We start from the raw sequence: 66,245 nt of genomic DNA on the forward strand, positions 1-66,245 counted from the left end.
CATACTGAGTCCCAGTTACACTTCATCAAGAATAAATCACATTGTCACAGTCATTTCATGCAAAAAGGTAAAAGTGTACATTTATGGATATCTATTAAAATTTTTTGTTTTGTTCATTTCTCTCAATGATGCTTTTTGATAACCTTTCTGTGACCTCCATATGAAGACATAAGGATCCTTTTGTTAACTTTTTACAGAGTTTCTGTCCTGTTCAGTTTCATAAATTCAAATCTGTCCTTCAAGCACCTGACTTTCTACACATACCTACGTACGTCATTACTTTTTGACTCAAGTGCAGCATCTACTTCCACTTTTTGTAAACTTTTGTTCTATGGATTTTTAGGTTTCTGAAATTTAGTTTTGACTGGTAGGATCAAAATTGTTCATATCTTGAAATAGATATTGTCCTTTATTTGCCATTCTTACTTGTAAGAATACACTGTTGACAAGGATCATATTTTTAAATATAAACTTATTTTGAGATGATCAGTTGTGATGAGATTAACTTTTTTTTTTACCCTGTAAGGAAAATTCAGTTCACCTCTAGTACAAGTAGGGCTGCACGATTAATCGATTTTAAATCGAAATCGGATTTTTTAATTAGGACGATTTTTAAAAACGGGAAATCGTAAAATCGATTTCATCTCTCTCGTGCCTGCGGGCCGCGCGCTTACGGGCTCCCGTAGGCTCCTCCTCCTCTCAGTGACAGATGTCTGTCACAGAAGTCCGTGTAATGACCGGACGTTAAATCTGTTAATGAGCCCGCAGTACTTGCAGCAATGTAAGCCGTGGCTTCACGCACGGATCCCGCAACTGAAATAGAACTGCATGCGGATCACTCATCTTACCGTACCGTACTGTCTTCTTCCGAACTGGGTCCGGGTCTCGGGGTCCTCAGCCTCAGCAGAGGAGCCCACACAGCCCACTGCCCACACACATTCACCAGCTCCAGTGACAGAATCCCTCCAGCGTGTCCTGGGTCGGTCTGTTCCACGCACGGGTCCCTCAGTTTAAATAGAACCACATGTGGATCAGTCATAATAACGTGGTCCACGCACGCACGACTGATGCCTGTCACTGACTTACATTGGTATCACTGCTGTGGACCCAGATACCCAGAGGAAAAAAAAATAAAATAAAATAAAATAAAATAAATAAATTATATATATATATATATATATATATATATATATATATATATATATATATATATATATATATATATATATATATAAATTTAGTCCTCTTACTTGCTAAATTTTTCATTCACAAATGTAAGTTCTGTAACACAAAACCAAATATTATTTATTTTTTGAAAGATGTTGAACTTTATTTAAAGCTGTTCGATAAATCTGGAAACAAAAAGGCTGGTATAAAAAAGGTATAAAAAACATAAGTATTTGCTCTGATTTGGACATTGTATTATAGTGTATTCCCCCTGGCAAACTTGTGTTATTTTCTTGTTGTATACATTGGGTGTATACTCTACTTCATTCAATAAAAATTTAATTTAGAACAAATAAACTTCTGTGGGTTCATCACGTGATACCATCACAGATTTGAGGTCAGAGCAGTGCCTTGCATTGTTGGCTGCTCACGAAAACGACATGCTGACTTCTGTTGTCTTTTGTAGTTTTACGCAAAAATCGAAATCAAAATCGAGTTTTTTGAGGAAAAAATCGGGATTTTTTTTTTTTTTTCCAAAATCGTGCAGCCCTAAGTACAAGTAATTACTACTATATTTGCAGAATAGTCACTGTAACAAGTAGAATATATAGTAAAGTTGGAGAGGTGAAGCAGAGTTTTAATGCTGACAATATGGGAACCTCCTTATTCTGAAATTCCAGGAGATTTCTTTGTGACATTGATCAAAACTCAGTAAATTGCTTTTTCCTGATCTAAATGACCCCTGACAATTTGTTTTACAAGTTTTGCTTTAAGCATTTTGTAAGTGGTTTAATTGTTATCTGCTCTTTTTTTATTAAATGTGCTTACTTTAGTACAGATATGGTAATAATAACAGTTCAAAATGATATGAAATATATCCTCTATTATGTTTTATTGAAAGGAAAAACAATGCTCGTTCTTGTTTGTTTTTTGTTAGTTTCCAGATGATGCAGTTTTAAGACTGTAATCTAGAGAAGGTACGTATGATAGCAGAAATATTTCTTCAATTACTGCATGTCTGTGACATTATCGTTGTTTAATGTCTCAGACTGCAGCTTCAGCTTTTCTTATTACTATGTTTGAGCCATCAGAGGGGAATCACCTGGACTCAGAGCTACACTAAGAATAAACCTTTGAGTATTTTTAGTGTCCGTTACCATTTTTAACTCAGAATCATGACTCGTTCATGGTGGCGTGAGACACTGCTGGAAACTGTAAAAGAGGAAATAACTTGTGGAATACTTGTGAACTAGTTAAATTTCTTCAGTCATATTTATTGCATATCTCAGTATATATGTTCACTTTTTTCTGGTAGGTTGCACTAATTCTAACATGCTACTAATAATAATCAGAATAAAAACATGTTTGTCTGAAGACACTGATCTGATTAGAATGTTTTCAGTTCCATTCAGCTGGAAAACATTAGCGGCTAATGCACATGTAAACATTCATTCTAGCAGTTTCTGTCTAGTTGGAGTAAATCTATTACTTTTATACTCGTTTGAAAAACAAGCTCTGTTTAAAAAATATGAGATTGCATTTATTTGGTTAAATGTGTTAATCTGTCTGAACAAACTGTCAACTATAATTCTGTTGGACTAACATGGTTTGGTCCACAGTGTTTAATTTGAAGTCTCTTTACCAGAACTTTTCTGGCACTTTTTTGGTCTGTAAAACTTTTCATCAGACATGCATCAGTGTCGTTATTGAGTCTTCTGAGATCTGGTCAAATATATGCTAAATGTATTTATTGAAGGAACAGTACTCAATTATCACTAAATGACAATTTAAGGAAACAAAAAGAGATTAAACATCCTGGGTGGTTTTAATGAGGTCATTTTGGCGGTGATGTCAGTATATGTAAATGCAGTTCATTATCTAATAATGGAAACAAAATTTCTTTAAATGGAAATTCAGTCAACAGGATGAAATGGCCACCTACAGATGCAATAACATGACACAGACAGTAATCACATATGAGCTATCAATTCAGTCATCGGTTGTTTGCACATTTTATAATATACTTTAAGTTGTTAAAGTCATACTGCTGTAACTGTAGGTAACATGATGTGAACTTTAATGTTTTTCTATGTATGTACCTTTTTCCATAACATATCCACCATTAATTTAAAATTAATTTCATAAATTTGTTTTGCTACTTTATTTTTAAATGGGTAAAGTGTCTAACTTTTTTTAATGAGCTGACAAACATGACAAAAAGTAAATAATGATTTTAAAATGTGAGGCTATTATCTAATTGTAACATTTTTGCTGTACAAACAACATTGTTCAACTTTTTCATTAAGGAATTTTAATATATTTGACATAATTTCTGGAATTTTTTTTACCAATATGGAAATATATGAGAATTTCTTTGGAACAGTTGTCAGTATAAAGCCAACTCTGTTTTGTAATATTCTTCACCGTAGTGTTTGCAGAAAACTTGTTAACATTAAATTACTCATCACTTCAGCATAAACTACTGAAGAACTTGTCAATGTTGCATAAATAGTTTTGTGGATTGCTATTTTCAAAAAGGAACTCATTGTGTAGCAAGAGGGTTCAACTGTAAGTGTTCAGTAAAAGTTTAATGTCATGCTGTTGCACAATTTAGAAAAATCCTAAAAAAAAAACTGGGCATGCTGCTGCCGGGAAAAAATGAAGAATAACATAGAACTGCAAGCCACGTGAAAATCTATAATGGTTAGTTTTGTGTTTTATTGTGAATAGGAGTTCTAAAATTAGTTTTTGATATATTTAGAATAATTTCACTGCTTTTCCTAACTTCAGACAGTCTGTACTGACATTTAATTAGAATTAAATTAACAGTCATACAAGGACTTACTAGCCTGTAGTGGTGGTCCATAGACCCCATACTCCGATAGCAGCCCCCACTTCAATCCAGGGTTCAACTACTGGTCTAACTCTCCTCTCCAGTACTCTGGCGTAGGCCTTCCCAGGGAGGCTGAGGCATGTGATCCCCCTATAGTTCTAACACACCCTCTGGTCCCCCTTCTTAAAAAGGGGGACCACCACCCCAGTTTCCTGTAACCATATGTCACTTAATTAAATAAAATTTTCTCCCTGCTATTTACTACATTGCCATTTGCGCTGTCAGGAGCTGGTGAGAAATATTTCATTCCAGACGGTGTATTTTTGTAAACACAGTGTGAAATGACTACAAAGAAATCTGCCATCTTGAATTCTGTTATTGCGCTTGAATTTTTTTTTTCAGTTGTCTGGCAACTAAGAGAGCAATAAAGACTTCAGTTTTATTCTCCGCACGGGAAATGCTGATTTGTTATAAATTTCTTGAAAATGTAAACTTTAACAGTAGCATTGATGTGTTGAGTGTATAATTTAGTTTACAGCTCAAAAAAACTTATAGGACTCAGTACGTCTTTAAATCCAACAAATATAATGATTTCCAGAGTTTAAAAGATTCCAAACATGAATTTAAAAATAGAACATTTTCAATAATTTCCCATAATTACATCCAAGGAAAACAGATCTCAAAAATTATTTGTTGATTTACCAAAGTTCATAAAGTCCACTCATCCAGTTATCATTTTTATCAAAAAATAATATTCTCTGATGAACATGAACAAACATCAAACAAATGTAAAGATCAGTTAACTTATTTATCTTTATATATGTGATTTTATAATAATAATTTAGCTAATTTGATAAAGTCTGGAAAATTATTGAACATTTTGTAGTTTTGAGCAGAGCTGAAGTGATTTCAGAGATTTTTGCAGGAGAAAAAAAAACAGAAAAAAATATTCATACTGTGCATGATGACTTTATAGTGGGTATTTTTGAGTGTACATATTTGGCTTGAGGATGCAAAAAGTGTTTAGCATATAATAGGCATGTCAGACTAATTGACCTTTCGTTAACAAAAAAAAAAAAAAAAGAAAAGAAAGAAAACATTCTTTGAGAAATTCATGCCATAAGGTGTAACACAGACATTATGATAAACAAATTAAACAAGAAAAATGACAAGAATGTACAAAAACAGCCCATCAACATTTTTTATGACACTGGTGTACAAGTAAAATGCGTCCATAAGAAATGTAATGAAACTTTTTACTGAGATAAACTTGGTAAAGAAAAATGTGTTCAAAATAATGGTTCACTGCACTTTCAATGTGCATTTGCTCATATGGCAATGGTGGTATAGTGGTGAACATAGCTGCCTTCCATGCAGTTGACCTGGGTTTGATTCCCAGCCATTGCATCTGTTTAGTTCTAGGGTGTTGAACAGGATCACAATGTAGTTGTGAGTTAACATGTGAAATTCTTGGAATCAGTGACAAAGTGGCTATTTATTCAAAACACAGGTTTCGGAGCTACCAGATCTTCTTCAAATGCTCCCATTTCAATATACAATTTTCAGGTTCTGTCAAGTAGACTTAGAAATACGTTGTATAAGGTGTACACAAACCAAATATAAAAATAAACCACTGCATTTTTTTTAAATTTTAAGTTTACACTGAGGATTTTTTTTACTTTATTTCAAAGAATACAATTAACAAAGAGCAAACACACAATTAACAAAGACCACAAGAACTTACCACAATCTTAAACATGCAAAAAAAACAAAACAAAGGGGTTCTTTAACATCACTTCTCTGTAAAAAAGTTCACATATTTTGAGAGTCTAATCACATTTGGGGGAGTCTGTAAGATTAACACTGCATATGTAATGTTCAAATTCAGCCAGGAGTCTGTATAAACTGGGGGTCTTTTCTTTTCTTTTTTTTTTTTTTTCTTTTCTTTTTTTTTTTTTTTTTAATTTTATTACTGGGGGTCATTTTCAACACTCTGCATTCATGGGTATGGAATTTACCAAACAATATTAATAAGATAATAATGTACTCAATGCTGCTCTCTTGGTGAATAAAATATGTAATAACAGACTAACAATCAATTACAATGGGGTGTCTGACTTTACACAATATATATTTTATCAATTTAATCCTGGAGTGGTTGCATTGATAGAACAAGTGTATTAAAGTTTCAGGCTCATTATTATAGAAGTTACATTTATTTTCGACATCTAAAAATGTAGAAATGTTTTTACTGAGGATGCGTTCATCCCTGTTTTAAAAATGAACCGCTTCCCACGTGTTCTCGCGAGATGTAAGCAACAGCGCCACCGTGTTTATATGCGGAAAAGCGTCAGGAGGTATGAGGAATACTCCACAGCTAATGATAGCTAGGTACACAAATAGGGATTTAAATCACTTTCTGTCTCTACTTGCCCTCTGGGGGTCTACTAAAGGCTGGAGGCGGACATAATTTCGGCTAGGACCTCGGTTTTTGCTGCTACGTTCCCACCGAGACGACGAGCAGTAACGCGAGACTACCGCTAATCCCGAAAAGAGGGAAGCGGCCTGCTTTTGTGACCGGCTTCCCGGTGCAGCTCAAACGGCTAGCACTGTCACCACAGCCCGGGGCTTCCGACGGATTATTTTTCTTTTTACCAACATAAGGTTTTGAAGTTGTTTTTGCTTTGCTAAAAGCAGCTGGTTAGCCACCCAGTCCTCTCACTTTCGACATGTAATAGTCGGTGTTTTTCACCTACGGGGACCTTTTAAAGCTAGGGCGGCCTGTTTTGTTTTCGAGCCGCCATGAATCTCCGCGAACAATAACACAACCATAACGAGCCTGCTGGGGCTGCACTGCCGAGCCAAGTGGGAGCAACAGACCGGATGCCTCTAGTGGAGTGATAAATGCACCGTCTGATACCAGCTGTGGGCCGACGTGAAAACCGGGAACAAGAATGCATGTGGACTATGGAGGGAGGCATCGGGGGAAAGCATCGCAAACCGGAGCAGTCGGTCACGAAAGCCGCAGTTAGAATTTGGGAGCCGCTGCTGCTAGCTAACCAGCTGTATTAAATATAAGGCCAGTGGCGGAGGAAAGAGCGCCACACGATGCTTTGTCTAATCATAACTCATGGATTGTATGGAAACAAACGTGTTGGATGGTTTCTACCCTTGTGAATGCGCAGATTATCCCTCACATCCGTCGAAAGCAGCTGGACTTTAATTTCTTCACATTGAGGATGGATTAGATGTGACTGCTCGCTGAGTGATACGGGGATGTATAACCTGCTCATATATGTGGGATTTACCAACTGGGTACCGAAGAAGAAGTGATTTGGTTAAATCTGTCTCATCTATGCCCCCTTCAAAGCCCCCAGACTCCGTTGACAAAAACGATCATTTTGCCTCAAAACAGGCGGGAGTTGTGGGTCTGGATTGTGTGCTTTTGTGTGACTCTAGTGTTTTAACGTGTCAGTAAATCTTAACGGACCGGGCCGAACTGGAGCCCCGGGCCAGGCAGCTGAGATGAACCCGGTGAATGCGACCTCTCTCTACATCTCCGCGAGCCGTTCGGTGCTGCAGTGCGACCCCCGAGACCCTCGGGCCCTGGCGGAGCTCTGCAAACTGCTGCCGTTTTTCCGCCAGTCCCTGTCCTGCTTGGTCTGTGGTGAGTGAAGAAACATATATTAATTCTGTACGTGATTTAATGAAATGCTTATGTCAATGTATGTGCTGGTAACTATGCGCTGTTGTCAGCTGCAAGCATAGAAATGAAGCTGCTTTCAAGGACAGTCGGAAATTCAAGAACTTACCCTTGTATTCAGCCCTTGAGGGAAGTAAACATTTCTCACATAGTTATATCAGATGTTAACATATTAACTTATACATTGAACATAATTGAAACAAAGAGATAAAATACGTAATGTAAAATCAACAAATACCAAGAAAGCGTGAAAGCAGACAGTATATGAGGAAATACAATAAAAGTAGCCAAATATATAATTTGCTGAATGAGTACGTGTAAAAGTGTTATTTTGATTATTTTACGTTACAACCCAATACTCTAATGCAGTGCCGCTTTTCTTTGAGCTTTTGTCCTTATAGTCTATAGAAAGCATATGCCATTTAATGAAGAGGCTGTTTTTGTTTTTTTTTTTGTTTTTTTTATCACCACCTGTTATCAATGACAAATTGAAGCTAAATTACTTTATTTTATAAAGTCATATGTAAGTGAATAACGGAGTTAGCATACAACTACTACAGCAACAAATAATAATCATAATGTTAATGTTAATGTTAGTAACAGTAGTAAGGTGGACTGGCGATTCTTTGGTTGTCTGTCTTTTAATCCTGAATTAAAAATGTGGTACATCTGATGTCATATCCCTCCCAAATTAAAATCATAAATTACACATTGCCTTAATTTTGCTTCCAGTCCGTGTGCATTTGCCTCCTTGCGTGGATTGTTAAATGTAACACCTAAATTTCCAGTGTGCCTTAAACGCATCGTTGGTCATAGCTACACCCATCGTGACACACCTCCCTCTGTTTGCTGTTTGGCAGCATCGGGGCGTTTCTGTTTATTATGTGGAATCGAAAGGAAAAAAGCAGTCCTTGCACACACTGGATTTCATCGCACACCCCTCTATAAAGATTAACCTGTCTTGTAGGCGAAAAAAAGAGAATTGGAGGAAATGTGAGTTATTGTTAGCTTTGGGGAATTAATCTAGGATGCTCATATACACCTCTGACTGTAGGAGGGAAAGTGAAGCAGCGGTTATTTGTTGCCTGTTAAATGAATAATGGCAGAAAGCTTTATTTGACATCTTGTTTACAGCTTACAACCATATTACAATCTATTATTGTTATTATTATATTAGAGCTGCACAATTAATGAGCCTCTGTGCCTGTGTAGTTATTTATTCACAGTATGCTGCCCCTTGAAGGTCTTGTATGTATGGTGACCCTGAGCAAAGAGATATTCTTTGTAAAACATTGCTACTCTTTTTGCATCCTTTTTATGTCAGTTGGAGTTCGAGTTAAAGAAGATGTGCACATTTCAATATATGTGATCTGTGCGTGGAAAATTAGATGGAAATTGCAATTCCAAAGTGCATTATTGTCTGATACCAGATGATAACATCAAGTTATGCATCCCTAATCATTAGTATTATCATTGTTGATACTATTGCCAGTGCTGTTATTATTGTTTTCAGTTACAGTGTTCCTTAAAGGTACACAAATAGTTTGTTTGGTTTTACAAATGTTTTATTGTAAATAAAATTTAGAGGGGGGAAAAGTCATGCCTGTATAGAAGTAAATAAAATCATATATGCGACATAAAACATGCATACACAAGATTCTTTCAGTTGCATGTTTTTTCAGTGCCTCATATAACCAAATGATCCTAGTAGGATAATCATCAATTTTCTTACCACTATGAAACGGTAGACTGCAGCAACCATACATCAGTCAGCAATAAATTTTCAGGTCAATTCAATAGTCAACAACAAGCCTTTGCAGAGAGGCCAGAGTTAGAGGTATATTGGGTTTTCTTCAACTGGTGATGTGTTGGTTACAGCAGCACGGCACTAATTGAAAGTTATGAAGATGGGTTATAAATAAAGTCCATTTTTGATGCACTTTGTTCAGTTGCTTTGAAGTTTTCACTGCTCCTACATGATGCAGAAAGTCCCCCAAAAATATAGAGAGCAAATATTCCACACCTTTTATGTGTTTTATTTATTTATTTATTTTTTTGGAACTCCACAGAGTGAGCTGGGCTGTAGCTTTTTGTTGTAAATGAATGGATATATGGTTTATACGTGAATTATTGATATTTTTATTATGTATTTCCCCATATTTGATGTGAGGTAAGTGCAAAGTTGGTGTTTCTGTGAGAAGAGGAGCAGTTTTATTACACTCACAGATAACCTACTCCACCTTCACTGTGTAAATAATAGATCAAAATGAAAGCAGCCTTTACATGGTGTTAAATATAGACACTTGCAGCGGTTATGTGGTATTCATCACGCAGGCTTTGCTGAATGTGTAAGGTTAGTTGTTCCTTATGAATGGACCTTCATCCTCTTTCCTATCTGCAGCTGCGCTCCTTAGCAACAAGCGTTGCTAAGGAAGCTTCTCTCAAAGACTGGTTGTCATTCAGTCTGGAAAGCTGCCAGACACCACTCAGGATAACAGACACTTAAAACTAACATCCCATGACTTTGTTGCATAGTTTTTGATCGCTTTATAATTAAATATTTCTAATAAAATCTTTTAATGATGATGTCAAACTTGATAATGGAATTTGAAAGGAGATCTGTTCAATTTTGTTTGAGAAAGTGGCAGAAAAATAACAGGGAATTTGTAAATTCTAAATATTTATTAAGATTTTTTAATCCAGCTTTGCAATTTATTGTATTGGTTAGCCAGATATCTTTTTTTGGCGTCTTTAATGTTGCTCTTTCTAGACTGTTGGAATGTCAGAATGAATCAGTGTATGATATTTCCTTTGGTCTCCTCCTTTTACTTCCAGGTAACCTGCTGCAGGATCCCATCGCACCTACCAACTCATCATGTCAGCACTATGTCTGTCTAGGCTGTAAGGGTCAGAGGATGCAGCTAAAGCCGTCCTGTAGTTGGTGTAAGGACTACTCCCGCTTTGAGGAGAACAGGCAGCTCTCCTTGCTCGTCCACTGTTACAGGAAACTCTGCCTCTACATCACCCAGTCACCTCTTGCCCCACACATAGCCAGCGCTGCCACTGACTCGCCGGACCTTCAGGCCATTCTCAACGAGGGCCTGACATTGGCTGAGAGCGAGCCAGAGGCAGAGGACGTTTCAGATTCAGTTGGTGTGTCGCAGGCGGCCTCCACATCTGAGGTGTTGCAGCCTGAGGAAGCTCCTCCTACAAAAGAGCTTAAGGTAGAGGAGCCGAACCCTGTGAGTATAAATGGACTGCATGATTGTAACGGCCTTGTCAGTTCAGACAGACTGCAACCCATCACCATAGAAACAGGTGGGGGGGTTCCAAAGCAGGAGTGCTTTGCTGAGGAAATCCCAGTGTGCGTGAGTGTCACAGGGACGGGGGAGGCGGGACTTTGTGATATCAGCACTTTTGGGGACGACCTCAAACATGGAGGGGGTCCACTGTTGTTGAGTGTGGAGGAGGTGCTCAGGACACTGGAAACGGACACAGACCCTGACCCCACCCTCGAGCCACATCCGAAGCAGGACTGCTCCCCTTCTGTACCTCAGTCCACTCTTAACGGACCCCTTAACCCTTCTCGCCTCCTCCCTTCCCTCCCCACAGAAAACAGTTTCCGTCCCCTCCAGCCTCACGCACAGCCCTCACTGCAGCCACCCCCGCAACCCCCCACTGTCGTCCCCCGTGTCCCCCCTCGGTGCCACCGCAAACGCTCCCGTTCAGAGAGCGACAGCGAAAAGGTGCAGCCCCTCCCCATTTCCAGCCTGCTTCGAGGGCCTTCGCTCGGTGCCAACAGTTCCCCTCATCACCCAAACCCTGGTTCCACCACCAAACAGGAGCCCAAGTTTCCTGCAGTCACGCCCCACCCTCACCTGGCACCGGTGCCTAATGGCGGCCCTCCAAAGGTGGGCAAGACTGTGCTAGTGTCCAACAAAGCACTGAAAAAGACTGTGGAGCATCATGGGGGCCCTAAGAAAGCTTACACCAAGGCCAGACAGGGGACACCCAAACCTCGTGCGCAGCCTCGTGACCGGGTACTGCCCCACCCCCATGCTCACCCCTTGACACACCCACCCAGCCCCTCAAAGCCACTGTACAAGAAGCCTGTGGAGAAGAAGGGCTGCAAGTGTGGCCGAGCCACCCAGAACCCCTCTGTTTTGACCTGTAGGGGGCAGCGTTGTCCCTGCTACTCCAACCGCAAGGTGAGAAGGCTCTGTGAATAAATGTTTACCATGTATCCCAACATTGACCATTTCATGAGACAAATTACTCGGGTTGAAACTAATGGTTTCTTTAAATGTCAGTTCATCTGCTGATTATTCTCACAATTAATTGATGAGTTGTTTTGTTGTAAACTATTAGAAAATGTTTACAAAAACCAAAGTTTAATTTCTTTTGATAGAAAAATGAAGAATAATCTGTGTCTTTATATTTTCATTATACATACTCAACAAATAAAAATAAATTGCTCTTATTTATTTATTTATTTAGTTCTATTTACTTATTCTTCAGTCCTTTAGGGTTTTTTCACAGGTTTTCAGTGAAGAATGTAATGAGTAATGATGAAATTTAAGTGATTAAAATATAAAACAGTAGGCAGTAGACTATGTTTTTTCAGCCAGACTTTTCATACCCACGCCATGTCCATGTGATAAAAGTAGCTCCTCGTCCTTTTTCCTGCTCCCCCCTTTTGTGTTGCCTGCATATTTCCTGGACAGCTGTAAACTATACTTCGTATAGAACATAATCTGCGAAGATAGATGTGCTCCTGCTGTCACATAACAGCTCTATCAATCCTACAGCAGCTAATGTTTGGATGAGTTTCCTCCTTTGAGCTCATTACTTTACATTACATCCTTGATGTGACTGATTGGCTCTGCAAGAGGCAGAGATTTTAACACAGCCAGAAAAGCTTTAGTTGTAAGTTTTCACAGTTGAGCCCAGACTATTTGTTATGTTTTTCTATGTTTTTTGTCATTTTAGTACTGTGTATTTATTCTAGTAAAACATTTTAAGTGGAAATACAATCACATTTGGTAAGTAGGGATGCAGTGATTGGGAAATTCCAGGATAATGGTACAAGTCCTCCTGATAGCAAGCATCAGCACTGACGATTTTTCTTAATTTTTCCCATATTTGTTCCATTTTTTGCTGCGAAACAAAGGAATTTTAAAGTGTCTCAGCCCTTTGGCACTTAATCTCTTAATAAGCACAAATTCAATCATACAAATATATGTAAACAAGTTAAATTATAACAATCCACAACAATAGTGGTGAGTGAATAGACATAGCCAAATGTCTTATTTCTCCTTCTAGTCAAACAAAGTTCATATTGTAGCTGATGTATCAATGCTTCTCTATCAGTAGACCTGACACTTGACCATAATATATAATTAATGGTTAAATTAATCCTTTTGGCTTCTTATAAATGTATTTTTCTAACATGTTTTCTCAAACAATAGCCAGGGCCTTCATTTACCTTGTCTGAAGAAGAGCAAGGCTAGTATTAGAGACAGGTCTTTATTTTTACTTCCCTCCTCTTTAGTGCTAAGCCTTGTTTTTATCTGCTCCTGTTTGCTCTCTTAGTTATCGTATTGTATCGTTTAACTTAATGCATCCTTTGACTCATGACAATTCAGTGGATAGAAACCAATAATTTCATAACAGGCTTTTATTGTGAAAGCTTTACCATCTTATGACAATTTATATGTTGAAAATAAAGTGACACAAGTGTACATTATGTCCAGCTGGCCTGCACATTATAGGGCAGGCACCAGGAGTCTTTGCAGCTTTATTTTTAACCTGGCCTGTATTTGAGGACATTGTTTGTGTCCACCTCGCCCATAGCCGTTATCAGAGACCTGGCTGGTACTTGACTCTTGACTCACATTGTGCCTCATCTTTGGACTAGACAGCATTAAGTCTGTGTTCAGCCCTAGTTTTAGACACATACAGTCATTTACTTTGTCGTTATTCTGACCAAACTCACAGCTCAATCTATTTACCTTTCTGTTGAAAGTACCTTTATATCCACTAGATGGTGCTCTTGTGTTCTTTTCTTGTCCATTAAACTGTGTCATTAATTTTTTAAAGGCGTGTCTGGACTGTATCTGCCGCGGTTGCCAGAACTCGTACATGGCCAACGGAGAGAAGAAGCTGGAGGCCTTTGCTGTGCCAGAAAAAGCCCTGGAACAGACCCGCCTCACTCTGGGCATCAACCTGACCAGTATCACAGCAGCGGCCCTCCGCAGCCCGGCCACCAGCTCCCCTGGCAACACCCTCCTCAACGTCACCACGGCAACGGGGGCTCCGGTCACGGCTACCTTTCTGTCGGGGGCGGGGCACGACAACAGGGGCTTTGACGATTCACTGGAGATGCGGTTTGACTGCTGAGGTCCCGGCCCTTCCTCCGGTTAGTCGACGCGCACATTCCCCGCCCCGCCAGCCGGGCGTCATCCATCGGGTCGTGCCAGGGGCCTGCGGTGGCGGAGCCAGAACAAGGCAGCTACAGTGACAGGCGGTAGTGAAGTGAGGGTCACCAGCTGAAGCTGAGGAGTTGCCCTCTGTCCGCCGCCCAAAACTGCACCATGCTTGTGGTCTTGCATACAAGTCGGAAGAGAAGAAGGAAAAAGGAGATGTAGCGTTACTGTATGTGCAGAGATTTCATTTCAGTGGGGATAGTTCTTTTAAGTTTCTTCTCTACTATGGGCAATGTGTAGAGCATGTTGTGTAGCTAAGTCAGGAGTGTCGACTGAGGTCACACGCCTCTCTGTGTGTGTGTGAGTGCATGTGAGTGTGTATGTAAGAGGGGAAGGGTTTGGTTTGGAGATGAACCATATGAGCAGGAGCGGAGACATCATCATCATCATCAGAGACTGGTGTAATTTATATTCGAGAGAAGTTTTTGTATGCGGACTTGAGTTTCCATTAAGAAGACATTTTAAGATCTGTTTTATAAGTTACATTAAAAACAACAGAAGCCAGTGTGAGGTGCATTCAACCAGAATATTTTCACACTAGGACATTAAGATCACCAACAATAAAATTTGTGCTGAAATTAGTCAGAAAATCAACTTCAATAAATATGTTAAAAGCACTTACTGAAATAAAGGTTGACAGATATTGATCGGCACCAAACAGGTTGTGAATTTAACATCACCAGCCAAATGTGTATGTCTGGTGAATATTAGAAAAATGTGTATTTAACCAATAAAGTGGTGAATGTTTGAGTCAAGAGAAACTGCCACATGTTTAGATCTTATGTTAAAAGTTTTCATGTTCAGTCATTTGTGTTGTTTTAAACACTTCTTCACACAGATTAATGAAATGTTCCCCACCATATTTCTAATCTTACCATGTTTGTGTTAAATATTCTGGTTGATTGCAGCCCCTGCATGTTGTTTGTCACATATGGTTTCTGGAAGCTACACACATGCTGCTAAATACCACAAAGGACTCGAGGAGAGCAAACCTGTTTTCCTTGTCTTTTGTCTTTGTGTTTTTGTTTCTCTTTTTTTTATAAGTTGCGTTAACAACATTTGCAGTATTTATTGGACGTCTCCTAACATAGGTTACGTGTCATATTATTTCATGGTTCAGCCCAACAAGTCTGTTGATTCAGTTTGGACTGTTCTGTCTCGGTTACGTTACTGTCTTCGTAGTGTTAGTTTCTGGTGTCTCCAAACTGTTTTTGTTCTCCCTTGGGGCATTTAAATACCTGTAATATAACTGTAACATATTTCCACAAAAAAGAAAGAAAATCAAAAACTTGACAAGTGTTGTGTGATAATTTTTTCTTCTTTTTTGCTGGTTTTTCTGTACTTGCGTTACCATGTTTAAACACTAGATGGCAGCATACGCCATCATAACATCTCTGTTTTCATCACAAAACCTTTATTTTATCACCTTTTAACCGTGGTAAAACAAATAGCTTTCAATAAATGGGATTACTTAAGGTCAAATCAAAGGAAGTAAGTCCCATCTCCGCTACAGCCAAACAGTTTAATACAACCACCAGCTGCTTTTTTACAGTGTCTTTATTTCACATATTTACAAACAAATTTGGCTTATGTACATTCACATTTAGGTTTGCTCTTTTAGGCACAAAAATCTAGTTTCATTCAATCTTTTACAGCCTTGTTACTGCAGCTGTTTTTGGTGTTTTGCAGAAGACTGACTGCAGGTGGATGCTTTCTGTTTTCCTGTGAAGGAGTCAGATTTAAGGTACAACTGTTTCCACTCTTTCACCGATTAATGTAAGAGAAAACAAATGAATTCCAGGCATCCAGCACCGCAAACATCCACCTTCAAGATCCATTAGCTCAAAAATACAGTTATACAAAAAGAGCACAAAGTAACAAACTAACACCAAATGTGTTTAAGAAATAAAACAAAGAAATAAAATGCATCTTTAGACATTTTAGAAAAGTCTGCATTCATAGCACAATCATGAAAATAGAAAAGTCAAGGTATTTACACAAGTGCTACAGTCCTGTCTGTTTTTGTTTTTTTTTATATTTTACAACAGATCTACACCCACAACTCAAGGACCTTCATCAGCTAATGCAGAGCTCTGTTGTCATGGAGACCAGTCAGGTATAATGATATGGCAAATCCACATTCCGTTTTCCTTTATTGAGAGCATTTTTCTAACTATTGTGATATCAATATAGTATCTGTCAGTGTAAGTGTTTATACAGATTTGTAAGCGACAAAAGTAATCCTAGAAATTGTTTGCATCATCTTTCAAGGCTTCCATTTATTTACAGTGGTACAAAAAATGAGTAAAAGGTGCATTAAATGAACACATACATCCTAACTGAGGTAAACTATTGTCCAGATTAAAGGGAGCATGCTGAGTTATTTATTTATACTTATTTATGTAGGAAAGATAACATTTAAAGTAAAACTTAATTTAAAAATTGCATATTATTACTTCCATCGCTGCAGAAATGCTGTGAGTTGCAATCACCTCAATTATTCACTGTAACAATTAATGATGTAAGACATTACTGGGGAAAAATACAGAGGTAGAAATACGTGAGGAGGTGTTTTTGCTTGCCTGCAAAACTAACTGACCTGGAAGGATGATTTTGTTGGAAATGTTCAGTTCTTTGGACGTCAAAAACAAACCCAAATAACTGTGGTCTGTGGAGGTTAAATGTGCTCAATCTTACATACTTTCATAAAAATTGGAAAACAAATAACAAAAGTGCTGCTTAGCTGATGTTTTCAATGTATAAGATTAAGTATTGTTAGACATATTTATTGGTTTATGTACATTTATACAATAGATTCATAAAAAAGTGAATGTATTGTAATATACAGGCAGTGTTTGGAAGTAGATCTGTTGCTCTGAGGCACACATTCCTTTTGAGTAATTTTAACCCAAGACTGTATCTTGGAAACTACATCCAACCAGCATTTTGACTTAATTTTTTCTTTATTAGGGACGCAAAATTGTTAAAATTTCACTACTTTTATTCTGGAGGTTTTTCCTCATAGATCAGTCTAATCTGGGACCTAAACTCAGGGCAAAAGGCTCATTCCCATGTATCCAAAACCTTCTGGCAAAAATGCAGAACATTTCTTGGAGGTACTCCTGAAGGGTTATATAAACATATGGTATATTTTTCCAGGTTGCATGTAAAAAAGCTGACTCAAATCTGTTTATAGGAATTGTCAATTATTTACACTTCACTGGAAAAGATGTTTTATATTCCTGAGCTACTGAAAGGCCTGAAAAACAAAGGGGGAAAATACTGGAGGAAATTCAACTTTTTTTTATTATTATTTTCCTTCTTATTTGTCTGTTGTTTTATGAGGCATTACGGACATATTATCTTTGACCTCACTTTCTCAGTCTCTATACTATAAAAAGAAAATTTCACAAGAGTAATAAAAAAGCTTTTTAGTTTTATACGTCCATCCTCATTGAAGCAGAATGAGGTCCACTTAAAGGCTACAGAGTTCTTTATGACCTTTAACATGCCTCATACATAAATCCACATATTTTTTGTACAGACATTTCATTGAGGTGGAATATTTTCTTATACCCCTTAAATCACTAGTAGTTTACTGCTTATTTTTGTTCCAAAAGTCCAAAATTTAGGTTACCAACAATTGAAAAATAGTATAGTCTCAGAAATAGAAAGTGTTAAAATCTTACAGCTTTTCTGTAGAAATGGAAGTCAATTAAACCCTGAAAGTTGATACAAACTGTACGAAAGCAGTGTTTAGAGCAATATTACACTTGAGGAAGTAGTATCACTATCAATTTAGTTAGAAAAAGGAAATTAAAGAAGGAAGCCAGACAGATCAGTAAACTTCCAAACCTTTAGAGAAAGTGGAGGTATTGTGAACTTTTGACCACACACGTGATAACATGTTTTTTTATATGATAGTGATGGCTGTGATGTGTCCAAAACAACCAATTAAGTGACTTTAAGTTGAATTTTTGGTCAGATATAACCAGTGTTCTCAGTAATACTGGACTTAACGGCATAGCTTGAAAAAAAAAAAAAATCCCAAATTTCTGATGTTTGAATCCAGATGTGAATGTTTTCTGGGTCTGCAGGTCGCATCTGCAGTTAATCCAACATGACTTGAAAGGCCAGGAATGCCAACTTTTATGAAGCTTGTAATGCGCCATTTGGAGAGGAGTTACGACAGACGGGCCAACAAACTGGAAGACAGAGCAGATGGAGAAACTGTGATCCTGTTGATGCACAAAGCAACGTCTGTGAGCAGCATTGTCTGAAAGTTCAGTGTTAAAGGGGTGATGATGTTTGTCGTCCAACGTGGCTGTCAACACATATTTAGAACATGCTGAAGGGGTATTGTTACACCATCCTTATTGAAGCAGAATGAGGGAAATTTAAGACTAGAGGTTTGTTTAAGGCCCACAGCTAGCTCTTCTTTGTGTATTCAGGCTGATTCACAACACACCAAAGTAAATATAACACAATATTTACATCTTTATAAACACATGCACACACACACACTCATATGTATATGTCAGATAATCACATATGTCCACACAAAGAAGGTTTTATACAAACATTTCATGGAGGCAGAACAATTTTGTGTGAAGTTTTAATGAGTCTCCTCTAGGAGGCACAAATGGGCTAATGATGGCTGAACAGCTCCCCCTTGTGGAGAAGCTCAAAACTGCTCAAAGTGTTAAAAGCAAATTTTTTTTTTTGTTGCTTCGCATGTTAACTTTGGCTTTAAAATAGTTTGTGGTGGATCGGATCAGCCGGGGGATGCTCCGTTGTGACCGGTTAGTCTTGTCTGAGGATGATTTATATATAAAGTGTATGAAGGACATTATGAAATATTGCATTTCTTTTCAAACTTTTTCAGCTTGAGAGAAATTTGGAGCCTCCTCAGGACCCAAAATTACAAAATAATGTCATGAATTACCACAGATCTACACTATTATTGACTGTTCCACATTCAAAACAGTCTTTTTATCTAAATATGTTTATTTTTTATCAACTTTTAACTTTAATATTTACTTACTGAGCAGGATTGGCCCTTGTACTTTCAATAAAATCGCACAGCTGGGTCCTAAGACTCACCATCAATTGAACCACAATCACACCTGACAGTGATCACACAGGTAATTTGTCTTCAGTGAAGGAACATGATCGTGTGACACTGACAGGGAAACAGGCCGAGCTTGTTTTTGTAAGTAAAATGATCTAAATCTCCTTATGATTCTATGGTTTATAGAGCATGATGATATATATTTTCATTTGTTTTACGGGTATTTTAATGGACAGTTCATTTTAAAAAACGCAGATTAAAACTCTGAAGTATGTCAAGGGTTCTAATAATTTTTTGTTTGGGGTTAATTTTCTGCTTTTTTGTTTAATTTGGAAACTACATGCAATTTGTGCAGTCCTCTAGTGGAGATTTTGTCTGCCTCTTTCACTGTATTCAGACAGAATGTGAACTGAACTGACTCACAGAACTAACTTACAGTGATACAATCTGGTTTTCATCTCCTCCATTATCATCATATCATGTCTATTTATGTGTTTTAGTGACCAAAAATTACCTTCTCTCTGTCTGAACACAGATTTAAAATGTTTGTACAACTGGAACTGTAATACTGGTGACTCAAAGCCACTCTTTGTTTTGAAATCTCGAAAATACAATAGCCTGAATAGTTCTCACTCACACACACACACACACAGCCCCAAATCCATGAGTCCTTTTGCTCTGTTCTACCCACCAAACCAGTGTTGGCAAATTGTTTTGTTGTTGATTCTCAACAAAAACAAAGCTGCAGTTTTGCTTTTTTACTCCTTGTGAGTTTAGGGACTCATTACGGGAGATTAAGATCTGGTCATGAAAAGATTCTTCATGAACAGAAACACGTCAGTATCTGGTTCAGAGCCTCTAGCTGATGAGAAACGCCCCAAAAAAGCTGCTTTTCTCATCCATGTCCACAGCGGAGGCGTTGGTCACCGTGACAAACAGGCGGTCTCCTGTGCTGAGGGGGAACAGCCCCCCCTGATGGGCAGAGTGAAGGGAGAACTGGGAGCCGCGGGACCAGCAGGAGGTCCGACTCGTCTTCATCAGCAGGATGGGAACTGGGTAGGAGCTCACCTGGAGGGAGGAAGAGGAGGAGGGGGATGAAGACAGGCGAGGGTGGGAGGTCATATATAGAAAGTTTGCAGATGTTAAGTCGTAAAACAAGACTGTAAATAAATTAGAGTTAGAGTATTTTATCCATGAACTGATTAGCAATTAATACTTTTGGTTGTTTTTAAGCATAGATCAAATGGCTCCATTCCAGCGGTGTCAAACTCATTTTAGTTCAGGGGCCACATACAGACTAACATGATCTGAAGTGGGCTAGACCAGTAAAATAATAACATGGTACTTATGAATAATGTCAACTTCAAACTTTTCTCTGTGTTTTAGAGTGAAAAAAGTTAAACTAGAACACCACTCACCGCGCAAAACTCCCCCAAGGCAGATCAGTCCCCCCCCCCCCCCCCCCCCCCCCATCACCACCAAAATTTAAGAATTTGTTCTTTGTGCCAGTATCAACATTTCCTGAAAATTTCATCCAAATCCGTTCAGAACTTTTTGAGTTATCTTGCTAACAAACAAACAAACAGATAAACCCTGATGAAAACATAACCTTCGCCGTTCCTTGGTGGAGGTAAAAATGACATTCTAAAAATTTGTACATCTACAGCCTATACATTTAAAAAATGTGAATAACATGAACCACCACAAACAACCTGAAAGTTCTTATGAAAAATAAGTGCAATTTGAAAAATATGCCTCACTTTATCATTTACATATATGAATTGCAACTTACAGATCACAATGGATCTACAAATACACAAAATATTAGTATCAGACGTAATGTTGAATTTGTACTCAAGACATTTCATATTGCTCATATTTGTTCAAGTTATTCCCATTTTTTGTGAAGGGACAATTTGTAAAGGTAAACATTTTCATATAATTGCACTTTTTTCCCACCAAAACAAAGAGAAACATTTGGAGTTATTATTCATAGGTTATTATGTTATTATTTTACTGGTCCAACCCACTTGAGATCACAGTGGTCTGTATGTATCCCCTGAACTAAAATGATTTTGACATCCCTGATTGTTCATATCTTAAGTGTAATTTTTGCATTTCACAAATTCCTTCCACGGGCTGGATTGGACCCTTTGGTGGGCTGGTTTTGGCCCATCTGTATGTGTGACACCTCTGCTCTAGCCTTTTGAATGTGAAGATCTGGTGCTGTTCTTTGTCATATCTGATAGTTCTGTATATACTTGGGTTTCCTAAGGTCGTTAAAAAGTCTCACTTTACATGTTTTCTGGGAAAAAACACACGAAACCATGTACAGCCCGGCCAGAAATGATCACACCCAGCTAATGTGTCCTGACCTTCCTCTTACCCCAAAAAATAACCAATTCCTCTCAAATCAGTAAGTTTTCTCTATATTTTACTTTAATCTAATATAGAAAAGTACAATTTCAATGAGATCTACTTTGAAAACAGCACTTTTAGTGCCAAGGTGAAGCTTGTTGAAAATATTTGAAGCTTGCTGCACTTGGTCCAAGAAAACATTCAAATGAGGAACCCTGGGTATGAAGACATTAACGTTTCATGGCAAGAAAGACGCACCTGCCTGCCAGCACCCGCTCATTGATATCTTAACTAGTTTTTTTCCCAGTATGGACATGAAATAGGGCTGAAATCTCTTTAACTGCATTTATGAAGGTCTTCAAAGTCTTACATTTGTCTTGTTGAAACCTGTAGAAGCATTTTATACTGAATACAAAGATGTATCACACTGAATCTTCTAAAGCAGGGGTGTCAAACTCATTTAGTTCAGGGGCCACATTCAGACCAATATGAGCTCAAGTGGGCAGGACCACTAAAAAAGCAGTGAAAAAAGTAAAAATTACTTTATGAAAAAGTTTACATCTACAAACTAGTCTTTAAAAAATGTAAATACCATGAACAACCTCAAATTGTTATGACAAGATAAATTTTAATAATATTATGCCTTAGCTTATCACGTACACATGTGCATTACAACTTAAAGATCACAGTGGATCTACAAAGACACAAAACATTTAGTAACAGGGAGAATATTGTTAAAATTGCACTAAAATATTAAATACCTGTTGATCACTAATCCTATCAATACATGTAAACAATTGGTGTAAAATGCAGTTATTCATCTTTACATGGTCATCAGATATGACCCATTTGGACGTTCAGAAGCTCCGTAGTTACTGTGAAAACACCGTCATCTTCAACAACATTGATTCACCAGTAAAACCCATGGAGTTGGATTGATGACAGTAGATGGAGACACTTGGTTTATGCTCAGTTAATGATATATTTTACAGAAAATCTTTTCTCTGTTTCTGTTATAATAACCCTCAATGGTGATAAATCCCTTTAGAAAGGTTGGATATAGAGAAAATTTCATTTGGGAACTGACAAAAAATTAACAGGGTTAAGACATTTCCTGTTGTTCATGTTTGTTCAGGTTATTCACATTTTTTTTATGAAAAGATAGGTTCTAAATGTAAACATTTTCATGTAACTTTACTTTTTTACACTAAACAAAGAGAAAAATTTGGAGTTGTCATTATTTATGGGTTATTATGATAGTATTTTACTGGTCTGACCCACTTGAGATCAAACTGGGCTGAATGTGGAACCTGAACTAAAGTGATTTTGACACACTTGATTGTTAATATCTTCAGTGTGCTAAAGCATTAAAGGGGTCATATTTTGCTAAACCCATATTTATTAGTCTTTGGTACATTTATTTGTGTATTTGGACCCTAATAGTTCAAAAAGTTTGAATTTGAACCCTCCAGGTCCTGCAAAGCTATCTTTGTATTCATTTTGGCAAAAATCAAGTGGATTTCTACAACCCGTTTTAATTCCTGCTTAATTTGTTACATCTATAACTAGTTACATCACGACATTTGCACATATAAGGTCAAGACTTCCGACAAACATTTCTCCGAGTACGACATAATTGTTTGTCAGCAGCAGCGGTTGTAGTCCATACTGAAAATATATCCAAACTTTGAGCCGATTACCTAAAATGTTCAACAACCTGGATGGGGGTGGGGCATGAAGTGGCTCATTTGCATTTAAAGGGCCAGCACTCAAAACCACCTTTCTGGTGTCATTACTCAGAAATAGGGTTGAAGATGGACCTGATGAGTCGAATTAATGAAGAATTCAGACCCAAGCATAGCATTTACAGTTTATGTAGACCACAGGGAAATGTTTTAAAACGCATAATTCCGTTTAAAACTAGAAAAGCATTCAGAGCGCAGACCACTGCCAAGGCAGATCAGTCCTCCCCCCCCAAAAAAAAATTTGAATCATTTGTTCCCTGTGCCAGTATCAACATTTCCTGAAAATTGCATCCAAATCCGTCCATAACTTTTTGAGTTATCTTGCTAACAGACAGACAAACCAACAAACAGCCAAACAAACCCTGATGAAAACATAACCTTCATGGTTCCTTGGTGGAGGTAAAAAGCTAAATATCACTCCTTTAACACATCAATAATATATCACTGTCATGCTGTTGCATAGTCTGATCTATAAGAATATTCATGCATATGTAAGTAAATGTTTCCATTCATCCCAGCCTAATAGTCGGAGCTGTACCTAACTCAAAAAACCCAAAATATATTCACTACAGCTGTTAGTTTCCAGCATAGATCAAACCCAGTCCGCTTTGAACACAGTGGGAGGAGAACGTGTTAGACTCAGATCATCACCTTTTTATAGACGTACTGCAGCAGAGGCCTTCCCCTGTCCTCAGCCTCCTCGCCATCCTCGCCCTCCTCCTCCAGGGAGTGGGTGTGTCTGAAGTACGTCTGGGCGTAGACATAGTAGAGGCCGGGCTGCGGCACCACCAGCTCCCCGTCCACCAGCTGGACGTCCTGGAGGAAGGCCAGCCCCTTCTGTCCCTCCCACCACGAGATCTTCTGGCCTTGAACTCGACGGCCAGCCGAGACCGGAGCTGGAGAAAACAAACCCGCTTTAATTAAAAACAACAAACAACACTTTGATCAGTTTTGTCTTCTAGTACAAAGCTGAAAGTCCATCCTGACATGTCAGACAGGATGGAAACATGAAATTCTGCACAGTCAGTCACTTTTTTTTACTCTCTAGCTTGATTGTTGACCCTCATACTGCAGACTCAGTCCCTTTCTGACACTTAATCAGCAAAACCTACTTTTTATGGTTTGCTCATCTATTACTTTATACCCAGACGGCTGTTTGCAGTTCATTTCATGACTCACCTCCTCCCTCTCGCTGCAGTTTGGGCACAAAGCTGCCAGTAACGTGGGCCGCTACTTTGGGGCGAGATGAAGCTCTGTCATCCATCACTAGTGAGGGCAGCACCCGAGATACCTCATCTAACAGAAAATACATCCAAGGGCAAATAAAATAACTTAATGTCACAGCAAGTTTAGAAGGAAATTTAATTATTTAAAGGGTTTAGATTTTTGTGGTTTTCTCAAGGTAGTTATGTATTAGTAATTACTGGCACAGACGCTGTATAATGTTCTATTACATTACATGCACTGACTACTGTAAGTTTCCTAAGTTTTCAGTGTGATTAGGAGTTCTGAGTTCCCGCATTTTCCTAGAGCTTTTTTCAAGACTTAGGCACACACACAAGTGGTTAGTAACAAGAGAATGTTACAATTTTTCAACAAAAAATACGTAATTTCATAAGTTTGGCCTGCTATTATTACCATATGTTTATATAAAAATTAGGAGAGGCTATGGCAGATAACAAACAACACACAAAAACCAAGAAGAGTCATTAATTTTCATGCTCTCCACTTTGATTTGAAATTAATTTGACTTCTTCAGTGGTTAAAATGGTTTGTTTCTGCATCTTATACTCATAGGGAAACGTCTGAAGAAGTACCTCATACAAACCCACAAGAAAACAGACTAAACATTTTAATATGGTTGTCAATTAATAGTTGCTTACCTCTGACTACTGAGGAAATCTGCCTCTGGTAACGCTGAGACAGAGACTGCAGGACAAAATGATAGAAAAACATTAAACAACACGTACAACAGTGAGTTTTTTCAGAATCTAACCCTGCAGTTTTCTCCAAACCAATGGAGAAATAGGCTTTTTGGAAGGCGCCAACTCATAATCTGTATCCATTTACATTTTAAATTACAAGTCAGGAATGAGCCCCCAATAAACCAAGTATAAGACTTCATCTGCCAACGAGAGCCATCAGCTCATGACCCTGAAAATCTGCTGACTTCAGCTTCAGGAAGTTTGCGCCAATGAATAAAAAGGAGCCTTCATGTCCAGGTCGAGTAACAGATCCTTCCCTGGTAATCGAGCCTTCTCCGTTTTCTTTGTGTGTTAAGTTATTTCCTCCAATGAGCTGGTTCCAAAAAAATGCAACAACTGCCACACGGACCATTGATTCTTACAAACAGGAGTGTAGGTGTGTTTCTGTTGATTTAATTTAAAGTTTAGAGTCCAGAAGAAATGAGAAAAACTGGATAAAACAGTGACGTTTGAGAGCAGAGAAACAAAGTCTGCAGCTGTTTGTTGATTTGTGTAGGAGGTCAACAGTATTTTTACAGCTTTTATCAACAACTCAGAGGACAGTAGAAAAAAAACAAGGCTTTATAAGGTTTATTTACATGCATTCAGTGGAATTTATAAGCTGGAAGTTCCCTGTAGCTAGATCTCTCTCAAAGCTTGACATGTTTGTGCTTGAAACAGGACTGGAATTCAAAGGAAGACCTGCAGGTATTATCTGATGGACGTCTATCTGGAAGTCACTTGTAAATGCCACAGATTGCAAGATGCACAGAAAAGATTGTGCAAGGAAGCAGAAGTGAGTAGAAATTACAAAACAAAAACAGTATATGCATGAGGACAGGATATTAATACATGCAAAGAAGGAAAAATAAGAGCATCTGTATGAACTTATGGGTCAGTCTATAGAAACATCCACTTATTATAGAACTCACTGGTTGTAAGAATGTACATAGATGACATGTTTTTGTGCATTTATTTGCAGCAGTGGCATTTTTTTCAAAAATGCATTTTACAAAATGACTGCTACTGTTTATTAAACAAGTGGTCATTTGTAGTATAAGCATGAAATGAAGGCTAGATTTAATCCAAATCCACACTAATATGAATGTTTCTCCTGTGTTTTTTTAGAATAAATCTGTCCAAACAATCCTTTTACAAAATATTTCTGTAAACTACAATGTAAAAAATGACTACGAACATTCCAAACATTGTTTAGTATAGTCCGCCATATGCTGAGCAAGAACAGGAAGTTAATTTAAGAAAAAAAAGTGTTTGAAGTGTTTCTTTTTTTTTCATGCTATATAGATTTCCACAACCCCAGCGTGTGTCCATCTCCCAAATGTGTCTGTGCTGACCTCGATCAACTGAGCGTAAAACACCAACACCTACTGTGTACTGTACAAAAGACCTCATCCACCTCTAGGTGTGTTGTTTTTGCAGAGTGAAATGATTACATATTCATTTCTCATTCTCTTTCTTTAGATACAACAGGAAAAAATAGGGAATATGTGCACAACCTTAAAAGATACACAAAAAATTGAACTAAATAGGTTCTAATGGTTAAAGTCACTATTTAGTGTGACCCCTGACCCCATGACAAGAAGCAGCACAAACGGTTAGAAACGTGTGACATATGTTGAATGAAACCTGGTATAAAACATCAGAGAATGACTGTAATAAATCTCCTATTGTCTAAACAAAAGGGCTAAAGACATTTAGTGCATATGTCCAAATTGTATCTTAATACAGAGAATGAGAAATGCATGTGTGGTCATTAGAACTTTACTAAATCAACAAACCTAATGTTGGACAATGACTTTTGCACTGGACTCTATATGACTGATGTTTGATGTCTCAGGTGCATATTATTTACACAAAACAACAGATGATAATGATCATATTAGAGTGTGACACCATTGTTGTCTAACGTTTAGTGACATAAAATGCCCTTTTAATATGGATGAGAGGCCCAAAAGTTTGTTTTGCATATTGTCCATGCCAGTGTGACAGGGCATTAATCATTGTAAATTTGTGACAGGACATTAAGTGATGTAAAAAGTGACACAATTCCATAGGAAAAATATAACATTTATACTGAATGTAGTGGACAGTCATTATAAATGTTAGATTTTTTGGTGTTTTGTTTCACATCCTCATCCTATATTTGATAGTGACATGTAGATATAAAAAAGTTTAAATGGTAAAAAACATGTTTGTGACCTAAAAATGATGCTTAATCTTTATATGTGACTGTGGAAATGTGCTTTTCTGTGAAGCTTGGTCACCTATAGACTTAATTAAGAAACAAATACAGACACATACAGTATATGATTCTATGATGGATGGATTCACATAACATAGTGGTTTTATTTTTAAATACATTCAATAGCCAAAAGTTTAGGGGATGACAAGTTTTGTCGCAAGTCTTTTTTTTGTAAAATTTGCTGCCGAAGTGTTTTTTTTTGTTTGTTTGTTTCCGTGTGTTTCTGAGGTACGCTGAAGAACAATTAGAAGTATTTTACAGGTTTAAAAGACTTAACAAATACATCACATTTAAGCAAGGAATTCATTTGTGTCATTCCCAAAACTTTTGGCCACAACTGTACATACACTATTGGCCATAAAGTTGGAAAGTAACATGTTCGCCTCTTCTCATGAAATGATTGTATCAATGTGATTAATTCTTGATAGATAAATTGTAACTGAAACTCAGTATGTAATCATTACACCTGGTCAAAGGTCATTACTGATGTGTATAAATAGGAATAAAAAGAGGAATGTGTCTGAAAACAAAATAATTCCAACTTTATGGACAACAGTTTGTAATAAAAGCTTAACATAAAGGCTAAGGACAGAAAAAAGGATGTTTCCTTAGAATGATGTGCATACCTCCATGTACATACACACAGCATTAAAACTGATTCTTAACCAGCTCAGTTAACATATGTATAACATAACATGCTGCCCACTTTTAATACCCCTCGACCAAATATAGTGTAAGATTCTGCTGAAAGTTACTATCCTATAATTTAGATGAGATTGTCTTTGTGTAAAACTTATTACATACATGTTTAGATTTGAAAGTAGTCAGATATTATAACTGCACAAGGCCATTTGACCTTGAAAAAGTAGGTCAAGGTCACCTATTTTTAAGAGTCTTCTGCTCCATACCAAGATGCATCCACTGTATAAATTTGGTGCAGATATATCAATGCATTCTTCAGAGAATGTAATTGTGTCATTGAATGGACAGACAGACTGACAGATGAAACTATTACAATACTCCTTGGCCGAGGGGTAAAAACCACATGTGCAGATGCAGTGGATAACATTAAATGTGCTGTAAAACTTGTTAATCCTTCATAAATTAAGCTAACAGCACAGCCCTGAAAGCCGTCTGCACCAATTTGTAAAAGTGAGTGAATTCCTTTAAAGATATGTGGGGAAAAAAAAATCACTTTTAATATTAAAATCACTTAAAAACATAAAACAGTGTTCTTGCTCAGTCTGTCCTGCTCTGTGTTTATGTTCTGAACTAAATTTAACTAGCAGCTGAGTCAGAAATACCCACGAGTTATTTAAGAGACGTAGAACGAGGGAACGAAAACAGACAGTGTGCACAAATAGCAAGTGAAAGGAAAAGAATAATATTGTGTGTGAGAGTCAGTCAGAGTGGAGGCAGGTGAATGCATTCCTGTGCTGATTAAACCTCACAGGATCACATCACATCTCCGGCTATGAAGGAGCTCATTGTGTGTCAGACCGTCATCGTGGATCATTTCAGCATTTTTCTGTTGCTGCTAGTGTTTGGAGACGAGATCTGCTAAAACTGATATAAATTATGAACTAGGGATATTTTTATACATACTCAAAAGAACCCAGTATCCTCATGAGTCACTGTTCTGTTGTGCCTCACTTTGTGATAACTACTACATGTTAGAAGTCTTGGTATTTTCCTAAAACATTTGTACTAGTGTTGGCATCACAGTGAATGTGAGTCCAATAAACTAAAGGATGAAGCTGCATAAATAGCACCTCAAATATTGTATTTAAATGACAATAAAATGCATGTTGACATGTTTTCTATGCACATTTTGATGTGTTAACACAACAAAACCCAAAGTTCCAAATGAAACACCTGGTAAAGGGCTACTTTCTTTTGCAAATTTGCTTATAATCTATAAAAAAAAAATTAATAAATAAAAAATCAATCTAAGGATTCTGCTGCCCTCCTGAAAAAAAGCAGTCAGCTCTGATTGGTCAACTCTACCTATATACAACACTTTTTGTTAAAATACACAACTTTCTTTTTTAGCTTCATCCTAAGACTAAGAAACTGACTTATTTAACTTACTGGCACTCTGACAGAAATTTAAGACTCAAGCAAAGTGTCTGTAATAATTCAAATGTATTTTTATTGGGTTTTTTTTCTAATTATTTGATATTATTTAACTCATGAAACTATGCATGATGTTATTTTACTTGAATCCATGAAACTATCAAACTACCATAGTCACATTTTCACACATGTTGACAAAATTAAGGACATTTCACAGCAAGTTTATAACGTATAAAGGGATAACTAATTATTTAAAGGGTTACTTCAGATTTTTTGTGGTTTGCTAAAGGTACTTGTATATTAGTAGTTATGGACATAGAAGCTAAGCAACATACTGCTCATATTTAATGTGTTTTTAATGGGCTCGGGTGTTCCAACATTGGGTTCCTGCATTTTCCTGTAGTTTGTTAAAGATGTAAGTGAACAACAGGGGAATTTAAGGCTCCTTGTACAGAAAATTTTAGTTTTTCAGCAAAAAAAAAATGACATGCACCATTGTTGTAGGCAACTACTGTACATGCACCACAAAAGAAATGAAGTATATGAAACATAAAGCAGAGAGCTGGTTTAGAGAAGTCCAGTTTAAAGTTTCAACAAGGGATGGTGACTGAATGATGAGAGTTAAGGAAATAAACAGTGCATCATAGTAGAGTTAAAGTCATTTAGGTGAATCTCAGCCTCATATTTATATATGTGAACTCAAACTGTTCGGCTGTAACAGTAACAGCTTTACTCCAGACGCCCACTATTAGACAAGAATGAACCAGCCCCACTGAGACTGATTAGTAAAGAAAACACTTCAGCACATATTTTTGATAATTGGGAAATCGTTTACCTCAGTTTTCAGCAAAAAAGACAAAATGCTTTATGTTGCAGTTGCTCAGATTCAGAGATCAAAACAAAAAAAGTCAAACACTATCTGCTTCAACCTTGTCACATTGAGACGATTTGTAACATTTAGTCTACTTATCTTTTAGAAAATTGCATATTTTTAGGATTATTCATTCAAAAAAAGATATTCATATCTGTTGACTTTGTTGCTAGATACTTGTTGCACACATGTTATGCATTTGCAGGAAGATATGACCTAAAAGCTGATGATGAAAACGCAACATGCAACAACAAAATATTCATTTATCAGTGAGAAAATTTATAACTTTGACCTAAAGAGTGAAAAATGAAGTATTTACTATTAATTTTTCAAAAGACAACTGATTTTTATCCAAACAAACATGACAACCAAAGGAAGTACACTTGATAAAAAAAATACATGTCATGTCTAAACAGTTGTCATAGTTTTATGCTTAGAGGTTATTTGACTCCACTTGATGACTCTTTTTCATATCGTGACAGAGCAAATGTGCTTTTGGTTTTGGTGTTTATCGGTTTGACTCCTGTTTCCCTGAGAAACACTATAATCATCAACGGGAAAATCCCACTTGTAAAAGCACCATGACCTAAGACATCCTGGAATAATAATACTACTAATAATAATGATTATAAAGCTGTCCTGTCATATGCTTTGTTGGCGTTTTGGAGCTGAAGTATTGGGGGGGATTTGTCATGTCTCCAAACTCCGGTGGGTGGGGAGTTTTTGATGCATTACAGACTGAGAGAAAACTGAGCTTAGAAAGCAATGAATCTGAGCAGATGGCCAAATAATCGTTAATACTGATCAATAAATACTGATAGAGGAATGTAATGTTAAGCTGGAGGGCAGTGAGGTCATAGGAGATGAAAGGAACTGTTGTGCGAGTCGGTGGGTCTCGTCGTACCTTTTCGATGAGCAGGTGAAGCTGCTGAGTGACCTGCCAGCACGGGTCGCCTCGCACCGCCGTGATGCTCTGCAGATCAGAGCCCGTCAGACACGAAACACTGCTCCTGGCAAATGTCTCCTTCATCTGAGGATCGAAAGCATCAACAAGGACATTAAAGAATTAGTGTCGTTAGGCATCTGGTCAAATGTGTCGGACTGTGTGTTCTTCTGGCTATGAGGAAACAATTAGAGCAAAACTGGCAACAAATTAAAGAGACAAAAAAACAGAGTCTTAGTGTCCACCACATGTTGTCATGAACTATGGTGGCTCAGAAAGCACACAACACAAAGCTACAACACAAATGAAAACATTACATGAATCCAAAGGCTACAACATGTAAAAAAGAAAAATTACAACTTGAATAAAAATATTACACCAATGCAAAGGCTATATGTGCGAAACATACAGCACGTATAAAAATGTTACAGCATAAATGTAAAAGCTACAACATGAATAAAAATGCTACAATGTGAATGCAAAAGGTCCAAAATGAATGTAAAAGCTACAACACAAATGCAAAAGTACAAATAAAAACATTACAACGTGAATGAAAACTACAACATGATCGCAAGTTACATAGCGAAAGCAAGTTACAATGCACATGCAAAAGCTACAACATGGAAAAAAATGACAACTTGAATAAAACCGTTACGACACCAACGCAAAAGCTACAATATGAATGCAAACACTACAATGCAAACACAAACGTCATGAATGCAAAACATGCAGCACTATATAAAAACGTTACGACGCGAATGTAAAAGCTACTATATGAATAAAAACGCTACATGAATACAAAAGATCTAAAATGAATACAACAGCTACAACACAAATGTAAAAGCATACAGGGTGGGGAAGCAAAATTTACAATGAACATTTAGTTGTTTTTTCTCAGCAGGCACTACGTCAATTGTTTTGAAACAAAACATATATTGATGTCATAATCATACCTAACACTATTATCCATACCTTTTCAGAAACTTTTGCCCATATGAGTAATCAGGAAAGCAAACATCAAAGAGTGTGTGATTTGCTGAATGCACTCGTCACACCAAAGGAGATTTCAAAAATAGTTGGAGTGTCCATAAAGACTGTTTATAATGTAAAGAAGAGAATAACTATGAGCAAAACTATTACGAGAAAGTCTGGAAGAGGAGGAAGCAACAAAAAACGTACCAAAGCTTTTATTAAAGCTCTCAAATCCAAAATCCTAAAGGATCCAACCAAATCCATGAGAAAAATGGCAATTGAACTTGAGGTAGACAACAAGACCGTTAGAAATGCAGTAAAATATGATTTGAAGATTTAAATTCTCATGACTTTCAATAAACTCATTGGTCATACAGTCTTTCAATCCCTGCCTGAAAATATTGTAAATTTTGCTTCCCCACCCTGTATATAAAATGTTACAGTATGAATGAAAACTATGACATGAGTGCAAAAGTTACATTGCAAAATGGAGTTACAATGCACATGCAAAAGCTACAACATGGAAAAAAAAATTACAACTTGAACAAAAACATTACGGCACCAATGCAAAAGCTACTATATGAATGCAAAACATAATAATAATGGATTGGATTTATATAGTGCTTTTCTAGACACCCAAAGCGCTTTACATTATGGCCCATTATTCATTCGCTCTCACATTCACACTCTGGTGGTGGTAAACTACATTTGTAGCTACAGCTGCCCTGCCTACGGCCCCTCCGACCACCACCAAACATTCATACACCAGTGTGGGTGGCACTGGAGGCAGGGAGGGTGAAGTGTCTTGCCCAAGGACACAACGGACTGACTAGGACAGAGCGGGATTCAAACCGCCAACCCTTCGGTTATTAGACGACCCGCTCTACCACCTGAGCCACAGCCGCCCCATACCGCATGTATAAATATAACATGCTGTGCACTTTTAAGACCCCTCGGCCAAATATAGTGTAAGATTCTGTTGAAAGTTACTGCCCTATAATTTACATTAGATTATCTTTGTGTAAAACTTATTACATATATGTTTATATTTGAAATTAATCAGATATTATAACTGCACAAGGACATTTGACCTTGAAAAAGTATATCAAGGTCACTTATTCTCAAGAGACTTCTGCTCCATGCCAAGATGCATCCACAGTGTAAATTTGGTGAAGATATCGCAATGCATTCTTCAGATAATGCAATTATGTCGTTAAATGGACTCAGCCAAGAGGTAATAAAAATATTATGACATGAATGTAGAAGCTACTACATGAATAAATATGCTCCAAGATGAATGCAAAAGCTACAACACAAATGCAAAAGCACAAATAAAAATGTTACAGCACGAATGAAAACTATAACATGACTGCAAAAGTTACATTGCAAAAGTAAGTTACAATGCACATGCAAAAGCTACAACACTAATGCAAAAGCAACATGAATAAAAATGTTACAACACTAACGCAACATGCAATACAACATGAATGAAAGATACAATGCACATGCAAATGTTACAGCACAAATAAAAAATGTTACACAAATGCAAAAGCTACAACATGAACAAAACAGTTGCCACGCAAATAAAAAAGCTACAATATGAATGCAAAGACTACAATACAAACACAAATGTCAAATGTCATGACACACAAGCAACTGACAAAACAAAAGTGACCTAGTTCTTAATCTCATTATTCATCAGCACAAAGGTGTGTGATCAAAATAAAGGTGCCACTATGTTTTTTTTTTAGCTCTTTAGGGACCTACTTTTCCTCCAACCTTAAAGTTTAAAAGTACAAAGTCCATCTATAGGTGAAGAACATATGATACATCACTCTACAAGGAAAATGTTCCAGATGTAAAATAGTGACACTTGACCTAATTTACATCACTAATGAAGAAAAGTAACTCAAGTGGTTGTAGTTTTCAACACAGTATTGGGTCAATTTGTGAAACTCTTTTACTTCAAAACACAGTCTGTACATTAGAATACATTCACTTTTCAGATTCAAGTGGAAATTTTAGACATTAAAACATCAGCCAACCAGTAGTTTGTTTTCCAATTCAGTTTATCAGTGCATGTGAGACTTTGCATATTTTATCTGTGAAGATCATTTCCAAAAAATGACAGTTTAGACATAATCTGTCACTCCACAAATCAGGATGCGACGATTGTAAAATTCTGTTCTAGTTCTAGTACCAATATTAAAATAACACTATACATGCATGTACCTGACATTGATATTTATATTTTCTTCAACTACTTTCTTTGATTTTTTTTTTTTTTTTTTCACATTTTGTGCCACAGAAACAAATCAACCAGAAACAATTAAAAAATAGCTGAACTCTCACAGCCTTTGAATAACATAACTTTTTATGAACATTTCTTCATATCAACTTCTGCTTCCACCGTCTATGAAATGTCATCTCATTTACTGATAAAGTTACCAGGTTCAACGTCCAGAGTGTGTTTTTATTGGACCTCATAAACTTTGAATTGTTGATTTTATATCCACATAACCTTAACAAAGACGTCACTGTTTAGTCTTAAAGTTAAAATTTATGTATTTTAATCAACCTGGATTTTACTGAAACTAATAAAGTGATTCTTATCTGTCGGTTAAACAGACATTTAACTTGTCTGAATGAGATAGTAGTGTTTTCAATGCAACAGGTTTGGGAATACACTTTCTCAAACTTGCTTGTGTCATTTATCATTACAAATGCATACTAATCCTATGAGGTTATTAGATTTTATTTAAAGTGATGGACATTTTACATGCAATTAAAACCTATTCATCTTAAATATTATGTTGGACTGCACTTATCAGATTTCCCAGCATTCATCCTCCTTCCTTCTCATCATTCTGTTTAGGTTTCATTTCCCCATACTGCTGCTCTACTTAATCTGGTTTGAAGATTAATTTCTGCAAACACAGGCTGAGTTAGACTTGGACTGGATCCAGGTAACCAACGGGCTCTGGCTTCACCAAAACAAGCTGAGTGAGTCCAACACACACACAAAGCACAGTAAAAACTCCTCCTGATCATCACAGCTAATCATAAAAATAGCTGCAGTCCACCTCTGCTGCAGAAGTTCCTCTTTCCTGATGTTTGTTTAGTTTGCACAGTTTAAAAAAAGGCCTAAAGTGTGCAAATCTCAACTTCTTTTTGTTACTTTGGAGACATCATGCACTGCACTAAAAAACAGAAAACAGAGGTGGTGGATTTGTGCACTGGGGCACAGAGGGGTTTATTCAAAAGCAGACATCATAAAAATGCACCATGAGTGTGGAAATGCAAAAGTTAAGTCGTCAGAGTCAAAAACACGTCTGCGTAAAAACCGCGTCGGCGCTGCGTAAAAAGCCTCCGCGCGTCTCCGGTTCATCGCACAGAGCTGTGGTGTGTCAGATGTCTCCTTACCGAGTTCAGAGCGGTGGTGAAGTGCAGCACGGTGATGGTGACGACCACCGTCTGCAGCAGGACCGCCAGCAGCAGCAGCACCCCGAGCTTCGGACCGGAGCCCGTCATTACGACAGACCGCCGTCCGGTACCCGACCAGCGCCGTCCTGTCCCGGTCCCAGACTTCCAGGAGAAGAACAATAGTTGAGAGCTGACTCCGTAACTTCTACCCTCCCCGTCCCCTGCGAGGAGGAGGAGGAGGAGGAGGAGGAGGAGGAGAAGGAGGAGCACCGAGAACAAGAGCTTTTTCCCTCTTTGAATTTCTCCTGGTGAGATTATTGTTTCGTATTTGCGCTGAGAAAACACTGATAGGCTTCTATAGTTTATTGTGAACGTGCGTATCTAGACTGTAGATCTATGTTTGGAGTTTTACTGTGAGAAAAACATGGTTCACTTCACAGTATTCCTTTAACCCAAGGATGTCAAACTCATATAGTTCAGGGGCCACATTCAGTCCAATATGATCTCAAGTGGGTCAGACCAGTACAATAATAACATGATAACCTATAAGTAATGTCAACTCCAAACTTTCTTTGTTTTAGTGAAAAGTACAGGTATATGAAAATGTTTACCTTTACAAACTATCCTTTCACAAAAAAGTGAATAGCCTGAATAAATATGAACAATGTGAAATATCTTATGTGCAGTTTTAACAATATTATCCAGTTGGTTGTTGTTATTCGTGAATTGTTTTTAATCATCTATTGCAGGGGTGTCACTCATTTCAGTTCAGGGGCCACATTCAGCCTAATATGATCTAAAGTGGGCCGGACCAGTAAAATAATATAAATAATAGGATAAGAACTTTGAGTGAAAAAATTAATTTCCTTAAAATAAAAAATACACTTAAATATGCTTAAATATCCTACAATACACGCAAAAATACACTTCAATATGCTTAAATAGCCTACAATACACTCAAAAATACTCTTAAAATATGTTTAAATATCCTAAAATACACGCAAAAATACACTCAAATATACTTAAATATCCTACAATACAAGCAAAAATACACTCAAATATGCTTAAATATTCTACAATACACGCAAAAATACACTCAAATATGCTTAAATATCCTACAATACACACAAAAATACACTTAAATATGATAAATATTCTACAATACACATAAAATTCCGTAATTAAAATGTTTACATCTACGAATGGTACTTGAACATAACATGAACAAATATGAACAATCTGAAAATCCTTTGGTAAAATAAGTGCAATGTTAACAATATTAAACCTTAGTTTATCATTTATACATGTGAATCACAACTTAGAGATCACAGTGGATCTACAAATACACAAAACATTTAATAACAGGGAGAATATTTTTAAAATTCCACATACTTCTCTTATGGCATTTTAGATATTCACGTTTTGTAAAAGGCTGGTCTGTAAATGTGAACATTTTTGTGTAATTTTACTTTTTTTTATACACTAAAACAAAGAGACAAATTTCATTATTTATAGGTGGTTGTAGTAGTATTTTACTGGTTCTGATCCAGTTTACACTGAAATGACCTAAAATGATTTTAACAGTGTTGATTGTTAATATCTTCAGTGTAATTTTTGCATTTCACAAATTCATCCCAGGGGCCGGATTGAACCCTTTGGCAGGCCTGATTTGGCCCCCGGGCCACATGTTTGACACCTGTGATCTAATGTATGCAGATGATATAGTCTTAATTGCGCCATCTCCCAAGGGCGTCCACCAGCTGCTCAACACTTGCTCCCAGTATGGTCAGTCTCGTGATATTTTATTTAACTCTGATAAGTCAAAGATTATGCTGTTTGACACAAATAGGTACAATGTAAAAACTAAACTTGAGTTGAATAACCTTCCATTAGAATATGTCAAAACCTACAAAGAACCTTGGACATATTGTATCTGATAATCTTAGTGATGATAATGACATTCAAACTAAGGTTAGGAGTCTTTATGGCAGGAGTAATTTTATCTCTCGCAGGTTTTATTTTTGTTCCACTACTGTTAAGAATAAATTGTTCATATCTTTTTGCTTGAATATTTATCTCTGTTACTTATGGGTTAATTTTAAACGTTGTACTGCTCACTCAGTCAGAATTGCTTTTAACAATGCATTCCGTATTATACATGGTTTTTATTGTAGCTGTAGTGCTAGTGGTATGTTCTGTTTTAGTAATGTTCGCTCTTATTATGAGATGTTACGGAAAGCAATTTTGAATTTTAAACTGTGTTTAAGTCACTGTAGAAATGTTGTGATTTTTACAATTGTTACCTCTGACTTTTATGCTGATTCTACACTTGTTAAATACTGGCACCAGCATCTTTATACTTGTTATTGAAGATAGGGTGTGTTCATGCGTGTTGTTTTTACATTTATAACCCTTTTTATTATCATTTTTTCAACATTTATTATACTCTATGGACTGTAACTATTTACATGTCTGATACAACTAAATAAATGAAATGAAAAAGGAATTATGTCTGTTATTAAATATTTTGTGTGTTTGTACATCCACTGTGATCTGTAAGTAGTAACGAACATGTGTAAATGATGAAATTCCATTTATTTTTCTAAAGAAATTTCTAGTTGTTCATGGTGGTTCATGTTATTCACACTTTCTTGAAGGATAGGTTGTAGATGTAAACATTTTTATAATGTAATTTTACTTTTTTCCCTCTACAACATAGAAAAAACTTTGAAGTTGATATTATTTATAAGCTATGATGCTATTATTTTACTGGTCTGGCCCACTTGAGATCATATTGGTCTGTATGTGGCCCCTGAACTAAAACTCTAAGCATTTCTCTGTGTTTTAGAGTGAAAAAAGTAAAATGTTATTATGAAAATGTTTACATCTGCAAACTATCCTTTATAAAGAAAATGCGAATTACATGAAGAACTTGAAATTTCTTAAGAATAAGTTCAATTTTGACAATATTGCATCTGAGTTTATTGTGCATTACAACTTACATAGTGGATCTGCAAATACATAAAACATTTATTAACAAGCAAAATATTGTTAAAATTGTACTTACTTCTCAAGACATTTCAGGTTGTTCATATTTGTTCAGATTATTCACATTTTTGGTGAAAGGATAGTAGAAAATGTGTACATTTCCATCAAATTTTACTTTTTTTTAAAAAACTAAAACAAAGAGAACAATTTGGATTTGTCATTATTTATAGGCTATTATGATAGTGTTTTTGGTCTGACCCACCTGAGATCGAATTGAACTGAATTTGGCCCCTGAAATGAAATGATTTTGACATCATCGATGGTTGATATGACAGTGTAATTTTTACATTTCACAAATTCCTTACGAGGGCCGGATTGGACCCTTTCATGGGCCAGTTTTGGTCCACTGTCCACATGTTTGACACCACTGCTTTAACACCTTATTCCTTTTCCTTTTATACTCTCATCCATTATGTTTTAGTGCAGGACTCTCACGACCTCATCTTTAAAAGTCTGATGTCAAATTCATGGTTTTATCATTAATTTACTTTTACAATAAACAATAACTGATATTATGCAGATTTTGATTGAACTCTGTGTTGATGTTAGGTTCCTCCCTTCAGCTTCAACGCTTATACATCGATTTATGTCACTTGTGTGTCAGTTTGTGGCATCAAAGTCTTTAGTTATATAAAAGAAAACACAAAATTTCCAATCCAAGATACAGGAGAGGATAATTTATTTATAGTCATGTTATTCTCTTTTTCTCATTCATCATCTCCTCTCATAGTCCTGAATGTGAACTCTGTCATATTTTTGTATTTTGTTTGGGGATATAACTCCTGTATATGTGCACGTAGCACAAATTCACACCAATGATGCAGTAATTTACTTTAATTCATTTATGTGTCAAACATGTTTCCCCAGGATTTGAGCTACGTTCTGCACTTTCAACACATATCGCACATTCAGTATCTGAGATTATTTTAAGAGTATTTAAGATGAGTGAAAAGTAAAACAGATTTCCAGCACGTGTGCATCATCACTTTTACATCAAAGACTTAGTGTTTTTATGAGCTTTAGATTCATAGTCATGCTTTAGGAGTTAAAACAGAGCCAGTGGTGAAGAAAAATCACTCTTGTCTGATGGTGTTATAGCATTATTCAGTGTATAAATAAGACATCTACCCCTTTGACTTATGGAACTATACTTAAATGATGGGATAGGGAGTGAAATAAGTTAGAATTCATGTATATATTTGTGTTGTTTGCAATTTCATATTCCAGTTGATAAACAGCAGTGGTACTAGAGCTGAACTTTGGCACCTATAGGACCTGCACTGGGTTAAATGGTGCATAATTGTAGCTCTAATTGCTTGTAGTAAATTCCGTTGCATGAGTTGTTTTGTTTTTGTGAAGCTGCAGTCTGTTTAGGTTACATAACCGAAGGGTCTTTTCAGGGGAAGCTCATAAATTTAGATTTTCTTCAATGCCTGCTGTCCACTGTTTGCTTGCTCATTATCACGTCGCCCAAACATCAGCTCGTTTCAATAAAGGTTAACAGACACACCTGGAATACTTTGCACTTCTCATTTTGTCACATTTAATCCCATCATACACATCTGTTTGCTGTCATCTATGGACACAAATGGAGAAAGATGTAATTGTGTTAGTGCTTATACCAGTGATTTAAGACTACTGATCGATTTCTCTCAGTGGGATAATACTTAAAAGCTGGATGTTGATGCGTTTTTAGTCTTTATCAGACTGTATACATGGACATGATGTTCTTTTTCACTCAACATCATCGCCACCCTGTTGAAAGATAACGCTGTTGAAACCAACTGGTACAATGAGGTCAGTCCAAAACGGAAAAGACGTGTTCTACCCGCTTTCCATAATCTTCAACAGCAGTGAAAAAAGCCATGTAATAGTTTAAAAATACACTGTTGCCCATAAAATTGTAATACATTATTTTTTTACCTCTTCTCGTGATTGTGACACTGTGATTTACTCTTTACAGATTAAGTGTAACTAGGGTTTAGTATGTAATCATTGTACCTGGTCAGAGGTCATACTGATGTGTACAAATAGGAATAAATTTTTAAAAAAGTGTCTGAAAACGTAATTATTCCAACTTTATGAGCAATGGTGTATTTTTAACTTTGATATGTGTTGGTTAAAAGAGTACTATATGAAAGACAAAATGGTAATGTTCAACAAAAATATCAGATGAATATTTAAAAAACAAGAAAAAAGAAAACACAAAATTATATTGAACAAAATGAGACATGATTTAGATTCAACATGCTTTTGAGTGGATTTTATACTTTCCTATATAATCATACTAGCCTTCTTATTAGGATAACAAGTTAAAATATGATAAGCTGCTAACTGGACTCACATTAAAAGGTCTATTCAATCATAAAAACTTCTGTTAGCAACAGGTTTACTCCAAATATATGTAATGTTAAATTTATGATTTTTTTAATTTTTATTTTGAAACACACTTTTTAAGCACAACTAAGACAATTAAGAGAAGCTAAAACAAATTCACAGTTAGGTATAACCTTACATGTAAGTGCCAAATTATGAGTATAACAATAAATAAACCTCAAAGTGAACATTATTTTCTCAAGAATCATCTCTTCAATGATTTATAAACTGATATCTGCAAAGTTAAGTTAAGCTAAACATCTGCTAGCTTTGTCCTAAAGAAGCAGACAAACTAACAAGTAAATTAAATCCAAAGTAAAATATATAATAGAATAATATGTTTTCTTATGAATGTTTTCATCAGATAACTACAACTCACTTGCAGAAACATATTGTATATTATTAACATCCAAACGAGTGGGGCATTTTCACATGTTTTTCTAATGCTACATCTAACTATAATCTGTCATTTTGGAGTTCTCTGCTGATTCTTTTTAGTATTTATATTTATATTCATGAAAGTAGCTGATAAGTTCACCTATAAAGATGGTGTGCTCAGATATGTTTTTATTTTTATTCAATCCCACACCTCAAGATGTAGCAAAGAAATGCATCAGATATTCAGTTTTGACAACCTTTAACCTGTCAAATCTTTCCATTTTTTTCCTGTAAAGTAATTGATCTTAATCAAAATAATTATTTCAGTAACAATTAATAAATTTTTATTGCATCTGTGGTTGCTTCCTTATGGAGCTACAACCATACAACTATAACTCTATTATATGATTAGGGTTGACTTGATTTTTTTAAATTAAAACATGCTGTATGAACATATTTGCTCCAGCTGTGAGAAATTATACTTGGCAATTTTCTCTATTATTTTGAAATTTTAAAGACACATGCATGAAATGTGTAATCTGTTATGAAAACCTTAGTCCTTTTGTAGGATTGCAGCTTTGCGTCTTATTGAATATATTTCATGATAGGAGCAAATACTTTTTAATGTATGAGCCAAATGATGGTGCAATTGGACAAGAAGAGAATAAGAACAAAACTGAAATGAAAACGTATGCAATAAGAACATAAATGTCATCCGTCGGTGTAATGTTCCGCTCTGCTCATGCGATTATCAGTGTATTGTGCAGCGAGGCGGGCTGAGCCTATAAATGGATCCTGGTCCTATTGGCTTGTTCCTGCATCTGCAACATCTGGCCTCAATCTGGCTCCTACGCCCCGCCGTCCCACGGGAGACGCTCTCCGCTTAAGTTTCACTCAGCTACGTCTGCAGGGCCTGCTGGGGGTAACAGCCAGTAACTTGTGTGTTAGAGCAAAGAGAATATGTGAAGTTCAACTCGTCCATGGGAGCATCTTCATATGAGCCGCAGAGAAGCGTAAAAGATTCTGTCTTCCGTCTCACACCTACACTTCATATTTTTTTGGTTCTTTTACAGGATCTTGCTTTGATTTAAGGGAATTCCCTGGATGCTTAACCTCACTGTAACCACAACTACTTCAGGTTTAACTCCGAGTGTAACCAGAAGAAGTAGAACTTTAACCCTAACATAAGTCTTTTCCAGCCGTCTGTCCCGAAATAGAGGTGATTCGTCCCCACTTTGTGAAAAATACAGGCACACTCGCACACTGTGTTTCTGAACGGCAGCCAAGTTTTGATAGGGATACAAAGAGGAGAGCTGACCGACTCCCCCACATAGTCCACTCCCCCTCAGTCGCCGTCCAAACCCCGTCTTTTACTCCCCTCTGCCCTCCTCTCTCTTCCTCTCTTTGTCTACATCTTTCTTTGTCTCCTTCTCTCTCCACCTTCCTCCATCTGTCCCACTAATGTTTCCACGTTGGATTTCCGTTATCTCATCACAAACGCTGTGCAGGAAATCTTAGTTTCATTGCATATTTGGGTTCATATTTATCAGTGCGATTACACTAAAAAGTTGTAACTGGGCATCAGACAAATATTTATCCAAGGTGAGCTGTAAAAGTAATGGCTAAAGTGTCTATAATAAACATTTCACAGTTTGATTTACTGTGTTTAACCACTAAAAGCTTGTTAATTATTGTTTTGTCTGCTTTAGCTTTGTTTTTTTTTTATCCTTACCAAAGACATAATCGTGGATGAGCTGTATGAGTAATACCAAAACCATCCCTTGTGGGCATTTCAGGGTTAGATTTACCATGTTTAATAAACAGATGTTGGTGTGTGAACAGTAGGGATGAGAATTAATGCAACTTTATTGAAGCCAAACAAATATTTATGGACAGTGAGCTATTAAGGTATTACCCAAACTACCCAGTGTGAACTTTGCACAGTTTGATGTATGATGTTTGACCACTAAAAGCTAGCCCTTCCAAGTTAAATCAATCCTTTTTTCTGATTAAAGCTTGTTTTTTGCTGATAAACATATTTATAGAAGGCGAGCTGTAAAAGTATTGCCTAAACTGTCCGTTGTGAACATGGCAAGGTTTGATTTATCGAGTTCAGTTACTAAAAGCTAGTCCCCCCCACTAAGATAAATCATTGCCTTTTTTGATTAAGACTCGGTAGAGCTTAGAGAGGAGGTTTGGGTGTGTTTGTATGATGTGTTGTCTGAGCATGTCTAAAGTGTTCGCAGCTGGTCAGAACAGCCTACGGGCCGAATTAAGGCCTGGGTCGCACTACAGAAGAATAGAGTCGTACAATGTGCTGTCAGACCGCGGAAAAGCTGCTCTTAATGGTCACATTGGAAAGTGGGGGAGAAAAACCAGGCGTCATATAGAGGAGGGAGTCGTGATCTGGTTTAAACATGGAGATAACACATTTTCAGACTCAGTCTCCAGTGGAGGACATTCACAGAGCTGCACTCGGCTGTTAAAATGAACTCACAGACATTTTAATGTAAAGAATAAAAGTGCTGAAATGTTCCACACAGCAGACTGTACAGGGTATATCATCAACCTGAGTGGAATGATGAAGTTCTGCCAAAGATACCAATATACTGGATTGTAGAAATATTAACTGAATTTATCACACCAGTGGATTAATGTGACCACTAGAGGGAGTAATGAGTCACTCTGTTGGTCTAAGAAACAATGAGAACCACTTAGAAACAACTTTTAGATCTAAAGAAAGTGATAAAGTCGTTAAAAAAAATAGAAGCACTGTTATTTTCACCACTGGACACAGCTCTAAATGAAAAGAACTGAGTTTTTCTTTTTTCTTTCTAAAAACAGAGCTAAGCTAACAGGGCTATCATGTAAACTACCAGCTGATGCAGAACAAGCAGATTAAAAGACTGTTATTTTGTCTGACCATCAAAATAAATGGCTATGATAAGAGGAAAACCTGATGATACTATAATACAGATGTGTGTAAACAATGAGCTTAATACTTTATTCAGTGAGTGATACAGTCTGCGGATACATAGCGTTGATTCGTAGGTGGTTTTGGTAGTTCTGTGTGGGATCTGGTATGTGACGTCCCCCTGCTGGTGAGAGTTTGGAATATCAATACTAGAACTCCAAGAGATTCAGCTCTACTGTTTATGAAAAATAAATAAGGTGATCCAATAAGATACAAGTAAAGCTTTGTGCCCTCACCATCCATTTCTCCTTTTTAGGATTCTAATTGTGTAATTGTACTGTGGATTTAGTTGACTGTTTGTTTGACTTTGTCGTCATTCATTTTTTTAACTATAGATTGAGCACATTATTTTGAAACTGAAATGGTTTTATTCTGCCCCATTACTGATTACTGATATTGATAGTTTTGTAACATCATCATCATCATGTGTTTGCCTCTTGTGTTGTGTTATGTGTATAGAGGTGATTATGGACAAAAGGAACTGCAGTTTCTGTTATTTTAATTGACACTGGCTAAAAATACAGATAACAATAATTCTAAAATTATGGTTATTACATAAAAATATTTTCCTATTGAATGGTTTAGGAACTTGACAGAAAATACCCTCTGAATGGACATTTCTATTGGGTCTGAGCTTTTATTTCAAAGGTCCATCATGTAAATACAGAAATGGGTCAATGTCCTGTTGGCATTTTGAGAAAGTGAGTGAAACTGCAAATATAATGCCACTTAATTAAACATCAGAAAGATTTCGGAGGAGGGAAATTCACAAGCTGCGAGTCAATCCAACAGACTGTTCTAATGGAGAGTAAAGCGACCGCAGGACTTATCACCATGGAGGCATTTATTGTATGACTAATTTAATTGATTTATTATTCACAAAAAACCAGAGGAGAAAATGTGCCGCATTTTAAAACAGCTGTAAAAGTTATTGTTTGAAGAAAGGCAAAATAAATCATGGAAAATCGGCGCACAATGTGGAGCAGCTTATTATGATGGTTCATGTTGGAAAAGTCTGCAGCATCTCAAATACTGACGTCAAGAAGGCGTCGGGTACAGACTCCTACATGTACTGTTTAGGAATGAATATGAAGTTAATGGGACGTCCTCAGACAGAAAGTGGAACAGTTGTGATGGGGATGAATCAGTTTATTGATATCAGTGCCATTAATGTTTCAGGTTATTGATTCAATTAATTATTCCTCATCAGCTGTTATCAGAGCGTAACACTCTGACTATATGTAGAAAAAAAAGCTTTCAGTGTCAGAACCAGTGTTTTATTATGTCTTATTTGCTATACCTTCGTCTTTCAGTTTGGTTTTAGATTTCAGGTTAGTTTTAGTTCTTTTCTTACACAAGTGCATGAATTGTTTTAGTTTCACGTGGAGGAATTGAGTAGTTGTTAGTTATTGTTTAGTTTTAGTGGAAGCCTTGGTTTTATTGTGTATTATGAGGGAAGCCTGAATTTGTAGCAGCTGTAAAGTTAAGAATGACCTTTGTAAACGCTGGGGAAGTTGAATAATAAAGCTAGTTTTAGCCAATTAGTTGTGTTGTCATTGTAAACATGTGCCTTCTACCTAAACTAACAATAATAATTAAAAAGAACTGACCAACTATGACGTGAAGGATACTCTATATTTTTTAAGACACTTTTCCAGGCTTCAAATATTTTGTGTAAAAGTTTTTTTATATATATAAAAATACAGTAGTCCAGTAGAGTATAATTAATTCCATACCTGACTTTGTTTTATCTAGTCTTTTGCGGAATCCACTCAAAAACTAAAGATTAAGATTAAGATCCGTTATTGTCAGTATACAGTACATGCACCACACACTGAAATTTAACTTCTGCTTTTAACCCATCACTAGAACATGCAGGAACACACCACACACTGCTGACAAGGAGCAGCAGGCTTTCCATATCAGGTGCCCAAGGAAGCAAATGGGGGGGTTAAGTGCCTTGCTCAAGGGCACATCAGCCAACAACTTTTTCTGCCAGTCTGTGGAATCGAACCAGCGACCCTTCGGTCACAAGCCAACTCTCCAGCTGACTAAAAGCAAACATAAATAAATACTAGCTCCGCATCTTTATGAAATAAAAGCTAAATCTCCTCACACCCCAAATAAAAATTTGTCAAATTAGAATAAAATAAAAAAAAAGATGATCTGTTATCTACTGTTTTGACTAATCCTGCACAGAATTTCACAACATGTAGTCTACAAAATCAGTGTTTGTTGCAGCCAAATTGCGCAAAGCCATTACAGTCATTCATTCTGGGAAATAAAACCAAAGCTGATTTTACTTGCTTTGTACTTTAGTTGCGCTGCTTGTTGCAGCAAATTGTTGAATAGAAAAAAATGCAATTGCAGAGAATGATGTTTGCATTTTGCTCTATATTTTTCTTTGTGAAATGAATCCACACTTTGGACCGTTTCCTCCTCTCTGACCTGACTCCTTCCAGATGCATGTCTCTAGAAGCGTAATCACATCAGTTTCACCTTTTTTTTTAAGCGCAACTGTCAAAAAAATATCGATAAAAGGAATTGATAACCTCAGAGGTGGATTGGACAATCTGAACTGGTTTTCAACTGGATACTTGATTCTCATCCCCTGAGAACTGTTGGCTAATTATAACTTCTAATGGAAATGAAAGATTCATGTGAACACACAGACTAATAACTGTAAAAAAGTAACATTGTTCTCAGTCTGTTTCTGACCGTCTGAGCGGCTGCCAAAACACACACACCCTCCTAACACACACACACACACACACACACACACACACACACACACACACACACACACACACACACACACACACACAGTATTAATTTTAGCCCTCCCATTAGACAGAACACAGTACCAGAGCTGAACAATATCACTGATATCTGCCCAAACACACACACACACACACACCTCGGGAAGGGAGAGGTGGGAGAATGAAGGCAGCCAATGGGCACACCGGAAACCTTCAAACTCAACCAATCAGCAAACAAAAACTTCTGGGGACTTTCCAAAGTTTCCAAACTTTTTTGGCTCCATTCACTTTTGTTAGATTATTATTTTGTTGAAGTTGACGTGTGTGTGTGTGTGTATGAGAGTGTTCTGTATGTGATCTGTTCGTTCTCAGGGATTGTGTGTAACCCTGTGTGTGTGTGTGTGTGTGCGTGTGTGCGTGTGTGCGTGTGTGTGTGTGTGTGAAGGCACTGAAGTTGCGGCTGCTCGCTTACTGCTTCATTTCACTCCAGGAATCAAGGGTTCAGAGTGAAGCGGCCGATTGAGGAGGCCACCACTCCTGAGGGAACGACAGAATCCCTCAAGTCAGATACTTTCACTACAGTGTGTGTACCTTTGTGCAGTTGTGTGGTTTGTGTCGTTCTGTGGACACATTTTACATGTTAACCATCCTTGTGAGGACATTTGGGTTGTTCTTAACATCTCTGAATGATTTTTCTAAGAGTAAAAAGTTATATTCAGTTAAAGGGTGATGTAGAATAAGTCACAAGGTAAAGTATTAATACACACTGTGACATATTTCAAGTAAAAGTTTTAGATTAAAAACCCGACTCAAGTAAAAGTATGCAAGTATTATCCGCAAAATGCACTTAAAGCTGCAGGAGCTGAAATCAGGCAACACATCACAGCTCTTCAAATCAAAAGGCGAAACATATGTGACATGATGTCTTTTTTAACTTTTTCCAGCTTCTGTGTCCATTAACGTAGAGTTGCATCTGACTGAAACTCATAAAGAACTGGTAATTATAGCTGTGAATCACATATTTAACCTCCATTTGCCTTAAAACACCAGTGATTAGACAAAATCTATGTCATGTAGAAGGTTTTGTGTAGCCTGAAACCAGAGTCTAGAGAAGTGGGTAGAAGTCTAGTTTCCTCTGAGACCATGGTGATTATGGGTTTGTTCTCCAGAGACACACAAAAAAATCAAGCACTGCAGCGTTACAGAGTGAAAAGTGTTTTAGATTCACAATTACTAATGTCATTAAACTAAGTATGTAGTCAACTTTTCTTGAGTTCAGGAAAACAGGCCCGTCCTCAGCACTGAAACATTTTAACCCAACTCACAAAGGAACGCTTCATCTTCAACACTTCATTTTCTTTTCTTTTGGAAGCGTCCACAACCTGACTTTGAGGACACTTCTGATAGGGGCTTTTTACAAACATCTTCTGCATTAGCTGTGAATGCAGCAGACAGAAATACTGTGTGTTGTGAGCATTTTTGCACTGAGAGCTGTAAATGCTAACCACATAGGATTTGTATGTAAATAGATGTTGCAAGTGCAAAAACAGCTGCTTCTGGACACAAACCCTAAATCTGTAAGTGAAGGAAATACTTGATTTAAGTACAGTACGAGAGTACACATACTTACATTCCACCCTGGCTAAATGGTTAGTCAACTAAAAGACTTAATATTAAACACATAAAGCTGCATATATTTATAGTTTTTTCCTGTCATTAAGCAAAAATTCCATAGTTGTTTTTAACATCCTGATTCACGTGTGGTCTGAGAGGAAATGAGGATTCTCTCCATTTTTTTTAAAACCCTGTTTTCACTATGAAAAATCGACTCTGTGACATGGGTTTTGTCTGATAACAGGTGTTTTCAGACAGGTATGAGGGTTAAATACATGGCTGATAGCTATAATTACAGATGACGGTCAAGATTTATTCACGTTAAACTACTCTTCTCCTCTGTGTCATACATGTATTACTTGTACTCCGTCGACTTTGTTTATATGTACATTTTACATATATATATATATATATATATATATATATATATATATATATATATATATATATGTATATATATATATATATATATATATATATATGTATATTCTAATTTGGATAGAAAGGACGGTGTGTATTCTTAAATTCTTGTTTTCCCCCCTTGACTTTGGCTCCTGCAGCTTTAATAAGACCGTTAACAGTTGGTGCTTAACCCATAAAGACCCAAACAGCCATTGGTAACCAAATCATCTACTGATTTAAAATAGTTAATACCTGCTGATTCACTAATTCTATCAATACATGTAAATAATTGATGTAAAATACAGTTTGTCTTCTTTTCATGGTCATCAGATATGACCCATTTGGACATTTAGAGGCTCTGTAGTGAATATGGAAACACTATCATCTTCTACAACATTGATTCACCAGTAAAACCCATAGAGTTTAATAAATGACAGCGGATGGAGATGCTTGTTTTTATGTTCAGTTAATGATATATTTCGCTGAAAAAGTCACATTTTCTCCAGTTTTCTCAGTTTTTGATATAATAACCTTTGAATTTACTCTGAGCTTTAATAAATATCTACATGATCAGTGAATTCAGTATAGGAAAATAACTGATTTACATGGAAAATGCAAAATATGGATGATAATATTGCAATAAATGGTGAAAAATCACTCAGGAAAGGTTAAATAGAGAGAAAAATGTATCTGGGAACTGCCACAAAAGTAGCACTGGGTCTTTATAGGTTGAAGCCTCTACAAACCTTAATAAAATCTAAAAAAAAAAAAAAAAAAAAATTCCAACAAAAGGAAATTTCAGAAGAAAAATATTGTTATTAAACAGTTCGCAAAAATTGGAAAAATAAATACCTTTTTTTTCTGATTATAACTTGATTGCTGGCTCCCATCCACATTTGTGGTAATGGATAGAGATTGGGGCTGGAGAAATGTAGTTAAAGCCTTTTATCATGCACCTTGTTGCTTTGTTAACCGTTTTATTTTGAGAATCCAGATGATTTGAGGAATGCTTGAGGTTTTCATTAAACTGTAGCTCTATATAGAGATAATTTTCCTGGTTTGATGTGGAAAACCTTGATTCCTTCTTTGTTGCTCTTCCTGAGGTTTCCTCAATTTTTTCCCCGTTGAAACTTTTTTGTTTCTTTGGAGGGGGAGTTTTCCTATACTTGAAGTCCAGGGTGGACAACTGAAATGTGAAATACACTACAGAGAGTTATTATGAAGGGTTTTAATTTGGTGGAAATTAGAGATTTATTCATAGAAATCCTGGGTCTTTGTTTCTAAGACAAAAAAAAGTTGACTTTTTACAACCTTTACTATAACACACAATAAGATGATCTTTTGTTGGCCATAGTGAGGATGCTTGGTGTAAGACGTCCTCTGATGTTGTATTCTTTGAATGCTGCAGTATTCTCCTCTAACCAAATATTTGTCACCAGAGTCATGTTTTCTCAAATGTAACCTCACCTGTGGTGACAGTGGGTTAACTTGAGTCTATTTTAGTTCAGTTTCTTCTATATAAAACACATATAACAGTCCACTCACTGTGGTCGCTGCTTTCAAGGTTAATTTACATAATGCTGCCTCTTATTGGTTTTTGGGGGGAGATTGTTTGGTTCTCCCGTGAGGACGTTTTGGGTGGCTTGAGATAGTCCAGAGACAGGAACACGTTTTGTGGCAACAGAGTCAGAATGTAAAGGCCCTTTGTGATTCTGGGTTTCACAAATAAAACTGAAATGACAAGTCTGCACAGAGCCCTCACCTCATTATGTCTGGGATGAACTGAAACACTAGGTTGGACCCCACTGAAGACCTTTACATATGAGGGAACTTATTCTGTGCATGATTGATTTCATTTCTTTTATTAACTGTTTATACCATGAATAAATCCACAGAGAATGTCAGTATTGTGGGGGGGGAGCAACACATACTGCACATATATATTTTTCATGGAACATATCAGCCGTGCGGACCTGTTCATTTCCCACCACCCAGCTGTAGATAAAAAATGACAATGAACTGAGGGAGTATTAACATTAACAACACAGAGAGGAGTATATGCAATATTAATATCATATGAATTAAATACAGTTTGCAGTGTGTGTGTCTTGTTTTTCCTGGACACTGTACAGACTAAATGGAGAGCTCTAAGTGATACTGAATGTGTTATTATTTCTGAAGAATAACATGAATGGACCTCTGCTGAACAAGTGTGCATCAGTGCCAGTATGAATAGTCTAAATGGGAGATATTTGTGGTAAAGTATGTTGCATTTATGTGTTGTTAAAGATCTTAATGCTCTGAGGATGAATCAGGTTTATTGTTAATGACAAAGACTAAATGATTATGTAAACAGATATGTAGTAATGATATCGCAAACTATCAACAGCAGGTGAAGTTATGAACCAGAATGTACCCGTGGCAAACAAATCCACCAATAGATTAATGCTATGTATCCACAGACAGTATCACTGAATAAAGTGTGAGTGCTGTGTTATGATATCAAGTTATGTCCTTTCAACAAAAGCTCCAGTGCACTGCTACCTTCACTTGTCTTCATGAAGGTTAATGTATTAGTAGATAGTTTATATTATAGCTCTGTTAGCTTAGCTCTGTGTTTAGACAGAAAACAAACACAGTAAATCCACAAATCACCTTTGTTTTCTGTACGGTTTGCACTAAAGATCTGTTTGGAATCGTCCATACAAGGTCAGAACTGTCTGAGTTTAAACTGAACCGTAGATTAACATACAGAAAACTTTGCAAAAATAATAACATCACATAATAACTTTATACCTTCATAAGCCTCATACTCAAACTCACCTGTGTAGAAGAAACACTGCCATTTCATCATCAAACTTCATTCTTTCCATTTACAACTGTGTCCAGTGGCGAAAACAACAGCAGAGGTTCTAGTTTTTATCACTTTGTCACTTTCTTTGACTCTAGAAGTTGTTTCTTGTTGGTTTTCATCCTCAACTTGGCCTTGGTGTTCGTTTTCACTGTCATGGGAAACCTACAGATGCACTACTGAAGACTATTAATCACTGACTCACTACTCCCTCAGTATATTGTAAATCCCCGGCCCGTGGATATGAATAAATTCATAGCAATATATAGCTCCTTTAAATGAATACAAAAAAAAAATGAAAGCTTCAAATCAACAAATAAAATGAGCTTAATTTTGATATATGCCACTTTTTTAAGGGTTTTCCTTTAATTTCTTTTGTACTAATTCCTAAGTTGTACTATGAGTCAAGCAGAGTTCAAGGATAAACCAGATGTTCATCATAATCTGTTCATGCACTTCAACCAATTACCAATAGTTATAGACAAAAATGTTGAATGTGAGGTCGCAGCACCCTTAACCTTTGACCTTTGGACACCAAAAGTCATTTCACTCCATCCTTCAGTCCAAATAACAATTTGTACCAGATTTTCTGGCATTATTTTCAACTGTCTCAGCGTAATGGGGACACACAGAGACACAGCTAATACATTGTTTTTGCACATGTAACCTTTAATACAGAGTGGATTTGTAAGCCGTATGTGATGTCATTCTGCCATACAGTAACGTGAAAAAGTTTTCAGGCACAGACAGAAACAAGTGCATTTTTTTGTTCATTGACAACAAAATATAACAAAGTTAAATTCTTGACAGTTTCAACATGTCATGTCCTGGATGTGTTTCATTATCTTGCTGAAACATCCAGTTTTGACCTCAGTGGAACAGAGCATGTGCAGAAGGGAGCATGTAGGTTTAGAGAATGGAACAATACTTGGCAGAGTGCAATGACTTAAGAGTGATTCTTAAATGCAATATATCACAAATGCATGGGGTGAACACAAATGTTTTTCCACCACTGTACATTTTCAACTTCTGCAAATCTTAGGTTTTCCAGACAAACTAACATTACGCCAAAACTGAACGATTGGTTGAATTTGTGCAGCAAATTTGCAGAAGTTGATGGAAACTCAGATATGAGAGGCAGATTAATAACAAGGCTTTGACATGAAATATTCAATAATCACATGCATAGAGAAATATTTAGTGTCCACAAACTTTTGGCCGAATAGTGTGTGGGTCTAAATTCAGAATGTGTCCTTGTGCGGTTTGAGGCCCACGTTGTGGTTTTCTCTTCCTCCCTACCAATCTTTCTCTGTCCTCCCTCCCCCTCTTTCCAAATTGCCTTCCACTCCCTTCTCTCTTTCTCTCTCTGCCTGTCAGGAAGAAGTGAACAATATGACCTTTAGTCACAGCGATAACATTCTCCCTCATGAATTCCCCGCCGCTCAGGCTTTCCTTTCACATTCTCACCGGTTTGTTTTCGCTCCTGGCGGCTCTGTTTTCCTAAGTAATGATCATCTCTGCACCCGGTGATTAACGAGCAGCACCAGGGGGCATGGAGGAAGTCAGGCCTCCGCGGGGTCACACACAGACATGCATGCACTTCAAATGTGTTCACACCGACGCCGAGAGCACCGCTTCTCTGTTTTTATCTTCTCACATGTGTCATACATGTATTACTTTTACTCAATGTCAGCAGTGAAAACCTGCATGTTTTTAATTCCCATCTAAGGTGTGTGGAAATGTCTGCAAATGAGACCCAGAGGCAGTACTGGATTGACCTGCAAGGGGGGCCCTGGGGCTAAAATATGAGCTGTTAGGCCCCCCATCTTTTCCTGCTTACAATATATCCTGTCACTTTCTAGTAATCTTAAAGTACAGTGAAATTATACTAGGAACAGAGAGAGAGAGAGAGAGAGAGGGGGAAGAAAAGAAATCTGGAGCTGTGCATTTCTAAGTCAGACAGTGTGGTGTGAAGTTCAGTCAGACTACAGTACGATTCCAGATTCTCTCAAAAATTATGTTCACATGTGACTAAACTGCAACTGCAAACAGGCTATGTTGTAGTAATAATGCTGTTACATTTTATAATAATAATAATAATAATAATAATAAATGTTCTTGATTAACTTCCAAAATGTTAAAGAAAGATAATCATGTTTAGTTTGTTTTCCACCGAAACAACCACCTACATAATGTACTTTATCTGCTGGTTTTGACTCGCGGAAAAAATTGTTAGACCATCAAAAGTCATAAAAAAATGGTTATGCAGTAAAGTCCTAACTCCTGTGTGTATCATGTGACTAAAACAGACAGAAAAGAAAACATGGAATGCCTAAAAGCACAGTTTTTGTCAGTACAATTTCATAGCTATTGATGTAAGAACTTAAGTGATTTTGGTTATTATCAAGAAAACCATGGAAAATGGCTAGATATCAGCTCTGAAATTAAACTTTTATGAGCTATTTTTATTGTTATCATTATATTTGTCCAGACAAATGTACCTTTAGTTGTACCAGGCATTAAAATGAACAAGAAATCAAGGGTGGTGTAATAATTTTTTCCATGGCTGTATGTGTTTGTTAATATTTGATCCCTGCCACAGTCTTTTCTTAACCATAACCAAAGCATTTTTACTGCATGAAGAGCAATATCAAACTTTGTGTGGTTAGATTTAGGCCCTGACATCACTTAGATATGGTCAGGTAAAAATACTTAGCCTTTATAGTTTAAAGAAAAAGATATGGTTGAAAGAAAAAGAACCATATTGTATAGTTGTGGAAATTTCTCAATTCAAAGGTACATCAGGATGCTGACTAGAGTCTAATTATAATAAATATTTACTCCTCTACTTGTAGTGAACAGCAGGATTTATGAATTGTTTATGCACTGATGTGGATCACACAGACACAGATGTTTATATAAAACTGTTGGATTCTGATCTATACTGTCTGTAATAAATAACGTCAGTGTGATACATTCGCATGCACTGAGTGAACAAAACAGTCTGGGTAAAATTATGAATGTTATTATTTGTATTATACTGCCAAAGAACAATCAGCCCTCAACTGACAAATATAAGTGATATGGAGAACCTTCCACATCCACCATTTTGCTCATATTTTTTAAATTTTGTTTCAGATATGAACAGAATTTAGTGATCCAGACTTGTACAATTAGTTTGCTGTAGTTTTATCCTAAATTTTCTTTAAGTTTCCTTACTTACTAGTAGGTTTGACTTTGAAAACTCCACAAACTTCATCTATTGCTTCTCACTCCAGTATGTTTGAGTCATTTATACAGTTGAAATATTTTTGTTGAATCTGACAACAGCCTCTCCCACTTAAAAAGTAAGAGAAAGGTCACATAACAATACAGAAATTATTACTATTATTACAGAAATTAAATACTGAGGTGATGTCAGTCACTGCTGTGTAAAAATAACATCACCCATTGTCTGCTATTGTGAAGTCATGGGTTTGATATTTAACCATCCCCATCTTCATTATTGTTTATCCAAAGTCAACATATATGAATAAAACAGTAGAGCTGGAAAATATTGCAAGGTGAAACAAAACAGTTCGTTGGGGAGTGACTTCCTGTTTCAATGTCACATGGTTTATCCACTGCCCCGCCCCTTTAGGAGATTAACCCCTGATCTTGTTCCATTCATTCCAACAAGAGGTGAACATGATTTACAGATTTTGACAGTTTTGTTTTTTGTTTTTGTTTTTTGACCAAATGACCAATTTTTTCTAACATTCTGATATTAAAACCAACAATTTTAAGATACATAGTTTAATAGAAAATGGATTTTGTGTGGGGATTGTTTCTGTTTTTGCAATGAAAACCTATGAGATCTTGCAACTTGAATTATTTTAGGAGGAATAAACAAGCAAGAAAATAAAACAAATGATAAATATGATGAAGTAATGTTAGTCAGCCATAAAAAAATAACATCACATTAGTGTTGTTGTACCTCATTAATCTACTTCAGGGGCAGTGATTAGCACTGTTGGGTCCTGGGTTTGATTCCTTCCATGTGGAGTTTGCATATTCTACTTCTGCATGGGTTCTCTCTGGGTTCTCTGACCCCCCCCCCCACCACCACCATCCAAAGACATGCACCTTAATAGGTTAATAAGTCAGTCTAAATCACCCATAGGTGTGGATGTAATGGTGAATGGCTGTTCTTGTCAGATGCTAAACTGGTGACATGTCCAGGGTAAACACCGCCTTCACTCATTGGCAGCCAGGATGAGCTTTGGCAGCCCCATAATGCTCTCAAGGACAATAAATTCATAAAACGAATGAATAAATAATTTACTTTAACTGATCCACAGACGTCCTCAGATGTTTGACGATGCCTGCTTAGAAGACAGGAAATCAAAAGGTTCATACCATCTTTGTAACCAGAGGATTTTGATTTTGAACATGTGGTGCAAGAATCTAAATATGATATCATTAGTGGAAATAAACATAAATATTTCTAAACAGATCACAAAGTAAGATTTTATATCGTCTTTGTTTGCTGGTGTCCTGCAGTTTTATTCACGTATCATTTTATGTGTTGCCACAAATATTGACCTCAGTGCAAACACATGGCAAACATATTGTGTCCACTCAACATGTTCTGACTTTATGAGCTGATTCTAAAACTGGCAAACAACAGGATCATAGGATCCTGAGGAGTACAGTATGATCACAGATGTTCTCAACCATCCTAACCACATCCATTTAGGAGATAGAAAATCAAATTGTTCATATCATCTTTGTAAATAGAGGATTTTGATTAAATTTAGCCAGTGAGCAAAATTCAACTAATTTTAGCCAGTGACCTTTCATTCATTATCTGAACCCGCTTTGTCCTCACTAGGGTCACGGGGGTCACTTGGAGCCTATCCCAGCTACTTATGGGTGAAGGTGGGGTACACCCTGGACATTTCACCAGTTCATCACAGGGCTGACATATAGAGACAATCAATCACTCTCACATTCACACCTATGGGCAATTTAGATTAACTGATTAACCTATCAGTGCGTGTCTTTGGATGGTGGGAGGAAGCTGGACTAGCCGGAGAGAACCCACGCAGACACAGGGAGAACATGCAAACTCCACACAGAAAGGTCCCACCCCCCGTGGATCGGTGTTGGAATCGAACCCAGGACCTTCTTGCTGTGAGGCACCAGTGCTATCCACTGCACCACCGTGTTGCCCACCAGTGACCTAAATTCAGCTAATGTTAGCCAGTGAGCTAAATTCCGCTAATGTTAGCCAGTGAGCTAAATTCAGCAAATCTTAGCCAGTGAGCAAAATTCAGCTAATATGAGCCAGTGAGTTAAATTCAGGTAATGTTAGCCAGTGAGTTAATTCAGCTAATGTTAGCCAGTGAGCTACATTCAGTTAATGTTAGTCAGTGAGGTAAATTCAGCTAATGTTAGCCAGTGAGTTACATTCAGCTAATGTTAGCCACTGTGCTAAATTCAGTTAATGTTAATCAGTGAGCTAAATTCAACCAATGTAAGCCAGTGAGCTAAATTCAGCTAATGTTAGCCAGTGAGCTAAATTCAGCTAATGTTAGCCAGTGAGCTACATTCAGTTAATGTTAGCCAATGAGGTAAATTCAGCTAATGTTAGCCAGTGAGCTACATTCAGCTAATGTTAGCCAGTGTGCTAAATTCAGCTAATGTTAGCCAGTGAGCTATATTCAGTGAATGTTAGCCAGTGAGCTACATTCAGTTAATGTTAGCCAGTGAGTTAATTCAGCTAATGTTAGCCAGTGTGCAAAATTCAGCTAATGTTAGCCAGAGAGCTAACCAAAGTCCCAGCCAGCATGTCCATGTGGGCCCCAGAAGGGTTACATTTGGGCTGCATATAAAGGTCCCATTTGGGTTTGTCCACAGTTTCCATGGTGACCCCACATGTGTTTGCCCATATCAGAATCAGACATCTGAATATATCATATTATTTATTCTTCACACTATTAATCCCACGATATTTATCTTTCATGTCATGTGAACTACTTCTCATGTTATTTGCACTACTTAAATTCTATGTTTTACAAATATCTTAGTTTGCAATACTTTTTATTTTTTAATGTAAATAACTGTGCCTTTTCTGATATTTGTTGTTGTTTTACTGATATTTGTTGTCTGTCTGTAAATTCTTGCACTGAACCTGAGAGCTTTGCCTCAGTTTTGTTATACTTGGTACAATGACAATAAAGAGATTCTGATTTTGATTCTGATTCTGATATGGGCAAACACATGTGAGGCCACCTTGGAAACTGCGAACAAACCCACATGGGACCCTTATATACAGCCCAGTTGTAATCCTTCTGGGGCCCACATGGACATGCTGGCTGGGAGTGAGTTCAAGGTATTTTAAAAATCTTAAACCTCAGTGACAACAGAGGGGAAATATGTTTTATTCAATAGACAGACGCTCTAAAAATCCGCAGGTAAACGCTCTGTGAGATGAAGCACACACTGCAGATGTAAAACCCATCTATCCATGTTCTGACCTTAATTCTTATGAGGGTCCCGGGGCCTGTTGTAGTCTATCCTGGCTATCTTCAGATGAAGATGGGGTACACCCTGGATGTGTCACCAGTTCAGGCTGAAATATAGACAAACAACCGTTCATGCTCACATTCACACATACAGGTGTGGTATATTAACCATTAACATGTTAAATTTAATACTGTTCATGATGTACGGTTTCATAGATATATATACTGTTTTCATGGGTTATACATACTACTAATATTGTTATTATTGTTCATAGATATGTACATACTGTTAATAGTGCAAATTTGAGTGTATTCATATTTTTTCTGTTTTTTTTTTTTAATTCTTTTTAGCTCTATTCTTATGTTACTTTGTAAAACTGTAAAATTTATATTCTATTTTCGTATCTTTAGATTTTGTAATTTTATATTTGCTCTATTCTCGTTTTCTGTAGTACGGGTGTTTTGTTAATATTAATGCACTGACTGGAGCATTACTCCTAATTTCATTGTACACACAATGATAAAGTCTGTTCTATTCTATTCTATTCTATTCTATTCTATTCTATTCTATTCTATTCTATTCTATTCTATTCTATTCTATTCTAACCCTTTAAGGGCTTGTCTTTGGATGGTGGAAGGAAGCCAAAGGACCCAGCAAGAACTGATTGCAGACATTTTCTATTAATACAAAAAAGCGGCTTGTTGCTGCAACTTTTTTTAAAATTAGAATTGGATTATGAATGTTTTATACATGAATTCTTCTGTTCAGTGTCTTCAAATGGTTGACACTGTGTACTATGCTTGTCTGAGGTTTATTACTAATTGTAAAGTGTCGACACACCACTGTGATTTGTATGCTTGGAAGGATGGCCTGCTCTGGCCACCAGAAGGCTCAGCCATCAGTACATGTTTATATATAAGGCAATACGTCGCCTCTTACCTGTCTACATTTACACATTAATTGTGAAGAGAAATTCTGGTATTTATTCTCAGTACAAATTATGTTTGTTCTCTCTGTACAAATGACTATGTATTACTTTCTGTTCGTACGCCTGTACAGAACTGGGTCAAAATGATTTTCTTTACTCTGCACCTTATGCATGGAATCAGCTGCAGAAAAACTGTGAACTAATTTCATTGAGCCCTTTTAAATCCAAACCAAAACGAAACCAAACTAATTTGCTTGTAAATGTTATTTTAACTAACTTTTGTCAAATGTGTCAAATATTTGTGTTTTAACAGTTTAATCTTTTAACTGTGTTGTATTTGTTGCTGCCTGTCTTGGCCAAGACATCCTTGTAAAAGAGGTTCTCTCAATGGGATTTTTGCCCTGGGTAAATAAAGGTTAATAAATAAATACATGAGGAGAACATGCAAACTACAGAAAGGCCGATAATTTGAACCCAGGAACTTCTAGCTGTGAGCTATAGTGTGAACCACTGCCCCACCATGCCACCCATGTGGAAGCCCTAAACTCTTATAAACTGAGCTATACTGTAGCGCTCAAATAAAGCAAAAAAGACCTGAGGAAAAAAAAATATGGGCTTAGTCTTTTGTTTCTCTTGTTCATTTTGTATTGGTGTTTTGTTTTTTGAGGGAGGGAGTCGACTGGAACAGGATTTTTGGAGCCATTTAGCGACCGTGTGGTTAGGCTTTGGACCAAACTGCCCGTTGAAGTCTTTCAACATGTAAAACTGTATTTTTCTACATCTATAATTAACACATGTGCCTTCAAAACATATTCTACAATTTAAAATTACATAGTTATGTTTCCAGGGAGAGATTGAATAGGATAACTGTTTTTTCCACAAAGGAGTGGTCCCCCCTGGAAATAATTTGTATGAACATATGGTGCATAAAAATCTGCATGTGATATCACTTGTGGAAATAAACAAACACTCATAAACAGATCAAAAAGTAAGATTTCATGGCGTCCTTGTTTGCCGGTGTCCTGTGGTTTTATTCATGTATCATTTCATGTGTTGCCACAAACAATGACCACATGAGCGTAGACACGTGGTAAACACGTTGTGTCCACTCAATATGTCCTGACTTTATGAGTTGATTCCAAAACTGGCAAACCAATAATGGATCATGGGATGCTGAGGATTATAAGATGACACTCCCCAATGAAATTTTATCCTGAACAAAGAGCGTGTTGGGATAAGCCATCTGTCCTCCTCTGGCTTTAATTGGATGTAAGCAGTGATTGAAAAAGTACGAGCAACATAAACTGAAGTTGTGTCAAATGCTGATTCAACTTCATCACAGTAGAATGAAAAACTCCAGGCTCTGACCAAAGTATAAAGTTGCTTTTGAAGGATATTTCTAACAGCTGTTTCAATATAAAGCTCTCATCATGTTAATACAATGTGAAGACTATTTAACATCGACCTTTTAGATAAAATAACACAACAATGAGCATAACCTCACGACAATGTGCAACATTAATATTGTTTTCTCCTGATAAAATTGTGTTATTTGGTTTTTGTTTTTTTGTGACATTTAATCTAATTACATCACTTATTTTGTTGGAAACATTGAATTTAGGTGTTTCATTTCTGGTGGAGGTCTTGGCTAAAAAACAATAGTGACTATTATAAAGTAATTTTTTTATTGCAGTAAATATTACAATCACTGTTTTCCGTGTTAATTTTGTTTACAATCATATCTGTGCTCACAAAATGCATCACAGTTTGTTTTTACTTAATTTGTCTTTTTTTTTTTATCATTTTAAATGTTCTACCCCTCTATATTTCTGAAATATTTGTCATTGTCTAAACATAAATAATTTTAAACCAAAAGTAACCATCTGGTTTCTTCCATTCTCACTTGGGAAAAAAATCAGCCTTGAAACTAAAAAAAATATTAATTTGACATTTATCACGACAATTCTTTACTGAAATGAACATATTTTTATCAGTGGGAATGGGAACTCCTACAAGCTGTAGGGGTGATATGTCCGAATATGTATGAATACAGTGCATTTATGATGCAAATGCACAGTGTATTGTCTCTTCCACTTAGGTTAAAATCCATGATGATGTTTGGACGGTGTGTAATGATGCAAAATAAAAAATACTCAATTAGCCTCCTCAAATGCATAAAACTATTTAGCAACAAGCTGTGTAAGTGTAGAAAGTGCAGATATTTGTGTGCCGTGTGGGGATTTAAGTAAAACGTTCTCAGTGAGATAAAGTACTGATGCATGAAAAATGTACTTAGGTGCAGTAACGCAGTATTTGTACTTTCTGGATTTAAGTGGAGGTAGAAAAACAATGGATGAGTGATTTTTGGTGCACTCCCACATGCAGCCCGTTTGGCAGCAGGATGCAGTGTTGCGCGCTGCCTGTTGCTTCACCCGTGCACCACCCACACAGATTCTATAATCAAGTCCTGATGGGAGATCGTATACTCATCAAGTGTGTGAGACACAAACACACAAAAAGCAAAAGCTGAGCATGCCCTGAGGTGCTCCAGATGCAATATTATACAAACACACAAACAAATACACACAGACCTGTCTGTCAGGAGGAGCATGTTCCTGCTCACCTCGCCTCACTTTCTGATCACATGATCTGACAACCATGTTACTCTCTGTCACGCAATCACATGGTGGGTTCGGTTTCTGTTTTTCTACATGCTTTGACTTGAGGAGAGAGCGTTTGTATCTGTGAGATGAACATGAGAAAGTAACATCCAACTTTGCTTGATTTATTTGTTCATTTCAGGAACAATGTACAGTGATGTAAACATGTCAGATTTAGTAAGAGCATTATTTTACAGCAATAGTCCCTGGGCAAGTATCAGAAAACAATACAGCAAGACAATCTACTGTCCAGCTGGAGTCTGTAAAATCCAGTAAGAGGGGACAAAACCCAGTAAAAGTATAATTTCTTGACCAGGGTGACAGATGGAGAGGGTTTGGCAGCGATCTGTCACTCTGAACATGTTTTTATTAGTCTCCAATTTTTCATGTCACAGACATAAATCAAAACCAAAGATGGAAACTAAAACCAGAGATTACAGAAGTATTGAAGTGTAAATCCATCACAGAAAAACCATTAAATTTTATAATGTTCATAAAACCAGAACAGAAAACTGAGAGAAATGAAATAAAAGCTATAATTCATGTGAGAGATATCTGGATGTGTAATATCCACGCATGCAGGTGGAGGATTTGGCGCCATCTCCTGTTTCAGACATTTACTGTGAAATCAAACGAGAAACTGATGCATGATTGACCACAGATGGTTATAAATGAAAGGAAAAACCATCCTAGTGTAGTTGAAGATCAGCTCTAATGCTCCTTAACATTTATTCTACAGTCTATGATCTAACTGAACACCATTCTTCCAGAGGATATTCATAGACATTTGATGGTTTGGTGATCGTGGTGGAAAACATTGCTTTTACATGAAAACCATGGTATATGATTCACTGTGATTCACATGATTTACAAACTCATCACACCACTGGGGGAGAGCTATGTTTTGGCAAAAATGTAATAATATGATACGTATTGTGGTATACTGTGATATATTCCAACTTTCTTTGCCATCATAGTATAAAGAATAAACCACCATGTGCAATAAATTTGAGTAAGTACAGAAGGATCTACATTTGTTTCATACTTCTTTACATCAAATGCCATAAAAATTGTAATCTCAGTGAACCAATTATTTGCCTAAATCAACAAGCACATGTTAATTATCAATCCAAAAACAATTATTTTACCAGAATCAGTGCAGTGTCATAAAACTTCCAATGCCATAAAAGTATGCATTATTGTTTTCTTACAACCATAATATTGGTTTTATTTGTTTTAATCTTTAAATAAGAAAATAAAGTATTATCTTGACTGGTAAAATAATTATTAAAAATAAATACTTAAGCACTGAACTCAGTATGAGAGGTATTTATGCTTTATTTAACCTTCAAAGAACTAGAGGAATTCGTAGTTTTTTGGCATATTCTTGGTTTTGTGTCACAAATAAATGTTAAATCAATAAAGTACAAACTGCCTTTTAACACCGTTTTTTTTGGTTTTCCAAGTAATTTTTGTCTATATATAACAGATGTAACAAAACATGATGGTGTGGTTACATTCTTTACTCATTCTGACCACATCGTTTTTGGTCTTTTACAACATTTTCATCTTGTTAAATCGTTTTATGTTGTTTTCATCTTCTTGTGTTCTTATATAATCCACGGACAAAAGCATTTGGACACATTGAATCCAAGTGTTTTATTACAAAACAGTAATGGCAAATTAAATATTATGTTATATTGTGTTTTATAGGTTTATTTCATTTACACCGCCATCTGAAGTAATTTGTTTTTACCTAATTTTCCTCAACTTTAAATTTTTTTTCAGTATTTTTGTCCATTTAGTGTATTTACAACACAAACATGGAAACAGACACACCATATTATCTTTCTATGCACTAATGTCTCATTCATTTAGGTTAAACTCTGTCTTGATGTTGGGAAGGTGTGCAAAGATGCAAAATGAAATTAATTAATAGAACTAGTATTGAACAAAAAGCCTGTTTTGAAAATTAAAAAAAAATAAAAGTGCAGATATTTGTGTGTCATGGAGGGAGTAAAAGTACAAAAGTGTCAGGGAGATAAAGTACAGATGCATGAGAACTGTCCTTTAGTAAAGTAACGCAGTATTTGTACTCTGGGTTTAAGCAGTGGAGAGAAACTGATAAACTAAGATGATTTATATTATTGGTGGTTTAAAGGTTATTAAATGCTTAAAAATGATATTTAATCTTTAATGCTGATGCTTCATCTTGTTCTTTATTTGTCTCGCAGCTTTAATGAATGAATGAATCATTTATGTATTTTTAAACATTTACATGTAAATACGAGAGATTATAACCATACGGCTAATTTCCATCTTGAGTGCCATTAGCAGGTCAAAGAAAGAAAGAAAGAAAGAAAGGAAGAAAGAAAGAAAACGGGCTTACAGATAATATGACTGAAGTAAAATATACAAAAAAGAAAAACAAGCAACAACACACAGTGCACACAAACATACAAAAACGGGGACTAAGGCAACCACCAAGCAAAAACTGATTAAAATTTCCTCATGAATTATATTATAAATATCCCATTGTTGTTATTGCTTTAGTTACTTGTTTTTTCTTGTTCAGTTGTTTGTACTTTTGCTAAAACAAAGTCAGCTATTTCAACTTGTTTAGACAGAAAAAGCACAGGTGTAAGTGGCATCATTAGGAGAAACATGTGTAAGCAAAATTTAGATTAATCATAACATTTCATTCAGTGCATTATATTAGTTAATCAGCATTTATTTATTTTACTTTATGTGTGAATTAATCATTACTTCAACACTTCAACAGATTTTTTTTTCATTCCTTCAGGCGTTAATCAGGGCATCACTTTTTTTAAAAATTCTATTTTAATTACATGTTAAATACTAAACATTACAAATGCAGAAATAGTTAGTATCCCATTTCACTATATCAGCCTCAGGATTTGGAAATACTCTCATTCTGGTTCACTGAGTTTGTGTCTAAATGGAACAGAGCCCTTGTTAAAGATATGTGTAACACCTGGGCTTTGCTGCTTTTACAACTAAACTGTTCCAGACCTGTGTCAGATGAGTTTGACCACAGGTTTTAAGACAGTAATTGCTTGATGCCTCTGGTGACATTTTCAATCCTCAGGTGGAGTTGAACATTCACCAGGAGCAGGGTTTTATGTCTGATGGACCCTCAACTGCAGAACATGTTGGTGGTGCAAGAGGATCCATGATGGTGGGTCATGCAGCAGCTTCACCTGTTGATTGAAGAGGTACGATGGAAAACACACTGAATCTGTTTGTGTCTGACTTTTAAGCTTGCAGTTTTAGAATAGAGGTATCCCAGTCCACTCTAGGCCTTGCAAAAGTTTTTTTTTTTTTTTTTAAAGAGTAATATATATATATACATACATATATATATATATATATATATATATATATATATATATATTTTTTTTTTTTTTTTTTTTTTTTAAATGGAATTAGGCATTTTAAAACATTTCCCTGTGGTCTACATAAACTGTAAATGCTATACTTCAGTCTGAATTCTTCATTAATTCAACTCCACTGGTCCATCTTCAATCCTATTTCTGAGTAATGACACCGGAAAGGTCATTTTGAATGCTGGCCCTTTAAATCCAAATGAGCCACTTCACACCCCACCCCCTCCAGGTTGTTGGCCGTGCTTTCTGTCCCCTTCAGCCACTTGTGTTCATTAATACAACCAACAACTGAACATTTTAGGTCATAGGCTTGAAGTTTGGACATATTTTCAGTATGGACTACAACCGCTGCTGCTGACAAACAGTTGTGGGGTATTCAGAGAAATGTTCATCAGAAGTTTTGACCTTATATGTGCAAATGTTGTGATGTAACTAGTTATAGACGTAACAAATTAAGTAGAAAT

At 36.6% G+C, this 66,245-nt stretch overlaps 2 protein-coding genes and 1 non-coding gene across 3 annotated transcripts; 2 read left to right on the forward strand and 1 right to left on the reverse strand.

The window, feature by feature from the left end:
• The first annotated feature begins 5,335 nt into the window (after window positions 1–5,335).
• trnag-ucc (transfer RNA glycine (anticodon UCC)) lies at window positions 5,336–5,407 on the forward strand. Its single transcript has one exon. It is a non-coding gene; the product is annotated as a tRNA-Gly (tRNA).
• A 913-nt stretch (window positions 5,408–6,320) lies between these two features.
• On the forward strand, window positions 6,321–15,481 carry msl2b (MSL complex subunit 2b). The gene is made up of 3 exons (XM_030123348.1): window positions 6,321–7,667; window positions 10,539–11,911; window positions 13,803–15,481. The coding sequence occupies exons 1-3, from the start codon at window positions 7,526–7,528 to the stop codon at window positions 14,100–14,102; spliced, it is 1,815 nt and encodes a 604-aa protein (XP_029979208.1). The 5' UTR covers window positions 6,321–7,525; the 3' UTR covers window positions 14,103–15,481.
• A 741-nt stretch (window positions 15,482–16,222) lies between these two features.
• tnfsf10 (TNF superfamily member 10) lies at window positions 16,223–36,054 on the reverse strand. Its single transcript, XM_030123872.1, has 6 exons — window positions 35,875–36,054; window positions 31,441–31,566; window positions 25,246–25,291; window positions 24,542–24,658; window positions 24,014–24,258; window positions 16,223–20,327 (listed from the first exon to the last, which is right to left on the reverse strand). The coding sequence occupies exons 1-6, from the start codon at window positions 35,980–35,982 to the stop codon at window positions 20,118–20,120; spliced, it is 852 nt and encodes a 283-aa protein (XP_029979732.1). The 5' UTR covers window positions 35,983–36,054; the 3' UTR covers window positions 16,223–20,117.
• Window positions 36,055–66,245: the final 30,191 nt, after the last annotated feature.

The sequence above is a fragment of the Sphaeramia orbicularis genome, chromosome 20, assembly GCF_902148855.1.
Source record: "Sphaeramia orbicularis chromosome 20, fSphaOr1.1, whole genome shotgun sequence".
In the NCBI taxonomy this organism is placed as follows: Eukaryota; Metazoa; Chordata; class Actinopteri; order Kurtiformes; family Apogonidae; genus Sphaeramia; species Sphaeramia orbicularis.

Coding starts and splice junctions, on each gene's coding strand:
- msl2b (XM_030123348.1), top strand. CDS start 7,526: ATGAACCCGGTGAATGCGACCTCTCTCTACATCTCCGCGAGCCGTTCG. Junction 7,668..10,538: donor CCTGTCCTGCTTGGTCTGTG/GTGAGTGAAGAA, acceptor TTTTACTTCCAG/GTAACCTGCTGCAGGATCCC. Junction 11,912..13,802: donor CCTGCTACTCCAACCGCAAG/GTGAGAAGGCTC, acceptor AATTTTTTAAAG/GCGTGTCTGGACTGTATCTG.
- tnfsf10 (XM_030123872.1), bottom strand. CDS start 35,982: ATGACGGGCTCCGGTCCGAAGCTCGGGGTGCTGCTGCTGCTGGCGGTC. Junction 25,292..31,440: donor TTCACCTGCTCATCGAAAAG/GTACGACGAGAC, acceptor TTTGTCCTGCAG/TCTCTGTCTCAGCGTTACCA. Junction 20,328..24,013: donor TGCAGTACGTCTATAAAAAG/GTGATGATCTGA, acceptor TCCTCCCTCCAG/GTGAGCTCCTACCCAGTTCC.